Below are 54188 nucleotides of genomic sequence, written 5' to 3' on the forward strand. Positions count from 1 at the left end.
CATGGTGCTTGTTTGCTTTGAAGAGAAATCCACCAAATAGACATTGCCATGCCTAAACCCCGTGAATACCAATGACTTGTCCTTTTCATGAGTCACTACAACACCATTCTTGTCAAAGGCACACGTTAGTCCAAGATCACATAATTGTGCAATAGAAATAAGATTAAAACTAAGTGCTTCTACAAACAAAACATTTGAAATGGATAAATCTTTTGAAATTGCAATTCTACCCAAACCTAAGACTTTCCCCTTTGAGTTATCACCATAGGTGACATGTTCATGATCGCCGGGGTCTTCAAGAGAGGTGAACATGCTATCATTGCCGGTCATATGTTGAGAGCAACCGCTATCAAGTACCCAATGTTTTCCACCGGCTTTGTAGTTCACCTACACACATGAGAATTCATTCTTGAGTTTTGGGAACCCAAACAAGCTTTGGGCCTTGCACATGTGTGACAAGAGCTTTTGGGACCCAAAGTTGCTTGGGGAGCTTCTTCTTCGACTCCTTAGCAATTTTGCCAATGAACTTGGCCTTCACCTTGCCCTTCACTTTACTCAAGAGAAAATGGTTATTTTGGAATATTGATGAGTAATTCTTGGGTAATTTAGGAAGAGGACGTGATGGCAAAGTGCACTCCCTAGTGTGGTGCCCGGTGACTTGGCAATGTTGGCAATATGAGCCCACTTCCTTGATGAAGCTTGTCTTGATCTCCGGAGAAGGAGTTGTAGCCATGTTTGGCTCCGGAAATGAACCAAGACCTCTCTTGCCATAGTCACGGGCATTGTTGAAGAGAATCTCCTTGTGGATGTATTCTCCTCTTGAGAGTTTCTCCACACTACTCTTGAGGCTTGCCACTTGATCCATCAATTCCTTTTCCCTAGAAGAGGCAAGCTTGGGCACAACATTAGTGGCATTTGCATCAATGAGTAGGTCATCACATGAAGTAGAAGCGTTGGCCTTTTCATGAGCAAATTTCTCAAGACTTGGGTCAATAACTTCATAGGCAAATTCAAGTTCTTGATACTTGTAAGCCAACTCCCTATGCTCTTGTTTGAGCTTTTTGTGGCTCTCTTCAACTTGCTTAGCAAGTACAAGTGACTCATTGTGCTTTTTGAGCAAGTCATTGTACTTACTAAGTAAGTCGGAGTGGGCAAGCTCTAACTTGGCATGAGTGCTCTCAAGAATTTTGACTTTGCCCTTTTTCCTCTTGATGACGGATGTATACTCATTGATGAGGTTAGTGAATTCATTAGGATCAAGCTCTTCATCACTATCATCTTCACTATCTACCTCACATACCTTGGTGTTACCTTTTGCCATGAGACACATAGGAGGCGGAGGTAGAGGTGGTTCTTCATTGGTGAGGGCGATGGTGACAATGTCTTCTTCATCACTTGAGTCTTCGCTTGATGAGACATCGGTCACCCACTCTTATTTTTCCACCAAGAAACTTTTCTTGGTGTGCCCTTTCTTCTTTGGGAAGAGCTTGGTCTTCTTGTCATGGGTCTTTTTCTTCCCAAATATCTTATTTTTGTTCCTTCTTTCCTCTTCTTCATCATCGCTTGAATCATGGCGATGCTTGCTCTTGTTGTCCTTGTTTCTTTTATCCGGCTTGAGGCAATTTGGACGGATGTGCCCTTTTTCGCCACAATTGTAGCAAATCTTGTTCTTGACATCCATTGGCCGGAACATTCCCTTCTTGGAGTCAAAGTTGAACCCCTTCTTATTGATCTTCTCATTCAAGCGTGTGAACTTTCTCATCATGAGAGCAAGTTCTCCATCATCTTCAACATCGGATGAGCTCTCATGATGATCATCTTCTTCATTGCTTGAGCTTGAGTCTTGTTTGACCATCTTGAGCTTGCGGGATTTGTTTGTCTTGGTCTTTAGAGCAATTGACTTGCTTGAAGTTGGCTCTTCGGACATACCAAGAATGCTCATTTCATGAGCGCGAATTTCGCCCACAAGTTCTCCTACTTCCATTGTGTCAAGATACTCCTTTTGAAGCATAGCATTGATGATGTTGTACTTGGGCTTCGGGAGGAGCATGAGGATCTTGCGATTGATGGATGCACTGTCAATTTTGGATATTTCAAGTGCATTAATGTCCTTGACAATGACATTCAAGCGAGAATACATATCATTGCAATTTTCATGAGCTAGCATTTTAAAGGAATCATACTTAGCTCTAAACAAGTGATACTTTTGCTCACGACCTTTTGTGGAACCTTCATGAATTTCAATGAGCTCCTTCCAAATATCACTTGCTAGGTCCATGCTATTTACTCTAGCAAAGGCCTCCTCACTAATAGCTTCGAAAATTGCATTTCTAGCTTTAGCATTCCATTTTAATTGTTCGGGGTTGGGAGTTCCGGTGAACCCGACTTTAGTTGCCGACCACACTTCGGGGGCAATCGCATCAAGGTATGCGGCCATACGAACTTTCCAATAAGCAAAGTTCTTGCCCTCGAAGTGAGGCGGCGAACCACCCATCTTGGCCATAGCTCTAGGCGGTGAAGCCTAATGATCCAAATGAGCAACGTGGCTCTGATACCAATTGAAAGGATCGATGGACCAAGAGGGGGGGTGAATTGGGCCTTTTTCAATTTCTAAAGCAAGGTAAAGCAACCTTAACCTATGCAAAGCTAGAAAGGCCCAATTCACCCCCCCTCTTGGTCCATCGATCCTTTCACCTTCCTCGCGGCGGCACCTTCCCCCACGCTGGTGCCGGCTTCCTCCGCGACGGCGCCATCTCCGCCGCTGCGCCAACGCTTCGGCATCGTCTACACCCGTCGCGACCAGGCCGCCCCTGCTGGCGGCTCAACCGCAGCGGCCCCTGACGCAGCGGCCCTCGGCGCCCCCATCGCATCACCATCTACTATGGCGGCCCGTGGCGCCCAGGACATGTCGAGCTCGGCTCCCACGCCATCTCCGGGTACATCAGTTCCGCCGACGTCCGGGGCTGCCCCGGCACTAGGCTCGACCCCAACATCGCCATCTTCTTCGAGCATCCCTGCAGGAGCCATACCCGTGCCGCCCGTCGCCAACCAGCACGCCATGCGGACTCGCGGCAAGCGCGGCATCCGCATGCCCGTCGTCTTTCAGGCTGCATCGTTGTCCCCGGTCCCTCGCACCTACCGGGCTGCTCTCGCCGACCTGAACTGGCGCGCGGCAATGGAGGCCGAGTACTCCGCCCTCCTCGCCAACAACACCTGGGATCCCCTTCCACGGCCGTCTCACGCCAATGTGGTGACAGGCAAATGGGTTTTCAAACACAAATTCAAGGCTGATGGCTCTCTTGAGCGCTACAAGGCAAGATGGGTCCTTCGCGGCTTCACCCAGCGCCCCGGTATAGACTTCGCTAAGACTTTCAGTCCCGTTGTGAAGCCCGCAACCGTCCGCACTATGCTGTCCTTGGCTCTCTCACGTTCTTGGCCCATTCATCAACTGGATGTCAACAACGCCTTCCTCCAAGGTACTCTGTCTGAAACTGTCTATTGTGCACAACCTGCTGGCTTTGAGGATTCAACTCGCCCGGATTTTGTCTGTCGTCTAAATTGGTCTCTCTATGGACTGAAGCAAGCCCCACGCGCATGGTACAGCCGGTTTGCTTCTTTTCTTCTGAAGCTTGGTTTTATTGAGGCAAAGACAGACTCCTCGCTATTCATCTATCACGTCGGTGCCGATACAGTTTACCTCTTACTGTATGTTGACGACATTGTCCTCATGGCATCCTCTTCGAGCTTACTTCAGAGGATCATCAGTGCACTCCAACATGAATTCTCTTTGAAAGATCTCGGTCAGCTGCATCACTTTCTTGGAATGCATGTTCAGCACACGCCCTCTGGTTTGTTCCTTTCCCAACGTCAGTATATGCTAGAACTACTTGACCGTGCTGGGATGACAGATTGCAAGTCTTGCACTACTCCTGTTGATCTGAATCCCAAGCTCCCTGCCGACGGTGATCCGGTTGCCGACCCGACAGACTTCCGCAGTCTTGCCGGTGCTCTACAGTACCTCACCTTCACTCGGCCGGACCTCTCCTATGCAGTTCAGCAGATTTGCCTTCATATGCATGACCCAAGGGAACCTCACCTGGCAGCTTTAAAGTGCATGTTGCGCTATGTTCGTGGCACAGTACATATGGGCCTGCTTATTCGACCGTCTTCTCAGCACGAACTGGTCGTCTATTCTGATGCAGATTGGGCTGGCTGCCCTGACACACGCAAATCAACATCTGGCTATGCTGTCTTTCTTAGCGACAATCTCATCTCATGGTCTTCCAAGCGCCAGAACACAGTCTCCCATTCAAGCGCTGAAGCCGAATATAGGGCGGCCGCCAATGCCATTGCTAAAGCCACTTGGTTACGACAGTTACTGACTGAGCTCCACACTCCCTTGCATAACACAACTCTCGTCTATTGCGACAATATCAGCGCCATCTACATGTCCAAAAACCCTGTGCAGCATCAACGCACTAAACACGTGGAAATTGATCTCCACTTTGTTCGGGAACGAGTCGCTCTTGGAGATGTTCGTGTTCTTCACGTTCCCATAACCTCTCAGTTCACCGACATCTTCACCAAAGGACTGCCCACTTCAGTCTTCTCGGAGTTTCGTTCCAGTCTTAATGTCTGGGCACCAGACGATTCGACTGCGGGGGCGTGTTAGACTGCATTTGTGCTCCCCTAATATGAATGCACCGGCCTAGTGCCCTGTGCAGTATTAATGATAGTTATTAGGCTTAAACCTTTCTAGTTTAGTGTTCACACTGTGGACCCTTGGCTCCTCAGCCTACTTATATGTAATCCCCTCTGTACACCATGTATCAATACACATATACAGAAGCTTTCAGTTACTACTTGCAACATTACAAAAATACATATAAAAATAACTCTGCCATCTGATCCTGTGATAGAAAAATTCCCGCTGTAATATGACACAATGTTTCGTGCAACATCCAATGAGGACGACAATACGTAGAAATAGAGCTTTATAACATCAACACTTACCTTTTGCAACATTTAAAGATGATTTGCAATATTTTTAAACTACAATTGCAACACTAAAAAATATTTTTAGAAGAAATTAATAAAACAAATAGAATTAGTCGATTATATTAAAAAGGTGCAACATGAAAAATCAACTATTGAACATTTAGAATAAATTTATGCAACATCCTAAAACAGTTGTTACAACATCACCTCACATCTCAAACATATTGAAAATGACCACTGCAACATCATATATCGACTCATGGAACAATCTTAAACAACTATCGCAACATCAATAATCAACTAAAATGCTCACTGTAACATTAGTAATCAAATTAAACTCTTGCTGCAATATTATGGTATGTCTATCGCAACAAAAACTCATGTAAGAAGTCCACCGCAACATTCGTCATGAAGGTTGGAGTGCCTTACCGGCTACAACATCAGCTCGTACCTATCATAACAAAATTACGTGCAAAAAATTTCCACCGCAATATTGAAGCGCTGGATAAGAATGTCCGATTCTTTTTAGCATCGGACGCCCTAATAGCATTGCCACAAAAATCTATCGCAGTTGTAAGGAGATGTTGAGGCGCACGTTCTGCTACGGTTGAAGCATTTTAAGACGAACTGATTTCCATTTCCCAAGTTTAGGCGTTGGTAACCAATTGGAGAGGTGACGAGTTGTGAGCTGTCGATGAGCATCCCTAAATCTTCACCCAAAATTAGGTATATATACGCTAGCAAATATACCCTTAGATTGCTACGGGAAGTCATATAAATATATTGATTGGTATATAATATATATATATATATATATTACACATCATATGTATTTTATAATAACATAGTACGTGTCGGTCAAGAACTTCAATATTTTTCTATTTTACTCGCCAAATACTAATTCTAAATAGCTTCGGACCCTTAACTCAACATACCATCATACGGATTACGATTAGAACTCCAATTTAATCTTTATCTATTTCTAAAGCAGGTAACATTTCCACCTTTATTTTTTATTTTGTCCAACTTCTATCATTAATACATGAGCTTTGATCCATCCGTATGCGAGTCGGACCAACACTCCATTCAGGACTCGATCACGTAGACCCCTACGAATTAACACACAGACAACTATACGTCTCTTATACTCATACATCCTTTATCCAAAGCAACGCAAATGCATATTTACCTACTAGTAGAGATAGATATAGATAGATATAACCTTTCGTGTCAATGAGGTATGATTTTTTTTTAAAAAAAAGAATGAGGCATGATATTCTCCAAGCTGTTTTCGTGACATTGAACCCTTCCGCTGTGTAAGGCAGTGATGTTCAGTTTGTCTGTTCCAAATTGTCCAATGAAACCCACCGGCCACTGCAATGAGAGAATATTACAATTGCATGTCAATAGTTGAGACGCACTCTTTGCAGCAATGAAGCTATTTTCTATTAGCTGACGCACTACCATAGCAGTTTACATACCCATACACTAGCAGGTCAGAAACTCTGGCATCTCTACTTACAGTCTGAAGAAAACAGGTTTGCACAGATGGGCAAAGCACCTGTATGTTGACCCTCTCCCAAAAACCAGATGCACAAGCTATGCCTCAACTTACAATGCGCATATGATACAGAGGAAGGCGGCAGGGGAAATAAAGATCCGACCTAACATTGACTACAATGCGGAGTCACTAGATAAGTATCTCTTTACTGGAGATGCAAGCGCCCCTACTCCATGGGGGTGGAAAAGTACAAGGCAAGCTGTAAAACACAACACAGCAGCAACTACCACAGTCATGCCAAGTCGCATTCTCGTGGCACCGCCAGGATACTTAACCACCAGTGAGGGCTTAAGCCACCTAGCATTCATATCAGGCTGGCACCAGTGCCTGTGTGAGTCATCTCTAGTCACAAGTGGCACAGTTTCTTCCTCATAAGCTGCATTAGCTGAGTGCAAATTCTTATCACCACCAGTACCAGTGGTCTGCAAAGTACCAAACATAAATTAGTTTGCAGCAGGAATATAAAAATGTAGCAGCTCAAAACAATAAAGGGGTAAATGCAGCATTATTCTTTTTGTTTGTTACGTCAGCAGTTCAACACTTCCAGGACTCGGGGGAAAAAAAGGTCTTGCAATGCAACTCATAGGACCTCTCCACAACCTAATAAAATCTGACTGTGCTGAACTTCTTTTACTTTCAAGGTTAACTACTACTTCCCACATGAATGTAACAAAGTTGTGCATGCCCTTGCAGCACAAGGTAGTTGTATCCCACCAGGATCAAACCTTCTGATTGAGGGTGCTCGGAAACTTGTTTGTGGTTTGGTTGCTGATGATTTGTCTATAGCACCATGGGTTAAAGGAAGTTGTTTCCAGCTCTAAAAACAACATAACAGAATCTGGAGCTGTTCGGTTCCATTGCCTGTACAAGCTAGCTGGGGGCAAGGATTGCCTTTGGCCTTTCACCCAGCAAAGCTAGGCAAGGTAAGGTGGTGCTGTTTGGTTCCCAAATCCCAGACTCTATTCTCTTCCCAACAGAATCTAACTGCAGTAGTTCTAGCATTCTAGAGAGCCCAGCTAGAGTTCATCATCTGTCTGATAAGTTGAACTAAGATGACACAGATATTAAGGTTACACACCAACAATTGAAAGCATAATGCAGACCCTACGATATGATTTGTTCATGGTGAGTGTATTTCAAGCATAAACAAAATTAACTTTTAAAAAATAAATAAAACCTCGGTGCATCTTTCATATGGTGACAAAAATGGCGAAAGGGCACAAGGGCAGCTTTAGCTAATGGGATCAGGAAATTAACTGGTTAAGTGCACAGAAAGGCAATAGTAGTAAAAACACTAATATAACACCAACTCATGAATCATGATCATAATTCTCTTAACGACCTGAACAAATTAATTAATAGCTGAATGGTGATGCTTCAGTTAACTTGGGAATGCTGATACCAAGCTGAAGACCAGCCTAGCAAAATCTTAGTGCCGAAGTACCTCAGCCCTGAGTTACGACACTAAGTCCAGATATAGAAGTGTTTCGTTGTTGAAAATTTCTAGTTATTCACTCATACATGTCAAGAAGAGAACGGTGTACTGAAGGTGAAGCATCAGTCTATTTTAAAATTTTAACAACCACAGAAATTCTTTGCAACATAGTAGCACTTACTTCATTAGCAGGTGGATCAGAAGTGCCTAAGCTTGGCTGATTTGGAGAACTAACACTAATCCATCTTGTTTCAAGCTTTGTTTTCTCATCACTGTTAGCTCTACTATTAATAATGTTTCGAGCATGGCTTACATATCCAAGAAATGCTGTTACATGATCTTCCAACCTCCCCCTTTCCAAGTTTGAAAGGACCTCGGAGCCCATGATGTTCTCCATTGACTTCACAATTATTTCCAGAACATTGAGAAAATCATTCTGTATCAAGAACTTTAATATGCATACCCATCTCTGGATATTCGTTGAACTCAGTACATTTTTGAAGTCATCATGAGTAGGCTTCCTGATAAGCCATCCGATGTCTATCAGGAATCCAGACATTGCAGCCATTTGAAGCTTCCGATGCTCATAAGGATCAGAAGCAGCACCTGGTAACTCTCCAAATAAGTTACTGTTAGACGAACCACAAAGAGCATCCTGTATCCTCTCTAGTTCAGAACACAGCTGTTTACTACCAAAAAGGATTGGAACAAAATTTGATAATCCAAACATGTTTTCGACCTGCAAAAGATAAGCAAATATGACCGAAACATTCAAAGTTCAGCAATCATACAAGTGGAATATCATAATGTAGCAGATAAACAGTAATTGTTGTTAATATTCAATGGATACTATGGAACAACGACAAATAACTGGCTCTGTTGCCTCTTGCACTAGAAAGTTAGCAACAGAACGAATTAGTCTTGTATGCCTATCCTGATTGTTCAAAAGAATGGAAAGAATAAGGATGATGCAAGTTACAAACAAATTTTCCAATGAAATTCCTAGAGAGTGAACTTTGTTGTTATGTTCTCTCCAAATTATGTATTGCAAAGTGTTGTTCTACTAATGGGATTTCAGTTATAGACCTCCATTAGAAGTCCTATCAAGCCAATGGATAATGCTGCAGTAAATCGCATCACTAGATTACAAAAAGAGCTCACCGTATTTCCTCAGTTTCTTCAAAAAAAAAAACACGCCAGTATATTAGATTATAGACTCACCACACCAAGCTTTCAAAATGACCAGATTACCCATGAACTGACTATAATTCCAGGGGCAAGCGACCGTAACAGAACTCATACATATAGTGTAAACTAGGATAGGATGAACCGGACTGAAGTTCAATGATGCAGTTTTAATCAAGGTTGTCAAAGAAGATAATACTTACTTCCACAAATGCAGGTCCATGAATGTCAGGTCTTGATTGAGTGATGTTTATTCGGAAAATTTCATGTTGAGAATCAAGAATAAGATCGCCATTTTCAACACAATCAATCGCATCACAAGATGTTAAACGGTGGCAATCATGCTTCAAATAGTCTCCATCAAATGACAGAAGTGACCTACCATAACACAAATTCAATAAACTCCTAATACCAATAAATCAGGCATAGACAGCTGCCAGCAAAGAAATACTCCCTCTATTCCAAATTGTAGGTTGTTTTGGCAAATCTAGATACATAGCTTTTGCTATGCACCTAGATATACACTATGTCTAGATACATAGCAAAAACTATGTACCTAAATTTGCCAAAACAGCCTATAATTTGGAACGGAGGAAGTAGGTTATATACAAAAAAAATATAACAGATCAATCACTTCATGCAGACTTGCGAACATATTCTTGAGTATCAGTTTCACATGAATTTCATAGTTGATCTGGGAAATAAAAATTCACAAACAAGCACTTATTGTGGATAAATCATAACCACACTTTTTTGCTGCATCTAGACTAGGTATATAACCATAATAAATATAGCAAGCAGCCTTAGATGTAGTATTACGTAAAGCCAGACTTCCAACATAAGGAGAGTATTTGCTGCATAGAAGCCAAGAAAATTAAACAATATTACAAGTTCATGGATAATTATCTATACGGATTTGGAAGAAAAAAGATTGGACTAATGCTGGTATATGGAATCATTCTGAAGGGTGACATTGTGCTTCTTAAATCTTACAGCAACAAATGCTTTAGTAAATCTCCACCATTCATTTGCTATAAAATTTAGGTTGAAGTTCACGACCTATTACTGGTTAACAGTGCTATTACATCAAATTTTGTGCATGAAATATGACCAAATGAAATAAACTGAACATTGCTATTATTTAGCATCGCGCTAATTTAGGTGTTTCTCCAAGTTGATGGGAACAACAACAAACTGAAGTTCAAGAGTGGTTCTTGCAAAACTTGATCAACAAACAAGGTTACTGAAATGATATTTTTGTTTTTGCAACCTAATAAACAGCACAACATAACCTGGACACCCGGTGGACAGCAACGGCATGGAAGGTAACAATTTTAGTTGGTAATGAAGCGTAATTTATTTTGGTAGGAGATTGGGAACTGGGAACTAGCACAATGCCTCAGTTGCATGTAAAATTTTTCTACTACTGAAAGTTACAAGCCTGCAGGGTGGTGTTGATCAAATTTCTCCTCCCTATAGCTATTTCATGTGTTTATGCTACATGAGGCATGCCTGACGTCTGTTCATGGTTCAGACAGTAGATTCAAACATATACTAGACTAGTTGCATGTTAAATTATAGTCTTCTACCTTGATCAAATTAGTGATATGGGCTTAACGAGATCAGCTTTATTGATCGAAATTTGCAAGGATATCTCCCTGTTCTCCCCCCGAAGGGGCTCTGAACTTTAGAGATAAATTCCTTGTTACAGACTCCAAGACTCTCACGGCTTATATAAAGCTGGCTACTAACAAACTCCTAACAATCCTGACCTGATAAGATCTATTCCAACTAATTGCTAAACCCTTGGCTGATCTTCTAACTCAACTAACAACCAACCGGCCACAGCCTAATTCTGCCTGGCTCGACGCCTATAGGTGCGACCAACAAAGGCGTCCACAACACTTCCCCCCTCGCCGAGAAACAGCTCGTCCTTGAGCTGAAAATCTGGATACTCCTGCTTGAAAGCGTTGAGCATTTCCCATGTAGCATCTGCTGCAGAACGACCCAGCCACTGAACAAGGAACCGGCAAAGCACGGCCATGCCTAATGGGAGGCAGCTGCACCATGTCAACCGGTGGCTCACCGACGAACTTTTTTAAGAACACCACATGGAACACAGGGTGAATTCGCGTCCGAGGCGGCAGAGCCAAGCGATAGGCGAGCGGCCCGATACGCTCCTCCACCCGGAACGGACCGTAGAATTTCGGAGCTAGCTTGCCTGCTGACTTGTCAGTAATGGCCGCGGCCAGGAGCTGATGAAGACGAAGCCATACCCAGTTGCCCACCGCGAACTCAACATCGCAGTGCTTGCGGTTGTACTCCTCCCGCATCACCTCCTGGGCGTGTAGGAGTCGATCATAGATGTCGACGAGGAACTCGTCGCGGTCCTGAAGCTGCCTATCCACCGCCAGCACCTTGGCAATGCCCGGCTGATACGGCACGATCGCGGGTGGGTCACGGCCGTAGACCACCTTGAATGGCGTCGACTTGAGCGCAGTCTGGAAGGAGGTGTTGTAGCAATACTCCGCCCACGGCAGCCACCTCAGCCAGCTCCTGGGATGGTCACCAATAGGCAACCGCAGATAGACGCCAAGAATTCGATTGGTTACCTCCGATTGGCCGTCCGTCTGGAGATGAAAGGCCGTGCTCAAGCGAAGTTGCACCCCAGCAAGCTTGAACAGCTCACCCCAGAACGCGCTGGTGAACACCGGATCCCTGTCGCTGACGATGCACAGGGGATGCCGTGGAGACGGACGATGTCGTCGAAGAAGGCCCGTGCCATGGTGACCATCGTGTATGGATGTCGAAGGGCGATCAAGTGGGCATATTTGGAGAAACGGTCGATGACGGTGAGGACGGCCGATTTCCCCCCTGCGCGAGGAAAGCCTTTGACAAAATCCATGGAGATGTCCGCCCAAACTGAGCTGGGCATGTCCAGCACCTGCAACAACCCCGCCGGATGTAGATGCTCCGTTTTGTTGTGTTGGCAGATGGTGCAACCCTTGATGAAGTCGCGGACGAGGCGCAACGCGTGGGGGTTCTAGAACGACGCCCGGAGCCGCTGCAGAGTCTTTTGGACGCCCTCATGGCCTGCGCCATGTGCCGTGGCGAGGAGCTGGGGCCATAGAGCGGAAGACAAGGGCACGAAGACGCGATCATTGTGGAGGATGAAGCCATCGACAATCGTCCATGCCGGAGGTGCTTCGGCCTTGCGGATCAGCTCCTTGGCGGTGGTGATCTCCGCCAGGCCGTCTGCCTCGCGCCAAAAATCATTGAAGATTTCGAACGCCAGCGACGAAACTGTGTGCACACCCCCCTTTCCCCCATGATGTCCTCATCGCGACGGGAGAGCGCGTCGGCGACTGTGTTGTTCTTGCCTGGATTGAACTCCACACTGAAATCATAACCGAAAAGCTTGCTTACCCAAGTGTGCTGCGGAATGGTTGACAAACGTTGATCCAGTAGGAATTTCAGGGAGTAATGGTCGGTGCGGACGATGAACTACCGGCCCTAGAGATAGGGTCGCCAATGGCGCACTCGTAGGCCAATGAGCTCGCACTCGTAGGCCGCCAATTTGGCATGCTGCAGTGCGACGGCCGACTGTAGAACACGATCGGGCCACCTCCCTGGTGTAGTACTATGCCGAAGCCGCTCCCAGAAGCGTCGCAGTTGACGACGAACGGATTTGTCGAAGTCCGGGACCTGCAGTGTCGGCCCGGATGTCAGAGCATCCTTGAGGGCGGTGAATGCGACATCGGCATCCGGTGTCCAGAGAAAGGCCTCGCGCTTGAGGAGCTGCGTCAGTGGCCGAGCTACCACTCCAGGCCAAGGAATCCCCGCAGTGCCCGCACCGTGTGGGGGTCGGCCAGGAGCGCATTGCCTCGACCTTTGCTAGGTCCATCGCGACGTCGTTGCCCGAGACGATGTGGCGAGGTAGGAGATCATCTAGTCGCCAAAGGAGCACTTGCTCTGCTTGAGGAAGAGGCCGTACTCCCGAAGCACCTGGAAGACAGTGCGGACGTACTGCAGATGGTGGGACCATGTCGGGCTGTAGATTAGGATGTCGTCGAAAAAGACGAGGACGGAGCGGCGCAGGAAGTCCTGCAACACAGTGTTCATGAGCGCCTGGAACGTCGATGGCGCGTTGGTCACGCCGAACAGCATGACCATGAACTCGAAGTGCCCATGGTGCGTTCGAAACGCGGTCTTGGCGATGTCGTCGGGGTGCCTGAGGACTTGATGATACCCGCTGCACAGATTGAGCTTGGTGAAGAAACGCGCCCCTTTGAGCTCGTCTAGGAGTTCATCAACGATGGGAATTAGGCGGTGTGACGGGGAGGAGGTGGATCCTATGGTCCGTCGGCCGCGAAGGTGGCGGACCCTATGGTGCCTTGAAAATGTCGGCATACTCGAGGATCAGGCGCTGCAGTAGGTCGCCGCCGGCAATGGAGCGGACCCAAGCGTCGGCTAAGGTCCCCACGCCTAACCAGCGAACCCGATGGTCTCAGCGCCAGAACGACATGAAGAGGTACTCGAAATCCCAGATGATGGGGCCGAGGGTGCGCAGCCACTGGCAACCGAGGACAACCTCGTGCCCCTCCAAAGGAATGATGTAGACGTCCATGTTGGAAAGCTCGTTGCCGATGCGCACCGGGGTGTTGGTGAAGATCCCTGCGCAGGCCACCCGCTCGCCATTGGCCACGCCCACGGACATGCCCGAGCGCGGTAGAGGTGACAGCTCGAGGCGGCGTGCTGTAGTCGTGGCGATGAAGCAGTGCATCGAACCAAAGTCCACCAGGGCGCACAGACGCGCCCCGGCGATGTTGACATCGAGGTGCATCGTCATGGATGAGGAGATCCCAGTGAGGGCGTTGAGGGAAATTTGGATGCCGTCGTCGCTGGCGATGTCCTCGTCGTCGAGGGTGGTCTCGCCTACGACTTCGAGCGGGTAGATGCTCGCATGGTGCACTCCTTGAGATGCTCGCGAGAGAACTTGGCGGGGCAATTGAAGCAGTGTCCTTCCTCGCGGCGCTTCGCCATCTCCTCTGGTGTCAGGCGCGTGAAGCGGGCGCCAAGGGTCGGCTTCGGCCGAAGTGTAGGCGGGGCCGGTGATTGGCTCAGCGGCGACGTCGGGGCTGGCAAGGCAGCTTTGGGGGTCGCACTGGCTCGTGGCGGCGGCGGCGGGCGCGTGAAGCGCGCCCCTCCTGGCGTTGTGCCAGGGAACGCGTTGCGGCACTCGAACGCCCGAGCGAGCCCCATTGCGTCCTCCAACGTAGTCGGGCACTGCAGCTCGACATCCACACGCAGGGGATCACCAAGCCCTGCGGTGAACATCGCGATCTGCTGCGGCTCGGTGACGTCGTCGCAGCGGGCCAGTAGCTTCAGGAACTGGTCCTGATAGTCGGCGATGGTCCCTGTGCGCTGCAGCTTGATGAGTTCGCCGAGCGGATTGCTCCGGGTTGACGAGCTCGACGAAGCGCGTCCATGTTGGGACGCCCTGGTTGCGCTCCAAGCGATAGTACCATTGCTGCGCTGCATCGTCCATGTAAAAGGATGCAAGCCAAACCTTTTCGTCCTCGGCCATGCGCTCGGCGCAGAAGAATCGGTCACAACGATGCAGCCGTGCGATAGGATCAGATGTACCGTTGAACTTGGGGAACCGTAGCTTGTGGGAAGCCGCTGGAGCTGCTGCTGTCATGGGACCGTTGTTCTTGGCGCCGCTTGCTGATGTCTCCGCAAACTCCATCCGCTGCGACTGCATGTTATTGACGGCAATGTGTAGGCAGCCCTGGTCGACTTTCACGGATGTAATCTCCCCTTCAACGGCGACCAATTTGGTGTCGACCGAGGAGAGCTTGCCGTCCATGTGCACCATCTTGTCCATGAGATCAGTCATCATGTTCTTGAGCTCGGTGAGGCTAGTGTCACCCATGGTGGGGGCGGCGGTGTGGGCAGCAAGAATAGGGTGGGAAGGGTGGGAATTTGATGGAAAACAGATGGCTCTGAATACCAAATGATATGGGCTTAACGAGATCAGCTTTATTGATCGAAATTTGCAAGGATATCTCCCTATTCTCCCCCTGAAGGGGCTCTGAACTTTAGAGATAAATTCCTTGTTACAGATTTCAAGACTCTCACGGCTTATATAATGCCGGCTACTAACAAACTCCTAACAATCCTGACCTGATAAGATCTATTCCAACTAATTGCTAAACCCTTTGCTGATCTTTTGACTCAACTAACAACCAACCGGCCATGGCCTAATTCTGCCTGGCTCGACGCCTATAGGTGCGCCCAACAAAGGCGTCCACAACAATTAGATTCAAACATGTTGCTAGTACTCCATTATTGGATTGTAGATTTATTCTTGTCACCAAGGGAGACTTGATTATATCAACATGTAACCTTTGGCGCATTATTTTAGGAATTTAGGTTGGCCAAATGAAAGTAATGCAAGCAAATTTGTTCCCATAAAAAATAATACTCGAATTCGATCTTGTATAACTTGGTAGGTCAACATCAAGAAAATCTCACAAGAGATGGCCTCATATAAAGTGACAAAAAGACATGTAAAGTATTCAGAATAAAAAAGATCGAGTCCAACAGCCAAGCGAATCCACATGGGTTCAACAGGTAAAACAGGTCAATGGCTTAGGATTCCAACAGAGAGGGAATTTGTACCTGAACTTTGGCTGGTCAAGGGAACTTCCACAAAGGATGAGCTCAACAGGTTTCCCAGCTTCAAACCATGTTGGATGAACATAATCGATCCTTGGGGATTGTACATCTAATCTGGTACTCATCAATGTCGCTCCATCTTATGTAAAACCATTATAGATACAGAGCATTAATCAGGTACTTGTCTCATGATAAAGTAAGTGCAGTAAGCTACTGAATTAAATCATGCAAGTCACGTATCAATTCATAGATGGTCCAACATGACATGATTAGTTTTACTAAGAACAATAATATGCATCTCAGCAAAGGTCCCAAAGGAGTCTCACGCCCAACAGTTGAAAAGCTAATGGTTATCCAGTCATGAGAGAAAAATAATCATTTCTATTGGACGCGAAAGGTTTCTCAGCAGGTACTAGCACAGATAATATGCAAAGAATGTTGTTTCCATATGTACAATTGAAAGCTTGTAATGATATCATATATTCACCGATAATAACAGCATGCATGTCAGTACAGGACCCACGGAATTTTCCTTCCAAATATTGAAAACCAAATGGGTCCTCCAGTTATGTGAAATAAATAATCATTCGTATAAGCTGACTACAGGTTTGTTGGCAGGTATTAGCACAGATGATATACGAAGAATGTTAATTTTCATACGTATAATTGAAAGCAGAACATCTAATTCTAGACCCCAACCTGATTGATGCAAGGCAATAATATTCATATGTTTGAACAAAGTAGTTAATGTACCACATCGAATCAATATAGTTACTAGCATAAATTTGATCGTGTCATGGAAAAACTAGTTAGGTAATACAAACCTTTCAGTACTTGAAATATCATGTTATTGACATGAATGAAGAAGGCCCCTTTACCCAACAAAAGGCTGTTAGGGGAATTTACCAAGTTTCTGAGAAGATTTGCTGCATCATCTGATAACTGACGAAAAATGCAGAAATTTATTAGCGACACCATGGCTTTTCTTGTTAAAATGCAATCATAAATTGATCGCAATACAACCGCAAAAAGGAAAGAAAAACTGCAAAGCATCTAGACTGAGGGCTCCTGTACAATTTTAGTACATCAATTGCTGAAAAATCTGGGAAATCCTTGTGCATGGTTTAAAGACTAAAAGGCATGTGTTTGGTTTTTTAATCAAACAAGAAACATAGAAGAAAACAATATTATGTTCAGAACTTCAGCTCGGCATCTCTCCCTCTACAGCTCTCGGATATAAAGAATCAAGACTAGTTTTCTTCATTAAACCCTGCCCATTTTGGGACAATCGCCAATGCCCTACATAGAAAACCTAATCAGCAATTTGCCCATGTTTTTTCTCCCACAATGCATGGTTGCCCCGTACTTTGAGAAACAGAAGCCACCGTCTGCCCATACCGTCAAGTGCTGTTAATTTAAGCAAATTAAAACAAATGAGAAAATACCAGAATTTTTCCTCTAGAACTTTGGATACAAAGCTAAAAGTGAATATAGACTGGAGTCAATTTTCATTGATAAAACTCTATAATTATCAATTAAAGATTGAGCTCATCATCATACAATTCACGACCTATCAAGGAACGAAGTTACTTTCATTCATACAGTTCTCTATTTATTGCTCTAACTACCAAATAAAAAATCAATAAAATGAATACCGGGATTTCAGAAATGCCAGGATTAATTTCGACCTACAGGCAGTTGGTTAAGTTTTTGGTGTATACTTCCATCAATATCTTATGGCAAGAACACTACAGCCAAACTTTTGATTTTTCTTGATAATTATAGCCATATGTTGTCACCCATTGTCTACCATGCCTCCAAAAAATCAGCTTAAGCTATAGGGTGTTTAGATCACTCACTGAGCTCACTTTACAATGCAAGGAGAGTCTAACCTAGCTAAAGCAAGCAAGAAAGACAAGCTGGAGGGTTTGCCAACAAACCTTAACCATGTGGGAGAGCTTATTCAGCCCTCCAGAGCTTGCAAGTAATCTTTGCTTAAGTAGGCTAGATGCCAAGACAGCAAGTTTTTTGTTTGTACACAAATACCAAGACATGCTTTTCCATAACAAGCTAATCTACAGGTTCTAAATAACATTAAAACTGAACATGCACAGATCCCAGGAACATAAGAAATACTTCAAACAAATCAATCTACACTGAATATATGTATGGGACTTTCAAGTTGTCAATAAAAATATACACAAATTACTAGTCAGAAGTGGCAGGAGATGACCGATAAAATGCAGTAGGAGGAACATCTATCTGGACTGGAACTAGTGTTATAGACGTATAGCTAGTTGTTTATAACTCGACCAGCCTAGGAGGAATTAGGTGGCTTTTTCTTTAAGATGAAATAGGCACCTAAGTTCAAGTCGAAGGGGACTCAAACCTAGATGGTTTACCCACCCACACCTTCCACCAACTGAGCGAGGTTCAGTTCCTTAGTTCATAACCAATACATGGTAAAAGAAAATACAGCAAAACTGTTCGGCATCTCTTCATTTGGCCTGAAGATAATCATGTTGTGTAATACGAAGATGGCATACCTTGTCCCACATGTGTTGCGGCATTGCGACAAAAACAGTTAAAATAGTACAACCAGGTCGAATGTAGCCCTCCAATTCAACAGGCATGCTAGCCAACCACTCAAATATCTGCATATTCACATATACGATCCCTTCAGAACAATATAGTTTGCTAAAAGAACTTACAGCAAGACCGTATACCTGGTGCCGTAGGCGTCGAGGAAATTCAGCAGGATTCCAGTCATACAACTTGAATGAGATGCGTCCTGTTGGACACTAGAATGGATGGTATAACATTACCACAACCATTAGAGTGGAAAGAAAGGTTCCATCAAACTAAACAGATTGAAACAGCAGAACTGTACATACTAATATAAATAAACAACTTCGTGAGAACAAAAAAGGACCTACCGAGGATGAATAGGCACTCTTGGTGTCATGCATCGGGGAATTGGTAGTAAGTTTTGCATTTTCCTGCTTTGCACCAATGCAGGCTTCGACAGAAGCTGCAAAAGTCACTACACTTTTACTTTGTTCATTTTGCAAACTGGGCTGTGTACAAGTTGGTGAGCTGAGCACATCTTCAGATCCTGCCGGTGTTCCTCTGTCCAAAATCTTGTTGCTAAGAACAGTCTCAAGCATCTCACTAGTTGTGCCTTCCATGTTCTCTGTATAAAAGAAATAAGTTAAACAGAGATGTCTTACATTGGAAAGCACAAACTTCCTTCAGAATGGTCTGATTTTATAATAGGTTTTTACTGAGACATCAACACTACTGAGTTAGACTGGACTCAGGAAACCTAGGTCCGCAAATACCAAGGGATGCTATTCAATAAAGTATTTTGTAAACAGTGAAACCAATTTCACTGGAGAACTAAACCACGCTAATCATATCTTTGCAATTAATAACTTTGAAAGATCAGTTTCCTTTCTTTCCTCTCACTTGGCATAGTAAAGTGTTATTGTTATACTTCAAACGGAGAATATGATGTTGCAGCAAACCTATTTAAAAATGGAAAATGTGCCCCTATTGGTAGGTAAACAAGTATGAACTGTTCTCTGTTTTTAAGCCCCTGTATAATAAGATAAACAAATACTGGAATGTTTTTAACTTGGTCCTTCAGGACTAATAGCTGCAATGTCCTTCAGGCAGAGATGCTAGAGGCGGCGGCAGCTTGGCCCTGCTGATTCCCACCCACTCCTCTCTTTGGCATATGTACTCTCTTCTGCCTCCCTCCTCACTGATCACGGTAAGGCAACACTAACACATTGGCGGTGCACCTTATCGCCTAGGCGACGCCTTAAACAACATGAATAGCTGAACCAATGATAATAGTCATGCTAAGCTAGTAAATACATGAAAATAAGTATTTTCCCCTGGCAAAATTGAGAAAGCTTATTGATATCTATACCTTCTCTAAGTTCACCATCGCCGCTAACATCTGCTGACAGATCCAATTGCTCATCTATTTCCTTATCAAGTATTCCTTTAGAATCAGGTTTTCTTCGTCGTCTTTTGTTGTGGCGCTCCAACTTTCTTCTGCAACTCCTTTTATCTTCATCAAAATCTAGTAATACATGGAACCTGAAATGGAAATACATTTATTAGAAGATGAGACACGAAAGTTTATTTCAGCAATCTGCAGTTCAAACTATAGCCGTGAAAAAATTATAAAAATCACAGTTTAAGAGTCACTGCAAATTGGTCAAAAAAAAACATCAAATGCTCAAAACAAGTTCTGCAGAGAATCATATGGCATTGTGGCACTGAACGCTAGCCCACACACAGGAGAAGCAGCATTGTCAGAGATTCAATCTGTTTATGAAAAGTTTGGAGTATTGGATATCCAGACCGTCTTTTAATCTGGATTCCAATATGTTAAGGGGGCTCTCTAAAAATATAGGGGCGCCAATCTCAGGAAGAAATAAACCGGCACCTGTATCTAAGATTGCTTCTGCACCCATTTTGAACCCATGTATCTAAACAGTTCTGATTTGTGGTTTCACCACGCCACTTCATGAAAGTAAGGTTCACTAAAGAGTATATACCTCTTTGGTATATGAATCAGTTATGGCATATTGGCCTTGGGCTTCCTCTCCCCCTGAACAGCTATTTTGCATCCCCATGACTCACATATCCAAAGAGTTACCTGATTTGAAGTTTCAAACATGCCACATCATGAAAGTAAGATCGTCTAGAGGGTATAACTTTTCATTTTGTAAATCGGCTATGGGTCCCACAGACTCGGTAATTATGGTTCTAGTGTATGTTAATACTTGCTCAATTCCAAATATGTCCATCTTGCAATCCTCATACTTGTACAATCCGAATAAATAAACAACTTCAAGGCACCTTTTAACCTCCTCTCAATTATGCCTATGATTGATGTGAAGTACGGTTGTTGTACAATGCATCTTATTTTGCAAGTCTACTTATACTTAGAATCAGAGATGTTATGTAGTAGATAAAGTATTAGCTCAACATATGGAAACAAAAAACATACCTGAGATCTATCGCATAAAGGAAGTTAGATAAATGAAAAGGAAAAGATAGGCCACAAGCATCTGGTAGACCCATAAAGCCAACAAGACCAGACAAGCCTAATCCAATATATCCAACTTAGCCCTACAGTCATAATGCCTCCAGTGACCACCATGATGCACACACTGCGTGCCACTTCACCTCATCACCTGTCGCCATGGCCGTGATGGTAAGATGACAGTGCCAACCATAGCAATTTGAGTTTCCTTTTTCTTTGCTCAAATTTCGGTTTGCTAACCCCTGACCAACATGAGTGTATGACAGCAAGAGATCATCGGCATACGACGCATCAAATCCCATGGTTCATGGGGGTGTGCCATGAAACTAGTAGTGGTGTAATATTCTCGAGCCCTCTCCCCTCACTAGTGTTACCGCAACCCGTACAACACTATAGCGGTATCTTCTTCCCTGACTAGACCTCAGTTGTTCTAGAATCCCAGCACGTCATAGGTGCAAACATACATAGCACTCCAGAGTAGTCAATCTGAATGGCATTTATGCATTTACAGTGTTCAATGAGTGGCCCAACACCCATGTGCCAACACCATACACAAAAACAACATCACCAGAGTGCACCTTTGGTTTTCAAATTAACAATGATTTTCATTACAACACACAATATTTCTTTACATTGTTCATCAACCATGTGGACGTGTTGGAAACAGGACTTGATAGATATTTTGTGTGAGTTTCAGATAATGCCAGATAATTTCCAATATGATGTATAAATCTCACAAAAAAAATGAAGTAATTGATAGTTGGCATCTCAGAAAGCTATGATTGCTAGTGCTTTCAGTTAAACCTTGCCATTTCAACCTGAACTAGTACAGTCTACAACAATAATCTTAGTTCTCAGTTCTGGGTTGTCCAACAACGTGTGGTGTGGTAGTTTTTTGCAACATAAATAATTTATTATCATGGTTAACCATATGAATGCTGAGAACTTATATTCTATCGCTATCTATTGTCAATAAAGCTAACAACAGTACAAGCTCCTTGATAAATAAAGTGATGTTCTAGAAATCAACCACAATATGACATGGCTCTCTTGACGATGCCTTCCGAAAAACGACAAGGCTTATCTTTGGTGAAACGTCCAAAATCATGTATGGATAAACGTTATCCAACAATCACAAACGAAAGAACTTCAATACTGATATGAAACGGAACGACTTCGAGCATGATCATCTGTCCTATTCCTAGTTATACGAATTGGTTTCGAACAGGTCAATCAACAGCTAGTAGTGGAGGAACTGGGGCTTACTTGCCGCACTGCTGGCAGTAGCGCTTCTGGACGCCATCGAGCATGACAGCAGACGCATGTGCGCAACGCAAGCACACCCGGTGCCGGCGGTGGTACCCCTTGAGCTCCCGTATGTCCGCCTCACACCCAGGCACCTGGCACTTCATCTCCATCGCCGCCGCGCGGACAGTTCCTCCAGCAGCTCCAGCGCCGCCTGCGGCTCCCGCTTTGCCCCGCCGGGCCGCTGTCTTAGTCTTCTTCCGTGCGCCGGCGAGGAACTCCGTCGCCACGTCCTCCACCTCCGCGGCGGCGACCATCTCGTCCACCTCGGGGCACGCGCACGGCACCCTCCCCGCGAGGTAGTTCGGGCACACCAGCCGCGGGTCCCGCTTCCGCACGCGGCGCCCGATCCCCTGGACCCGAAGAGGGGGCGGCGGAAGCACCGGTCCGGGCTCCGGCTCCGGCTGCGGCAGCGGCGCGGGGAGCAGCGGCGCGACGGCCTCGGTGGGGTCGGCTGCCCCTATCCCCACGTCGCTGTCCCACGGGAGGACCAGCGAGTCGTCATCCTGGACGAAGTTGAGGAGGTTGCCCCAGTCCCAGAGTTGCTCGCCGGCATCCGCCGAGGCGCCCCCGCCGGAGTCCGAGGCGTCCATTCCCGGGGGGGGGGGGGGGGGGGAAGCGTAGCCCTAACCCCGCGCGCGCGCGCGCACGGCACGATCGCCTCCGGCGATTTGGGAATCCCTCACGATACCGAGGAGGCGGAGGCAGGGGGGGGGAGGGGGGGGGGACTCGGGGGCTGGAGCTTGTGCCGTGGCGGAGCGAAGTGGGAATTGGTCCTCGCGTCCGCGCTGGTAGGTGGGCGGCGCTGGACGACCCTGCGCGACCTCGCTGACGGGTGGGCCGCCCTGGCTGGTGCGCGGTTGTTGGCTGCGGGTGCAGTGGGGGAGGGCGGCCCGGAGGGGAGGGGAGGGCCGGTTGGGGAATCTTGACGCCACAGCGACGCCCGGGCGGGCCCCGCGCGTCAGTGGGGACGCCTCGACGGAACGCCGCTCGTGGCGCCGGCTCTCCCGTCCTGTTGTTGTTGGCGGCGTCGCGGCGGGGCGGGGCGGGGCCCACGCGGTGGATCTGACCGTGACCGGGCCGAGCAGGAGGCCGGCGGCCAGGCGCGTCTGGGCCGTTGGATGGCCACCTCGCGGACGGACGGGAGGGGATGCCGCCGGGGCCACTCCGGCTGGCGTGCGCCATCATGTCGACACTCTCTGTACTGCGGTTGTATACTGGCATCCCGGTGCTGCGCTTGCATCGTCGACGGCCTGGACCTCGTGGTCGATTTCCCAAAAAGAAAAATCGTATCAGTATCGCTTTGTAACCTAGGTAAGCCGTAAGCATTGTGGGTGGACAACTGGGCCGCATGATTCTCCACCTTTCTAATCCTTTTTTCTCGTGAGTTGACTCTGCACCGGTGAGGTTGCGGGCAATGCGTCGCGACTTGCGAGTGGGCAACGGGAGGTGGTCAGGTGTTGATAGGGTCAGTAGGGCATGTACAACTCTCTTCGTCCTTTCCTTCAGGCTGACTTCGCACCAGTGAAAATAGCCTGTTTGGTTTGGGGAGAACCCTATCCAGGTCCAGTTGATCCGGCATGGCACGATTTATTTATAAAACAGATAATTCTTTCTTACTGCTCGGTCTGCGGAGTCGGGTGGTTGCTCTTCGTCCTTTCCTTCAGGCTGACTTCGCACCAATGAAAATAGCCTGTTTGGTTTGGGGAGAATCCTATCTAGGTCCAGTTGATCCAGTATGGCACGATTTATTTATAGAACAGATAATTCTTTCTTACTGCTCGGTCTGCGGAGTCGGGTGGTTGAGAAAACCCGTAATAGCAACTCCAACAAATTAGGTAAAAATCCTAGCTAATGAAGAGGTAACAGACTAGGTAAAAAAATAAAAAGCTTTCTAATGGCAGGGTTAACCAAAAGACTCCAAGAACAGACTCTCCATATTCAAAACGTTGGATCCGTCGATGGGGAGGGGCAGACGCGCCACAGCGATGGCGACGGCGGCGCGCGGCAGACGAGCGACGGCAGGCGTGCCGTCGTGGCGAAGAGGCGGGCAAGGAGCAGCAAGGCGCCGCCTCCAGATCCGGCGACGGGGAGTTGTGGAGGAGCTGGCGGTGGCCATAGCGGGCAGCGGCACCGCTCAGGTGCAAGGGAGGGAGGCCAGCCGGCGGCGGGGTGGGGCAGCGGGCAGTGTGATCGGGTGGGACCGACGCGCCTAGCGGCGCGGTGCAGGCCCGCGCAGGGGCGCCATGCAACGAGCGGGCGGCGACAGTGGGCCGGCCGGCGGCGGCGCGGCCGCGTTCCCGGCGCCCTGGGCAAGGATACACAAAACCAGAGGGAGCACCACGAGGAGGATGACGACGCGAACCTATTTTTGTGGTTAGCTCATGCAGAGGAGGTCAGGAGGTAGATGCTCACCGTGAAGGTCAAGGTGGCAGCCACGGTGGTCTAGGGTTCGTTGGCGGGGAGCTCCTTCGGCGCTTGGCTGGCATGGCTGGTGGGTTGGGGAGGTTGGGGAGCTCACGGGCTAGCTGCTGGTGCAAGCAATCGGAGGAAGGTGGCTTTGGTAGGGTGAATTTGGGAAGGAGGCAGAGCTCGACCATGGGGCTGCCATGGCGGTCGGCGGCACTCTGGCACAGGCGCGGGCCCGGTGGTGACGGGAGGTCGCGCGGGAGGTGAAAGAAGCGCAGGAAGAGGAGCGCGGGAGGAGAAAGAGGCACGCGCGGAGCGGATGGCGAGACGCGTGCGCTCGGCAAAGATAGCCAGCGGAGGTCCGGGGATGCCGAGCGCGATACGTTGGCGAGAATGAAAGCGAGTCCGTTGGATGGTCTTTTCACCAAGTTTTTTATTTTTTTATCTAACCAAGTCCATTTAGCTAATCTGTTGAAGTTAGCTAATTTGTTGAAGTTGCTCTGAGAGTGCAGTGGCATCTAGATAAGGCAAGCCATCGTGACCTCCTCGATTGTAGAGTATTTTCATTTTCAATGAAAACTCGCTTGCATAGTCAACGAGGACGTGGTCATCCAATAGTTTTGCAAGGAATGAGTTGGTCACCATTTTATACGCGAGGATTAGATGTGGTAGGATAAGGTGGTGATGGACGGGTCCATCTCATGACGTACACCAAACATTGTCACACGGCTCAGATTTTTTATGGCATCATTCCCCAACGATCCATCTGGCAAACCAAACACGTCATAAGAGGAGAGACGCGTAGGTTTTCAAATTATGAGAAGAGAGATATGTAGCGTAGCAAATTTATTGTATGCGATATACCATGTTTTTGCATTCCACGCGGATGCTGAGCATACCATATACTCCCTCCAGACCCTTTCATTAGGCGTAACAGCGTTTCTTAAAAAGTCTGGTACGTAGTGTAGGGCGCACTTCATGTACCTATGCATATGCATGTATTAATTCGCTTGATCCATATTCTAAGCGTTCTTTTGCATTGTTTCGGTGGTGATTAAAGACTCAGCTGCAACTTATTGGACCAGCAGCTCATTAAAAAGCTCAGTTTGCATGCACTAGTGCTTGGCGAAGGCAGCGTAATTTGAAAACAACTCCTCGTTTTGGGAAAAAAAACTGTTATTGTAAAATTAACGTATGCTTATATCATGTTAGAACACCTATTGCACAATGTAACATGCTAAAGCCGAGTAACGGTTAGGATAACCACACTAGTACAGCAGGTTAGTTGCAGTGAAATCTGGCCAAGATTTCAACCTATTCACGAAGAGCAACATATGCATCATACATATTTTTAGAGAAAATCGCCGCAACAACACATCAATCATCACATTAACGTGAAAACCCCTAAATTAGGGGGGAAACCACAGACCAAGTCATCCAAATCATCTTCCATTATATATCTGTAGGATTACAAGAAATTCCTCTCTAGATATCACCGAGGACTCACATACATCAAGATCATCATTTTGGACAATAACAACAAAATTTGGGGCTTTAGAAGAATCTCACAAAAGAGTTGCGGGACAACATATTGCTCTCTTTCAAGATCTTCTAATCACCATTTTCTTCCTCCCTCTCTTTTCTCTCCTTTGGAGGCTTTGTTCTGAAATTTCATCTCTCTATTTTTGAGAATTCTTCCTTTTCTTGTAAGGTGGCACACTAGGTGCTAAACTCACCAAAGGTTGATCCGCATCCTAGGCTATATTTTCTTTATATGTGGGACTGCTCGTAAGGAGTAATTGCTCTTATCAGCTATCCACACTATAAGGAAAATTTACCAATAGTAACATCTCATGTGGAAATAAAATAATAGTTGACAATTCATACTTGCTGGGATGGATTGAGAGAGAATCAGCTCATTGTGCACTCCAATCCACATTTTTCCACCATGGAGAGATGATGGTGTTCACAATAGATGGACTCATAGGGACTCTTGATGTTGAGGAGAAGGCGAGAGCAAAGGACATACGTGGGAAAGGAGTTGTTGGTGCTTCAAGTGCCAATCTTGTTCAGAAGAACAACTCCCACAAGAACAAGAAAAAGCCACCGCAGAACCAACCAAAGACTAAGAAGACAACCACTTTTAAGAAGAAGAAGAAGACGGGAGCTTGCTATGTGTGCGCTAGTACGGATCACTTTGCTGCAAAGTGTCCGAACCGCAAAGGCAACAACTCCGCCAACATGGTTATTAGCGAGCCTGGAGGAACATCGGGGTACGGTAATTTATTACCTACTGTTCTTTCAGTCTTTGGTTCACCCGATTGGTGGGTTGACACTGGTGCTAATATTCATGTTTGTGCTGATGCTTCTTTGTTTTCTTCTTACCAGACCGGCGGGACTTCCTCCTTGCTGATGGGGAACGGATCGCATGCGCGTGTTCTTGGTGTTGGTACGGTAAATCTGAAGTTTACTTCGGGGAAGACCGTGCAGCTGAAGAACGTGCAGCATGTCCCCACCATCAAGAAGAATCTAGTCAGCGGCTCTCTACTGTGTAGAGATGGTTTCAAATTAGTCTTTGAGTCCAACAAATGTATCTTGTCTAAGTTTGGTACTTTTGTTGGAAAAGGTTATGAAAGCGGAGGCTTGTTCCGTCTTTCTTTGTCAGATGTTTGTAATAAAGTTGCATACAATGTTATTAACGTTGATGAAACAAATGTTTGGCATTCGAGGCTTTGTCACGTTAATTTTGGTTGTATGATGCGCTTAGCTAATTTGAGCTTAATTCCAAAGTTTACTTTTGTCAAAAATTCTAAGTGCCATGTATGTGTTGAATCAAAACAAACTCGTAAGCCTCATAAGACCGCAGAGGCAAGGAGCTTGGCACCCTTAGAATTAATTCATTCCGATTTGTGCGAAATGAATGGAGTGTTGACAAAAGGTGGTAAAAAATATTTCATGACTTTGATTGATGATTGTACTAGATTTTGTTACATCTATTTGTTGAAGTCAAAAGATGAAGCTTTACACTACTTTAAAATCTATAAAGCTGAAGTAGAAAACCAACTTGAGAGAAAGATCAAAAGAGTTAGGTCAGATCGTGGTGGCGAGTATTTCTCAAATTTATTCACTTTATTCTGCGAGGAACATGGTATTATTCATGAGAGGACGCCTCCCTATTCACCTCAGTCAAATGGGGTTGCCGAAAGAAAGAACCGCACTCTAACGGATTTGGTTAACGCCATGTTAGATACAGCGGGACTTTCCAAGGAATGGTGGGGTGAGGCTATATTGACTGCATGTCATGTCCTAAACCGTGTTCCTACAAAGAATAAAGAGATAACTCCATTCGAGGAATGGGAGAAGAAAAGGCCAACACTATCATACTTACGTACATGGGGTTGTTTGGCAAAAGTGAGTGTGCCAATAACCAAGAAACGTAAGCTTGGACCTAAAACTGTGGATTGTATCTTTCTTGGTTATGCTATTCACAGCATTGGATATAGATTTTTAATAGTGAAATCTGGAGTACCTGACATGCATGTTGGTACTATAATAGAGTCCAGAGATGCTACATTTTTTGAAAACATTTTTCCCATGAGAGATGAAACAAGTTCATCTAGGCAAGAGTTCATCGAGGATGATGGCTCTGCTGAGCCGATAGAACACAATGAACATACACTTGTAGAAAATCCTGAGGAGGATAACAATGATGCTCCGAGAAAGAGCAAGAGACAAAGGACTGTAAAGTCTTTTGGTGATGATTTCATTGTATACCTCATAGATGATACACCCAGAACCATTGAAGAGGCATATTCATCTCCTGATGCTGACTATTGGAAGGAAGCAGTAAGGAGTGAGATGGATTCTATTATGTCTAATGGAACCTGGGAGGTCGTTGAACGTCCCTATGGATGTAAACCGGTTGGATGCAAGTGGGTGTTTAAGAAAAAGCTTAGGCCAGATGGTACTATTGAAAAGTACAAGGCTAGGCTTGTGGCCAAGGGTTATACCCAAAAAGAAGGAGAAGATTTCTTTGACACTTATTCACCAGTTGCCCGATTGACCACAATTCGAGTGTTACTTTCCCTGGCAGCCTCTTATGGTCTTCTCGTTCATCAGATGGACGTTAAGACGGCTTTCCTCAATGGAGAGTTAGAAGAGGAGATCTATATGGATCAGCCGGATGGGTTTGTATCAAAGGGTCAAGAAGGAATGGTTTGTAAGTTGTTAAAATCTTTATATGGTCTCAAGCAAGCGCCTAAGCAGTGGCATGAAAAGTTTGATAGAACTTTGACCTCTGCCGGCTTTGTTGTGAACGAAGCTGACAGATGTGTGTACTATCGCTATGGTGGGGCTGAAGGAGTGATTTTGTGCTTGTATGTGGATGACATACTGATCTTTGGCACTAGCCTTAATGTGATTAAGGAAGTCAAAGAGTTTTTATCTCAAAATTTTAAGATGAAGGATCTGGGAGAAGCTGATGTTATCCTTAATATAAAACTGGTAAAAGAGATCAATGGTGGGGTGATTCTTACACAGTCTCACTATGTGGAGAAGGTGTTAAGTCGCTTTGGTTATAGCGACTATAAACCTGTCTCAACACCATATGATGCCAGTTTAATTCTTAGAAAGAACAAAAGGATAGTGCGAGATCAGCTGAGATATTCTCAGATCATTGGTTCATTAATGTATTTAGCGAGCGCTACAAGACCTGACATCTCGTTTGCTGTAAGCAAACTGAGCCGGTTTGTTTCAAACCCGGGAGATGATCATTGGAAGGCTCTTGAAAGAGTAATGCGCTATCTGAAGGGGACAATGAACTATGGAATTCACTACACCGGGTACCCAAGGGTACTAGAAGGGTATAGTGATTCAAATTGGATTTCTGATGCTGATGAGATAAAGGCCACAAGTGGATATGTGTTTACACTTGGTGGTGGAGCTGTTTCCTGGAAGTCTTGCAAGCAGACCATCTTAACGAGGTCAACTATGGAAGCAGAACTCACAGCATTAGATACCGCCACTGTTGAGGCTGAGTGGCTTCGTGAGCTCCTTATGGACTTGCCGATAGTTGAAAAACCGTTACCGGCAATCCTAATGAACTGTGACAATCAAACGGTAATTGTCAAGGTGAACAGTTCAAAGGATAACATGAAGTCATCTAGACATGTGAAAAGGCGGTTGAAATCTGTCAGAAAATTGAGAAACTCCGGAGTTATAGCACTGGACTATGTTCAGACGGCTAAAAATCTGGCAGATCAGTTTACAAAGGGTCTTTCACGAAATGTGATAGATAATGCATCTATGGAATTGGGCTTGAGACCCACGTGAGTCGTTCTTTGGTGGAAACCTGTCCTATGTGATCGGAGATCCCGTGAATTAGGATGGTGAAACAAACTAAAGTCTGACTGTGAGAAGAGAACCTTTGTGAAAAGGGCTCATTCCGTGTATAAGGTGCATTTCTCTTCTAATCTGTATGGCAGGTTGGTCTATACCTTAATGTGTTCTAGGTGGTTTCTTTAAAACAAATGAGTTGTTTTCTTGAAACAAAGATGTTGTCCTACAGAACATCTGAAAGGAACACACCTATATGAGTTTGACTACTAGTCATGGTCTATGAGAACTGGGTATTCTCTAAAAACTCAAGAAGGGCCTGGAGTATGACTTATAAGCTCCAAACCGCGGGGATGCTCTTGCAGCCTAGTACCAGTGTAGGGCTCTGGTCAAACTTGTTTGCACAAAACTGGCAATTCAAGGCATAGTCCATTGCACAGTTGTGAATAAGTGTAGCCTTTGTCCTAGATGGAAGTTCAACTTAACAGTCTCTGTCGAATACTGGTATATCAATGAGGGAATGAGGGCATTTCTAGTGCGGCTTGAATTTCTTGGTGGGGATTGTTGGAATAATGGGCTTGGCCCATTCATTCTATTGCAATTAAAAGAATTTAAAGCCTACTATTAATGCTAGGGAATCAATGCTTAATTCCGTACCGGGAATTGAGGAGGATCTCAACCGACTTAAAAGGTGGACTTCGTGTACACCGCTTGAGAAGCCGGTAAGAGGAGGACGGTGAACCACACGCGCGCGCGCGCTCGCTCGCCTCGCCGAGCCGGGCCGTGGCCGTGGCCGAGGCCGAGGCGCGGCGCGGCGCGGCGCGGCCGGCCGGGCGGGCGGTGCGGTGCGCGTGCGCGTGCGCGTGCGCGGCCGGACGTGACGTGACGTGACGTGCGACGTGATGTGCTGAGATGAGAACGTTTTTGCAGTAAAGAGCATTAAAACAGAGGGTTAATGTCGATACTAATAACCAGACATTGAAGGCTCTTTACGACGTCCAGGTTCGTTGAACCTGAGGCACATTAACTGCCATTCGTGACGTCCAGGTTCGTTGAACCTGAGGCACATTAACTGCCATTCGTGACATCCAGGTTCGTTGAATCTGAGGCACATTAAGGCACATTAACTGCCGCTCATCAAAGCCATTCATGACGTCCAGGTTCGTTGAACCTGAGTCATCTCGTGCCTATATAAGCCAGCACCCTCTCCTCTCATCCTCACTCATCTCAAGCATTCTCAAGGTACTCCTCTTCAGGAGACCTCTCCCTTCTCCCTCAGCTGCTTTCTGCCTTCCCCACCGCTAGCACTGCGCGCACAGGTCTAGCGAGAGCAGGGCCTCCGGAACCTCTGCTCGCTGAAGGTCCTGCACGGGACGCGGGCAATTAGGTTTTTGGGGAGCGTCTTGACGCGACTGCTCGCTCCCTGAACGACTCCTTCGTCTACGCTCGTGCGAACGACTACTTCGTCTACTTCCCGGCGTAACCGTTCGTGGGACTGCACTGCGAACATCTTCCTGCAACGACATAGTTCGGCTACTTCAAGCAAGGCCAGTCGAATAGTGTGTCTATTCCAGCTGGTAACGGCGCAACCGGTGCCTCCGGCACTGGTCCCGCCTTGGGGTACTTTCTAAACCTACTCTGGTTTAATTCTTTGTTCATGCTTATTAGTGAGAATAACATGAACACGTGCACATATATTGTACACACCTTATCACTCATTTATATCATGAAATTGATATTAATATTTGGAATTAAAATATACCGAAAATTGCCTAGATTTCTAACAAGGAGTGCTTCAGCAGCGCCCTTGTCTTGTGGGTGGGCCTCTGCGCCTTCTTCCAGCTTCTCCTAATCTTCTCCCTTCTGAAGCTCTACCCAATAAGAAGGAAGGAGCAGGCTGAGCAAACGATCTTTGTAGGAGATCTATCTTTTTTTTGAAGCACACAATATTTCTGGCCAGCCAAATGCTCCAGCATATGGTTGCAAGCCTAGGCATATAGAACTTCCCCCATTGGATATACACATCCTCACCCAGAGCCAGAATTGTTCCATAAAAACTGGTCTGCAGTGAGCCTGTGGAACCATGGCAACCAAGCTCAAGACGTATTTCATCGTTGTGCATTCAAACAACAAATGAGAGAGTGTTTCTTTATCACAGCAAAAGGCACACCTATCATCTCCTACCCAATTCCTTCTTATCAAATTATCTTCAGTCAAGATTGCATTATGATGAATCAACTAAATAAAGATTTTAATCTTCAGCGGTATTTTTGCTTTCCAAATGAACTTTAGAGGGTTTTCCATCTCCTGACTACACAAGGTCTTATATATAGACTTCACCGAAAAGAGACCTGAATGCTCTTTTATCCATTTTCAAAGTATCTTTTCCCCTTACAGTGAAAGGTGAAGCCACATTCCGCAATCTTCTCAACTGGTTTTGTAGTGGTTCATCTAAACCATCTCCACTCCAGTCCACATGTACTAGAAAGAAATTGTTTCATCAAAATGAGCTCTCATGAAATAACAAGAACTCAGCAACAAAAGCAAGGGCGCATATTAGCCTTTTACAAAAATAAAGGACGACAAGAATTAGAAAACGTGCGCAAAAAAGAACTAGAAATTATAGGCTCATATCAAATATGTTTCCCTTCACTTCCATAGGGGTGGAGTTTTTCCAAGGTTGTCAAAAGTGGACCCCAAGTCTTATATAAGATTGCAATTATAAGCTATATATAAATAGAAATCCATTAAAATTCTTTTAACTATAATTGTAGAACCAAGGCATAAAACTCCTAATCCAGGTAGTAAAGCAAAACCATTTACAAAATCGATATTTTGACAAGGGAGTGACTATAGATCATCTAGCTAATTTTTATGTCTTTCAGTCAATTTTTTCAATGGGTTCTCAAAGGGTTGTCAGACATATGAAGTCTAGAATGAAAACAGGGGCGGCACGAAAAAGATTTCAGATATTTTTTACAAAGACTGCAACAATAGAAATTTTTCTGATAACAACCGTTGCCACGCCAATGCCACATCATTTAAAATCTCTTTTTTTGCTCCAGCATTTTAAAATATCAGGGTGAAAACAAAGATCGACTTTAATTCCAATTTTCCTTATTAACCTCTCAAGCCCCTTCCTCTCAGGCTCTCAGCCCGTTGCCCGTATCACCTGTGTGGGCTCTTCTCGTCCAACCAGGCCAGGCCGTTTGAAAACTCGCCTGCTCAAGGGAAGAAGGCCGCGCTCGCACAACACAGGCCCGGCTAAAGAAACCCCATTCAGGACACAGCGCCGGCCGCGTGCGCTTCTCCTCCTCCACTCGCGCCGCCGCCGATCCTAAACCCCTCGCGCCGCCGCCGCTGATCCAATCCTCGGCCGCCGCCACCCCTTCGGCTCCTCCTCCTCCCATGTCCCGCCGCCCCGCTCGCTCCCTTCTTTCCCTGCTCCGCCGCCGCGGCCTCCACGACTCCACAACCCACCGGTCCTTCGCCTCCGTCTCCGTCCCACCCGACGGGATCCCCTCCACCTCCTCCCCGTGGCCGCCGTACTCTCCACCTCCTACTCCGCCGCCGCCCGATCCCGCCGGGACGCGGTGGTCCGCGTCTTGGTCCCCCGCTTCACCGCCGCTCCCGCCCTGCACGGCCGCTCAGCTCCGCGCTGCCGTCTCCTCGATCGCCGCTTCCCTCCTCGCACTCCCGGAGCCCGATCCAAACCCGGCGCCCGACCTCCAAGCCCACTCCTTCCCGACCCTCCTCGCCGTCTCGCCGCTCGCCTCGCTTGAGCTTCTCTCGCTGCTCCGGCCCAGGCCGCGGCTCGGCCTCGCCGTGTTCTCATTTCGCCGCGAGCTCTCCCCGGCCCCCACACTCGACGAGTTCGCCCTCGCTATCTCGCTCGCGAGCCGCGCCAGGGACCCCGCCGCGGCTGCTGCGCTCTTTGCCGACGCCGCCACCGCCCACTCCCCCGATCAGGCGCTCTACAACGCCCTCATGGCGGCGTACATGCACGGCGGCCTCCTGGACAGCTGCCTCGAGGCCTTCCATGCGCTGGAACGCGACCCGCGGTGCGGGCCTAATGTGGACTCGTACAACATCCTCATCTCCCTCTTCGGTCGCTCCCTCCTCGTTGACCACATGGAGGCCACGCTCAGGTCGCTGGATGCTTCTGGGCATCCCCGCACGATTGGTACGTATAATGCAATCATCGCCGGATACCTCACTGCGTGGATGTGGGACAAAATGGAAGCAGTGTTCCAGGAAATGTTGTCGGGTCATATTATTCCAGATACTACTACACATCTGTTGATGCTGAGAGGATATGCGCATGCTGGGATGATATACAAAATGGAGCAAGCTTATGAGCGTGCTTACAAGCATGCTGGAAAGGTTGACAATGTGCATATACGCGCAATGCTTGGCGCATACTGCAAGTTTGACCATGTAGATAGGATTCAGAAGATTGAGGAGTTGTTGCAGAGGTTAGGTCCTGATGACTACAGGCCATGGCTATATGTGTTGTTAATTAGGGTGTATGCTAAGGAGGGATTGGTTGAAGGGATGGAGCTGCGGATCGCTGAAGCACTGGAACGCAATGTCATTGTCACCACAGTACAGGTGATGCGGTCCATCATATCAAGCTATTTTCAGTGCGATGCGGTCGACAAACTCGCACGTTTTGTCCGGCAGGCTGAGGAGGCTGGGTGGAAGCTGTGTCGGAGTTTGTACCACTGCAAAATGGTGATGTATGGGAAGCACCAGCGGCTGGAAGAGATGCATGGGGTTTTGGATGAGATGGAATGTTTTAAATTTGACAGGACAAAGAAGACATTTTGGATCATGCACAAGGCATATGTTAGTTGTGGGCGAACGACTGAGGCAAATACTATACTCGGCATGATGTGGAAGCATGGATTTGGACTTCCTCACAGTGTATCTTTTCAATAACATGTGAGTTGATACTCCATTCGTAATCCCTTAACGGATTCACCAATTATATGTACCTTCTCTTTTATATAATGTCTTTTTGGCTGCAATCGTAGTTTTTGACGTGATTCGACAATAGCGTACCTAAATTTTCAACTTGTAACTTCTTTATTTGCTGTGTAGAAGGAAAAATAAGGATCCATTTAAAAGTACCACATAAATATCAATTCAACATTGTGATCAATTTCTAGAGTACGACTGTACTAAATGTTATCATAAACCTTTTTTTTTCTTTTGTAATGGTGCCGGAGCATCTGAGGTTCTCAAGCAATCTTTGGTTTGCAAGACTGTATCTGACGTCTTGAGAATTTCATGATTAAAATTATGGTTAGGCCCTAAATGTTGTGATCGTCCGTGCAAGTGATACCTGCTGTAGATCTTACCATTAGATACAGATAATCTAGGCAATATTAGTATTATCAACATGAATCTCATCAAAATTGTTATCAAGGTAAATGTATATTAGAGCACCGCCTAGATGTACAAATACAAGAAAAATCTGCAACACCAAATGTTTTGGGCAGCCTATCTGATCCATATAGAGTACTATTGTTCTTGTGATTGATTGTGGTAATATAGCATGTGGCTTTAAGTTGGTCTGCATTAGTTGCAGTGCTTATAAGTTATTTAGTCACACATTAGTCATTTAAGTTACATCATAGGTGGTTGAATTGGCACTCTAGATCAAATCTGTTAGGAGCCACTGACAAATAAGCTGGCATTACTGTCCTTCGATTAAGAAAGAGTGAGTTAATCTTTTCTTGACTTAAAAGTAATAATCACCCATATCTGTGGTCTCATCTTTCTCCTCTCATCCCTCCCCTTCAGCCATTGCCATCTGCGCTCCTTTGTCTGGCTCTTACCCCATAATCATCTTAAGATTACTACAATTTGGTATTAGAGTGAATAACATGGCTTAAGCTACATGGTTACCTAAGGCCAAGCTGAAAGCTGCAACGAGATGGTAGGTGTCTACGTCAAAATGAATGGCAACTGTTAAGACTTCCTGCAACTGTTGTTAGGGGTACACATGTCAAATGCCACAAGCATGCGTTATTGACTCTACCGAGGATTTTGACGAAGACTGACACCACAGCTTGAGGATTAGGTGTTGTGCAAGCGAGGGGAGTTGTCATTTGCACTTTTGCAGTCCATTAGAGCTTATTAATGTGCTGTCCTTTTGCAGTTTACCTCTATATGAATAGTACCTTTGGTTTTAGCTTGTGAATTTAAATCCGTTTGGACGGCTTGCATTGCATGGGAGATAAGTACTTTGAGTTAGATTGCATCTTATATTTAGGCAGGAAATTGAGATTTGTGGTGATGCGGATGAATTCCTAGTTTTCTTCCTTCACTCTTACACACAGTTTTGACTGGACAACAGGACCTCTTAATTAGCAGGGGACCAGGTGCAGTTGACCAGCTTGCACAACCCCATGTACGGACCTGTTGGTTATCCTTGAGCAGTTGAGCCCTACCTTCTACTATTAAGCAGGATAGCACAGTATTTTCAAATCATCTGATTAATCACATTTAGTCAATGATTAATTGACAAATCGGTCATTGGACATTGATCAGGCGTGTCGACTCAAGATGTTTTTCCTAGTCAACTGGTTGGCCGATTAATCGTTGGCTAGTCATGATTAGTCAGTCAAGTCTGGGCGACCAACTGCAGCCAGTAACTTGGGCTTGGTAATTTCAGCTCAACAGTATTTGAGCTCAGTAGGAATTAGCCTATGGAGCCTAGCAAGCCCAGTTGGTTGAAAGCTTTGATGTATCCCCGTACCACCTATGTTCAAGAAATCAGCCGAAGTTGGGCTCAAAAGTCAAAACAAGTGACCACCTCCTGGTCTACTTTTCTTCTCTCTAGTCTCTATTCCATGCTTGCTTAAATGCCAGTGTCCTCAAGATATGGTATTAGATTTACAGTAAGCTAACTGACTAGCAGCAGTAGGCAGGCTTGTCCGACTTGGTCGACTAGCCAACCGAATAACCATGCCTAATTGTTTGCTAGTTTGCTAGTCAGTGCCCGAGCGACTTTGACTCGACTTCTATGACTTGAAAACGTAGGGCTAGCATAGGTATACGATGCGACCTATAGATTTTGGCACGTGCATGTAGAAAGGAGATTTTGATAGGTAGCGTGTAGAGCCACAACATGTCTAGAACTGTCTGGACTCTGGAATGTAACAACATTTTGCCAAACCATGCCACATTGTGAAATGTTGAAAGGAACATACCCTTGAGAGTCCAATGCTCTTCCAGGAAACTTCGAACTAGCAACAAATGTCCATTAGAAGTATTAACCCTGCATTGTGTATGCAAATTTGTTTCATAGGCTTTACGAGAAAATTTCACTACTTAGTGACCACATCTGCAATGAAAAGAATCTACGCCTGTTGAATTTGCTTGAGAGATTTATCTGCAACAATTTTCAACCCCTGGATCATAAAATGCTACTCCCTCTGTTCCAAATTGTAAGTCGTTTTGGCTTTTCTAGGTTCATAGCTTTTCCTATGCACCTAGATATACACTATGTCCAAATACATAGTAAAAACTATGTATCTAGAAATGCCAAAACGACATGCAATTTGAAACGGTGGCAGTATTTGCTTTCAGAGATTGCCTCTTCTTATGTTAGCTAATGTGTCTACAAGATAGACTTCTGGTACAGCCTTGATTCATTAGCAAAGACATAAAATGGAAACTCAAATTCTCTCCCGAGAATGTTTATTTAATTTTTGTGCTGTTCCATTCTGCATTTATATATCACATTAGTTTTATGAGCTAAATTTAGTCAGCGTTAGGAGAATCAAATTTGAAAGTATTATGCAAAACTACTGTTCGGAACACACCAGTACAGTACATCATCTAAAATTCCTTTGACCCCTTTCATTAAAACAGGTTTGAATAGGAAAAATGAAAGATGGGGTAGGGGGATGTTAGTTTGTCACTATCTACTGAAATGTCTTGTAATCATGCATGCTACCAGATTGTGTTTTACGGTTATTTTCTTGCTGGTGTAGTTTAGGGTCTACTCGAATTGCTGGAGGATCATGCATGCCAGACTTTTTCTTTGGATGGGTCCTGCATGGTTATGGCTAGATTCCCTTAGGCAGCCTCCTTATCTTTTCCTTTTTTGGAAAGTTATTCTTATCAATGCTGATGTGATTGAATGAAATTTGCTGCTTGAATGAAATTGTGATTGCTAAATTTTGTTAATTATTTCCTTCTTAGTCATAATGGAAAAATCATATGATATTAATCATTGCTATTAAACCAAATCTTGTCTATTATGATAAGACCTTTTGTTAAGTTGTTAACTGGCTAACTCAGTGATGATCATACATTGCAGGATCTATCTGCTCCACCTATTGGGGAAATTTTTGCTTTCTGACGGGTATTTAATTGCTACATTAGGCTGTTAATGTCATATGCGGTTTTGATGCCTTTGCTGCTCGAAGAGCAAAATGACTCCATGAAACTCAGCTCCAGTGTACCTAAAACAATAGAGGTGAGCAGCTGTATCTATGGAATTTAGGACCTGAACAGACTGCTGAAGTTGATCTAGACAGGTTCACTTTGCAGCGACATTTGAAGCTGCTACCTTATTTGGCCCAGCAACATTTGAAGCTGCCACCTTATTAGGCCCATTCTTGCGCTGTTCGTGCAACAGATCAGCCCATGGGGCGCAGAACTACCATTTATGGTGTTTATCAAGAGGATAAAATCATGCTTACAGAGAGATGATGCAGCTAAGATGAGATCTGCAGTGCATCCCTGCTTCTCTGTTCGAAGTCCATCCTTGATGACAGGCAGTCTGAGGACTCGGAGGTGCCTTCTTGCTTGGTGTTCCAGTTCCAGCTTTATCAAAGTGGGGTACGGCATGGAAATGTGGCTGAATGTTTATTCTGTTGTACTCGTACAAGCTTTGACAAAGCAGTGCTTGGCAGTAAGTCTTTGAAGCTTCACTGTTCTCAAGCAATCAGCACTCTGCTTTGGAACTCTACGATACAATGGTGCCAGACTGCCAGGCAACTCTACATTGGAGCTAAGATCAATGGCCTGCAAAGCACTAGTAAACAAGGACGAACTTTGATAGTTTCACAGCAGCTCAGAATGGTGATACGAGCGAAAGGTACATGCGCTTGCCCATCATGCCGAAGCGAAAGGAACCAAACATGTAGAAGATAATATCACTATAGATCTGCATATATTTCCATTAGGATCATTAGGGTGGTGCCACCAAGCCACTTCCAGGTTCTCTCATTTTCAGGCAGCGGCATGACCTATATGATGTTCTGCCCTTTCTCCCACCAATTGACATTTGCACCAGTTTTTAACGTGCGTGCAATGATTCTTTCAAGCCAATCATACAAGTTGTACTCAGCTGACATGTAGTTGTCAAGCGTGTCTCATAGTTTTTGTCTTTGTTCCATGTATCGTGGCGTCTCCTTTTGCAGGCGCAAATAATTGTAGGCCTCTGTCTTATTGCTTTCAGATTGAAATCCAGGTGTTCCAATTTGTTTGGTCTTAGCACTCCGTGTTCTGTCGTCTTGCATGGCCTGGAATGCATCAGTAGGACGTGTCATGCTCTTGCTTTCGGCACTTCAACTTTCGTGTAAAAAGAAGCTACACGGTCCATTTGTGACCGAACTTGTCTGGAAATGCCCATCGGTGGATAAAGCGAGAATATAGTTTTCGACTTGCAAGATCGGAAGCTGATTGATATCAGGTGTGTATTAATTACACTGTTCTGCGATGGATCAGATCTGGTTTAATATAGGTTACTGACCAATGATTACAGATCTCGCCGGTGGAACGATCTGGTCAGCGTGGATAATTGAAAACGCGTGTCTGCATTTTTTTTTTCTTTTGTGTGTGTTGAACACCGTCAGCTGGTGCTGCCACTTGGCCATGGTCAAGAGTTTGAGTTCAGGAGCTGTGCTCTGGGCTTTCAAACCTGTCGTCCGCTTCCATCCATGTTGGCTGGCCATGTCGAATCTTTTCTCCATTCGGTATGTCCTATAGCACTGTAATCTATTGTAGGCTCCCTTCCAAAAGAACCCAGTTATTAGGGAAAAAAGGGAGGGGGGGTAGAAGGGTGTAGAACGCCATTCATGTGATCCAGGAAAGGCAAGGGAGCTGTCTTCCTTCAGGAGTACAAGACAGCCAGACAGGCTGGGCAGCTGGGGGCTGCTGCAATCATCCTAGCCAGTATAATAACCCGACGCTCTACCGGCAGCATAACCCCCTGGATCTGAACGGATAGGAGAGCAGACGTGGCAGCCTCGCTGCAAAAACATTGTTAATTGGGGAAACCATTAGGTTCCTAACTACGGGTGGTGTGGTGTCCTGCAATGAAACCTGCACTAGAGCGGCTCGAGCAAAAAAGTCAGCGGGGTTTCATAGCCTTCCACGGTGTTCAGGTCAAGGCCGCACACCTCCATCCACCTGCCCCAGGCTCCCAATCATAGCTCCGTCCGTACGTGCAGGCCCGGAGGGAGAAGCCACCGGACACGAGGGAAAATGTGAAGCAGTGGTTGAGGCTCATGGCGAGTACAGTACAGTAGCAGCAGCAGCAGGGTGTAACGACAGACACGTCCGGACACGCTGGCGCCGCGTGCTCGAACACCGGACCCGACCATTAACCACGAGACGTTGCTGTCGCGAATCGCGATCGCTTCCCCGGAAGCGACGGCCCACCGAGAAGGGTGGCCAAGGCCTCCCGAGGTAACGCTAGTGCCTTTCGGTGTCGTCTCGGAAAATCCAGCTGCTTGAGGACAGTGCGGCTCGATCACGTGGAAGCAAGCGTTTCACTCCTCCTCTGGTACGGTGGTTTGGTCTTCTCCCCGCAACCGGGACGAAGAACTGAAGAAGAAGAAGGAACGAAGCTGCACTCCTCAGCCCGTGGCGCCCGCCTCCCGATCTCCTGCCCGCGACGCAGCGCTGCCACACCGATCACGGGGGCCATGGCCGGGGACCCGAGATCGGGAGCCGATCAAGAGACACGTCTCCGCGCATGGGCCTCCAGACTCTCGCTGGAGCCGCCGAGCCAATCCAGCATAACTCCGCGTCGTCGTCGTCGTCGTCGTACGCGCGCGCCCGTCCGCCGCGGTGGGTCCCCCCCCGCTGTCGCGGGCCGCTATTTTGTCACGGCGCGCGCCAGCACCGCACCTGCAAGCGGCGGTGTCGCTACAGCCGAGCGGAGCGGTGGTCCTCGCCTCGGCCGGGAGGTGAGGTCGGCACGCGCCCACCGGCTGGAGCCCGGCCAAGCGAGCGGTCGGTACGGAGCCGGGGAGGAGTGTTCCTTGGATTTCGCTTCGGTTTGTACGGTGCACCACAGCTCCGCCGCACCTGCCCGGATCGTGCGCGACCCGGGACAGGAAAGGGGAGGTGCCCGTGCCCATGCGCGCGCGCTTCGATCACCTCTGTCGGTTCCGTCCTCGCGTGGGTAGCTGGCTCGTGGCCGGTGGGCGAGCGGGTGGCGCCCGGCGCTGGACGGCTGTCACGCGTGCTGCAACTTGGGGGTGTGGTCATGGGGATCCGCATTAACGGCCGCGCGGTGGCGGTACTGGCACCCGGCGCGCCGGCCACACGCCTCTTGGCCTCTTGTAGACTAGTGGGCGCACGCGCGATTACTTCCCACACGGACCGAGCTAGCTAACCTTCTGCTTGGGACGACCCACCTGCGTGGTTCGTGCGAAACGCCAAGCGGTCTCGCGCTCGGGACCTGGGCTTTGTCTCGCTGGCACTGACGGGATCCCAGCCACGCCTGTCTTCTTCGATGCTACAGCTACAATCGCGCACCCGGCGTACGTACGCGACGCGCCACCCAACAATGCAGACCAGACCAATCCAAACCATCGCCACGCCACGCGCCGGGCGGCCCCCACTCGCCTTTTGTCGCGTAGCAGCCCCGCCGCGCCGGGCCGGGCCGGGAGCCCGAGACCCTTTCTTTCGCCGTCCGGCAAATTATTAGCCGCCGCCGGGGGAACGGACCGAATTCGCCGTACGGCCGCGCGCCTAGTGGTCGCAATCAAGCGGCCCGGTCCCCGGCCTCCCCTCGCAGCCCCTTGTCGCGACCCCGTACGCACGCGCCGCCCACCCAGCCGGTGCCAGCCACCACGCGGCCCCTTTCGGCGTCGCCGTCGCCGCCAGCTCGCTCGTGCCCGAGGCGGCGGAGAGACGCCAGCGCCAAAGCCACGCACCGCAATTAGCGACGACCACCCGCTCGCTGCACCTCGGCAATCTCGCGCAGAGAATTATTATATTATAGTTAATAATCAAATCCTCCGGCTGGGCAGCCAATGGGCGAGCCCGTGGCCGGCCGGGCGGCGCACACGGTCCATTCATTCGCTCAGATTAGCCGGACCGGCCGCCCGGAACCGGGGGCTCGCCGCCGACGCCCCCGACGGGGGATCTTGTCGCGGCGCCCGCGTCGTCTTGTCACGAGCCCGCCGCGGCGTAGGATTATCCCCCCGCGTCCTGACCTCGGCGAGCTTGCTAATCCGGCGTGCGGAGCGGGAGCCAAAAAACCACGCGCGCCCGGCGAATCCACGGGGTCGAGCGGCGGGTTCGTACCCGTCCGCTGGTTTTCCCCGGCAATCCAGTAGGCGGGTGGGCATAGATCCGGCGGCCCCTCCCTTTTGTCCCCTCATCGTCCAACGCAAATGATGCCAGGCACCCAGCCAGCCCCAACCGACGCCACCGCCGGGGAGGTGGAGCGAGATGATAAAATAAAATGAAAACAGAACAGAATACGGGCGGCGCCAGCACGCCATCCATTGGCGCGCCCCCTTTTGTCACATGCACCATGCCCGGCACTGTGCCGGGATGCGGAGCGCTTTGACTTTCTCGTCGCTCGCCGGCTCTGCCCGTGCGCATCGCACGGAGCCAGCCAGCGTTGCCCGCAAGGAACCAGCCAAAAGGCCCCGTCCCTTCCCGTGTCTGGCCTGCTTTTACCACGAGAGATCTTTCTTTTACTGCTGTGCTGCCCGTGATGAGCGTGGTGATGCCTTGCCTGCTCCAGCGGCCATGTGCGCGGTGAAAAAAAAGGAGACCTACTGGGGTTACCAACTGCTGCTCCAAGCCAAGGAGGGAGCACGGCGGAAAAGTACGAAAGCATCCGAGTTGCCCGCGTGCGTGCGTCCGTCCGTGCGTTTCGTCCGACGGGGAGTCCTCCGGAAACAAATCCGGGAGCGCCCCGGCGTGTCGCGTGTGCCCATTGGTGGACAGAACAGCGCCAGCGGCTGTGGACAGCAAGTCAAAGCAGCAAGCGCGCGGGCGAGGTGAGGCGTGAGGTGGGGCGTGGCGCCCGCGCACCCTCATTAATTGCCGTGTAAAGGCCGTGCCCGTGCCGACTCTGTCCCGCTCCCGCACAGGATCCGTGGAGGAAAGGGAGAAAAAAAAAAGGAAAGAAAAACAAGCGCGGGGGAAGCGAACACGTAGCAGCGACCAGGCGCAAGGCGCCAAAGGCTTACGGGGGCGGCCTACGGCGCCCAAGGGTTCCCCAGCGCCGTGGCCTGACCGGACAGCCGTCCACGCCATCGCCCCTCCTCGCCGCACACGTATCGCCGGAAGGACGGGCGCGCGCATTGGCCGCCGCCGGCCGGGTGTCGCGTCGTCGGGTGTAGTGGTACTAGCAGAGAGGCGCATGACTGCATGAGCCCACGCAAAGCTCTCGAACCGGTTGCGTCGCGCCGTGCATGCTCTGCCAGGCGCCAGCACCACAAAAAATCGTCGCTCCGACAAGGTTGACCACGTTGCTCCGCGCCCGCGACCGTGACGGGCGCTGCTGATGCAACGGGTGCGTCTGGCGTGACGACCGACCAAACGGGAAGAGACAAACAGGCCCCGACCGGTCGACTCGACGGAGCGCGCTGGCGCTGGTGGAGCGGCGCCTGTCTTCTTCCGGGAAAAAAAAATTAATCTCTCGTCGTTCGTGGCCCCCGATACGACAAGCCGCGGCCGAGATCAGAAACTGTACACAGCGTCAGGCGGCACCGAGCGAGGTCGCTTCACGAAAACATCCCGTGGGCGCAGGAGCGCAGGCGCAAGCGAAACCGTGGAAAGTTTTCGGATCGACGCATCAACCTAGAAAGTTGTTTAGAAACGGTTTTAGTACTATTTGAGATGAAAAGAAATTCACGTTCCCGATCCGAAAACGTGGCGCCGTACCACGATCCCGGCGACCGTGGAAGCAGCACCATCAAACGGCGCAGACCGAGGAGGGGGTGGTGGTAGCGGACGAGACGTCTGGCTCACCGGCGCCGTACCGCCCGCCCGCACCTCGTCCGTCCAGGGCCTCCGCCGGAACGGGAGGCGGAGAGCGACCTCGCCGCCGCGCCCGCTCCATTCGGCAGCGAGCGTACGCGCCCAGGGTTTAAATGAGCGGTGGTGGCCGGTGGGCGTTAGGTTCTGGGCTCAACAGGACGCCGCACCGCATCGTTTTACACATGCCAGCCCTGCCCAGCCGATGGTGGAGGCGGAGATGGAGGAGGGGGGCCAGCACGGACCGGCCGCGATCATCATCAGATCGGACCCGACGGCCATGGAATTCCTCTCCTCGCCGCCCCCGTACGGCCGTCTTCCTCCCGGCCGGCGCGCGTACAATAATTGCGCCGGGGCGAGCCGAATTGGGGCACGTTCCGCACTGTTCCCGCACTGTTTGTGTTTGGGGCCCTCCCCGTACTGCCGGAGCGCCTCGTTGGCCTGTTGCTAGCATTGTGCCCTCCCTCCCCTCCCCTTGAAAAAGCACGCTTTTGCATCCCTGCCCCTAGGCGATAGTTCATAACTGGCTGTTTCCGAACGTAATGGTGATTTAACAGATAACAGCTCGCAGCCTCGCATTAGTCGATCGGAGCCGCAAAGAACAATCCTCGTCACCTTCACGACCTCAACGGAGGTGGCGCGGCGTGTTTGCCCCGTGCACGGGCGCGAGGGGGCATGCCGTGCCCCCGGCGGCAAAAGGCTCGCCTCGCCTCGCCTCGCTTCGCTTTCCACGGCGACGCCCACTGGAAAACCAAAACCCTGCCAGTTTCCACGCAGCACGCAACTCCCAAATTTACAATCCCCCACCAGGAAACCGAGAAAACAAGGATGCACTTCACCACTACGGCCGAGCCAGAGGTGAGAGGTGACACCAGGCAGGCTGGCGGCGACAGCACTGGACCGGATCACGACAGCAAAAGAGGCCGAGAAAAGAGACGGGGCAGCGCACGCAAAACTGCAAAAGAAAAGAATAGAGGGAGTCGGTGACCGAGCGAGCTCCCAAAACGCCAAGGCTGATCCCTCTTTGTTGTTTACTTCAGAAAAAAAAGAATCCCTCCTTGTTTGATGCCGCCGGCGGCGGTATAATATTTTTGACTTTACGCGCGGGGGCCCCGGCGGCGGTGGCGCCACCTCTGGAGGATAGAATTGCGAGCCGGCCGGGCGGCCGGGCCGGCTGCCGGCTGGCCGAGGCCGGGGCTCGGCTCCGCTTGTCCTTTTGCGGCAGACTTGTGTGGCCTGGTCACGGCTCCTTTCCCAAGCGTCAAGAGAGCTCATCCAGCAGCCTGCCGCGCTCTCGTCGTCGGCCGCCAGCGCCTTTGGGCGAGTGCGGCACGAGAAAGCCTCGGCCTTTCCGTGGGAGGTGCCCCGGCGCCGCCGCTCCCCGCTTTACGGCCGGCCGGCGGCCGCGCTGGTTGCTTTCGACGGGTTGAAGGCACTCAGAGATCGAGTGGGAGATCTTCCCCGAGAAAATTTTGTTCGCATGCAATGCGGCCGTTTGTGCAAGGATCATGACCGGATGTAGAGGCGTCGAACTGTTACGGGTTAGGTGGTGCCGGCAGTCAGGTTGCAGTATACTACAACTAACAAGGCAAGAAACCGCGTGCCCACCCTGCTGAAGCGGCCGGTTTCGAGCTCGTGACTTCAGCGGATCCAAGCTCTGAACCTCCATTCTTCTATTCTGTCCGCGACAAGTCTGTCAATCAACGGGGGGGAGTCTTCCAATCAACGCAAAAGCAAGCCAAAAATAACCCGAAAAGGATCAAGTGACAGGAACACCACCAGCATGGCCCCCCTGTGCGGGGATTTTTTTTTTTGAACGATTGCCCTGTGCGGGGATGACACGCGCGCGTCGAGAAAGGTCACGTCCGCGAGCGACTCCCCCAGCACCAGCAGCCGCGAGGTCAAGAGGGTCGAGCGAGGACGGGGACGAGACGAGCCGGAGCCAGAATCCATCATCCCCCAACCACTGCCGAAACGGACGAAACGGCACGGTCCATGCACCTACAGCGAAAAGGAGCACGAAAATGCCACTGGCAGGGGGAGGCGCGCGTGATCTGCATCTACTAGTATTCTAGCGCACGCCTCGCGCCGACGGACGCCTCCGTCTCCGCGTGCAGGGGATTTACAGAGTTTTTAGCTGTCGAAGCTGCTGCGTGCGGTAGGAATGACACACGGCATGGGGGAGGTGCAAGGACGCACGGTCGGTCACCGCCGTCCCCAGAGCTGAGCAGGAGAATCGCCAACGCCTGCTAACGAGACGCAGGGGGCGTGCGGTGCCGTGGCACCCTCGCCGTCGCGTTTCGCCGGCACCCATGTGGAGGAAACCAGAGGCGTTCCAAGTACACGCGTTGCAACACGTTTAGCAGCAGTATTTTTCAGCGGCGCTGGTTGTGTACAGAAAGGATCAGAGGACTTGAAGGCGGAGAGACGACAGGGCCGGGCCGGGCCGGGCCAGGCCAGACCAGCAGTTAGGAGTGGGGTGAAAACAAGAGGGGGTGGTACATCCCTTGTGCCTCTGCTACTACCACCACTACTAGCCTTAGATTGGAAACATCACATATGTTTCACAAAACATGGGAAGATAGATATAGGTTGAGGGTACGCGCAGGCACCATCCAATCCAGAAGAGAGAGTGAAAAAAAAGTACTACTACATCAAACATAAGCAACAAAAAGGCCACACGCCTCCTTGTTGATCCATCATCAGTCCATCACTGTACACAGAATGTTAGATGAATTTGCCTCCGGGGGCGAGCCGGAGGGTGATTGAAGGCGAAATAATAGGCTTCTCTCCATCAACCAGGGACGCAGGGCTTCGCGATCAGCAGAACGGTTTCTGAATTTCATCCGATGACGACGATGAGAGAAACAAAAGTGACCATCGTTGGTTTCTTTTCCTAGAGCTTTCATCAGAAGTGGAGGAGGTTGTCCTTGGAGAGTACTTGCCATGGCCGGAATTCAGACGATGATCCCCAAGCAGCAGCAGCAGCAGCAGTATACGATGAGACGACAGAACTAGTATAAGTCAAGCTTACCATCTTGCTATAACAAGTGGAGTGTGTGTGGAGGCGACGACGACGGACGGGGGGCGAGGAGGTTTATGATCAGATCAGCAGCTGTGGTGTATGTACTAGAGGTTAGCCCTGAGGAAGTCGGAGATCTCCTCCATGACCTCGTGGTAGTGGTCTGTGTTGGGCAGCAGGTAGAAGCCCACCGTGGCCTTCTCGCGGTACACGAGCTTGACATGGTGGCCGTCCTCTTGGAGGCCCTCGGCGTACGCCAGCTGCCGGTCGCAGGTGAGGTCCAGGCCCGACACGATGATGAGGCTCTTGGTGAAGGGGAGCCCCCTCAGCCGCCGCCCGTTCGGCCCGAACGGGTTGCACGCCGGGTGGTCCCGGTCGGCGTCCTCGGGCAGGTACGCCTTCCAGTACCAGTCCCTGTCCTGGAGCGTGACGAAGTACTTGCCGTCCAGCCGCCGCTCCGAGTCGGTGCGCTCGGCGCCGCCGAACATGGCGTTCAGCAGGATGTTGCCGCAGATCCTGATCCCGGCGTCGGCGGCGCGGACGGCCACGTGGTGGGCGATGTTGCCGCCGGAGGAGTCGCCGGAGAGGAACACGCGGGGCTGAGCGTCCCCGCCGCTGCGGAGGAACGGCTGCGACATGGCCCACTTGAGCGCGGTCCAGCCGTCGTCGTAGGCGCACGGGTACCGGTGCTCGGGGGCGCGCCGGTAGTTGACGGACAGCACCACGCCCTTGCTCAGCTTCACGAACCGGCGGCACAGGTTGTCGTAGATGGCCGTGCTGGACGAGGAGTGCGCGAAGCTGCCGCCGTGGAAGAAGAGGATGACCGGGAACGGGTCCGGGGACGGCGCGCCGGTGAGGAAGTCGAGGATGGGCAGCGTGACCGCGGCCGCGCGGGCGGCGTTGTTGGCGGCGGCGCGGTAGATGCGGACCTCGAGGCCGACGGACGGGTCGATGACGTGGTCGAAGGAGGAGACGCCCTCCTGGGCCCGCGCGTCGGGCGGCACCCGGCGGTCGAGGTACTCGGCGAGGTCGCGGTCGAAGGTGCCGTCCGCCCGCCGGAGCATGTTGTACGCCAGCTTGAAGTTGGAGATGAGCACCCATGTGTGGATCGGCACCGCCGTCTGCGCAACAGGAGAGCCAGCATCAACAGCAGCAACAGTAAGACGAAGAAGAAGCAGAGGGTCTCATCACAAACACACAGCGCGAGCCCTCCTATTCCTTTGCTGTTTCCTCGCATGGGCGAGAACGCCAATGCGGGCGGCGATCTTTCGCCGCCGCTTGCCAGAAAAGATGCAAGCTTTCGCATGATTGGCCCGTTCCCCTTTGTTGGGTAGCCATTTCCGTAGCATCGCCTCGCACCAGTCCCCCCGAAACTCCAAAAACAACGGGGGCACGGGAGAAGGGGATAAAATTGGGATTGAGCCCAAAGGGGAAAGAAAGGCAGCGATTGACCGGGAAATCACCGGCCAGGGCTGGCCGGCCCCAATCCCCCCTCCACCGAATCATAAAGCGGCGGCACAAATCGGGAGGCAGCGGCCCTGGCGCACCCCCCACAGAAGAGAAGAACACCACCCTCCCGAAACGCGAGACCGAGGCGGGAGCCGGACGCAAGGACGGCCGGCCTCATGCCCGCGCGGAACCTGCAGCACATGGAAGCAGGCAGGGAAGGGAGGAGGTAGCGGGGAGGGCCGCGCGCGCGCACCTTGCACTCGTTGCGGTTGACCTCGTCGCTGCCAGCCATGGCGGTCGGCGGGCGCCGCTCGGCCTCGGCCACCGGAGCACCGGCTTCAGGCTGCTGTTGCGGCTGCGGCAAGATCTCTTCCCCGGGCGGCAAAGCCAGCGCCTTCACTCACGGCATGGGCCGTGCCGCGCCGGAGCGATCCCGCGGAACCGAGCCCGGCGAGAGCCGCGGGCGCCCGCCCGCGCCCCGATCTCCCTCCCTCGGGGGGGGGGGTGGCGAGCAACCCCGCCGCGCGTCGGCTCCCAATCCGAATCCCCCCTCTGCCGCCGCCACCAGCCTACGGGCTCGCGCGGGCCGAGTGGGGAGGGAGCAGAGCGGCGGGCGCGCGCGCGGCGGCGGCAGTACGAGGAGGCGAGGCGTGCGCGGGGGACTGTAGCGGCGCGAACGAGCGAGGGGGGGGGGGGCTGTGGTGCGGTGTGTGTCGAGACTTGAGAGGCGGACGCAGGCGGGGGGCGGGGAGATGGAGGGGAACAGGAGGGATGGGGGAGGGGGTGTAATAGCGTGGGGCGGGGGCGGACGGACGGAGGAGACGACAAAACCGGGCGGCTCAAAAAGTAAAACCCGCGGGGGGACGCGGGCCCCACGCGCGCCCAACCCCCCACTTCCCTACCCAAGCTGCCAATATTTTTCTCCCTCTCTCTCTCTCTCTCTCCCTCTTCTCTCTCTATCTTCCCTGGTTTTTGTTTGTTTATTTCTTTTGGAGGGTTTCGCGAGAAGGTTTGGATGGATCTGCCGAGGCCCTGCCCTCTCCTCCGCTCGCTGCCCCCCGTCTTGCTTTTCTTGCTCGCTTGCCTTTTCCTCCGTCGCCGCTCACCGCCGCCGTCGTCCTCCTCCCCCTCCGCGGAGGCGTCGTTTTTTCCCCCGGGGTTGGACGGAGCGCGAGAACTCTCCTCCTAGTAGGCGCACCAAAACGGGTGTACGTGGACGTTGAGGCATCCGCTGGACGCATCCGTGCCGCTATTGCTCTCACCGCCGCGCGCGAGCGAGTGGTGCGGACGAAACCCTTCGCTCTCCCGGCGCCACGCTACCTTGGCCGCCCCGCTTTGTTTTCTTTCGTGCGGCTCCTACTCCTCCTCCCGGGCACCCTGTGGAGTGTGACTGTGCTGCTCCGTCGGGGAGGGAAGCTGCGAAAGGCGTGACACGGTCTGCGTTTTTCGGGAGAGGTTTGTGTGGATCGAAATGCGTCTAGCAAACACGCACACGCGCAGAAAGGAAGCGTTGCTGCTGAGGCCTGAGGGGAGTCAGCAGAGGACATGGTTAACAGAGCCGGTTAGCAGGCCTAAGCTGACTTCTGCGAACCTAAGCATTGCCTTATTAACTAACATTAGGTTGACACTTGGGCCCCGCTGGTGGTGTCTAGGCCGTCGACCAGCTCGATCAACTTGGCGACTCTCGGCAGGGCATATCTTATCTCAAGTACCAGTAGCATTGGACTTGGACCGACCCAAAAAAGGAAGAAGGAATAAAAAAACTGGCATCAGACCGCGCTGCTTGGATCTTATATATGCCAACTGGCCTTGATGTAACTAGGCTTTAGATAGTTTCAAATTTGAGCTGCTCGCCGTATAAATGTACTGCAATAATTGCATTGAAATGTAATAATACTTGCCCCTGCCGTATAATTATATAATATGTCTCGCTATTTTTGTACCGTTATTGGTAGCCCGCACAAATAAACATATATGGATTCTTTCCTTTTTTTTCACCCCTAAGTTAGCTTGTCTTATGGTTTTCCCTTGAGGTTCTTGAAACAATATCTAAGTTGATTATAAACAAAAAAAAACTATGTGATGCCGAGCAAAAACCAACCGTCAGAGTAAATAGGTTTTCGGACATTTATGTTAATTTTTTTTTGCCCTTTTTCTCTCAAAGGGTCATATATAATTTCAATGACTTCTTACGTGCATTATTTGTATACGATCTGTATATACAACAGGTAATTGGTATCCTTCAATCTTTCAAATTATCTAAATTACATGCTCCCGCTGTTCTCTTTTTTATTTGACGCTGGCTAGCTCGGATCCGACCTAGCCAGCGTCAAATAAACAGAACAAAGGGAGCAGCAGATACTCAAGAACCCGCATTTGCTCAATTGCGGAAAAGCACGCGCTTGACATTTTCCTAAAGTACAAAAGGACTGATCACTATCATTTGCGCCTAGAGAGCCTCGTATGATAATATATTTCAGACAATAACTAAGATGATTGGGAGCTGGGCCCACGCGATTTTTCATCTGAAAGCATCCATCTCAGCCCATCACGCTGGTACATGTCGATTCTTTATTTTCTTGGGAGACCAGCACATCACACTAGCTGTAGCACGGGCCGCGGAATTCCCGCTCGAACCAAAGCCGCCGTATGCTCGCTACTGCACGTGGCCGCGCGGCCCGCCGACCCGCCGCATCCACTATTTTCTTCCTGCTGGCTGCCGCCGGCCGCCCCCTAATGGCCTAATTAATTTAAGTTCAGGCGCGATTAAGCAGCATGATGCTGAACTTCACCTGATGAAAAGGGGTTTCTGGCCCAACCAAGGATCAGAACTGGCTGCTGCTAATCCAAGTCCCAGCAGTTCCATCCAACGCTGTTTTCTCTCTGATAGAGTAGTGCTGGTGTCCCCACGCACCGATGCATTTGTTGGAGGGGCAAAAGAATACTGCCCAATGCCCACTTGTCCTGGGAAGAAGAAGCTCCTGGAAGGCATAGGAAGGTCTGGGTGTATGCTTATACATATACCTATATGTGTGGTGTATTTCCTTATTGAAACCGCTATGCCTTGGCCACTACTCAAGGCCACAAAAACGATTGCAATAATTGCGGGTACATGCACATGCCCGGGGGTGACACTCACCTGTCACCTGTATACAATTCACCTTCGAACGGAAGACGATGGCCCTTGCATGCATCTGGCCTTTTCTTTTTTTTCTTTCTTTCTTTCTTTCTTTCCGGCGACAGCTATAGTTGGACCAGAAACAGGTGATCGTTTTAAAGATCGGGTGGGTGCCAATGTGATTGCTCATCATTTGGATTGACAACATCTGCTTGCATAGCCCCCGGACTGGTCCATGAATATGGTTTCTTTTCGAGCTAGCAAACATCCATGATCGGTCCGGGCCGGGCCTGGGCCAATCGGGCCCGCCCAACCCACGCACCAGGGCGAAAGAAGTCCAACCAGGTACGGTCAGGTCAGGCTATAGCCAGTTGTGTGCTGCCGCAGGCACATGAGGAAAGCTGTTTGACACGGACGGATGGGTCCCGCAGTGGGCGAGGAATAAAAATATGTGTGCACAACAAGCTACGTATTCCGAGCCATAAATTGACGTAGCCTACAAACGGACTCGAATGGGCGCGATGGCATGATCGAGCACGATCATTTCTGAATTGTAATGTGGCAGCAACATCAACAACCGGCATCTTCTTGTTTTTTTTTTTTTTTGCAGCGAAAAGGAACATCATGCGTGCTGCTTCTTTTTCCAAGGAATACAATGATGTATTTGGACAGGGAAATCTCCAGTGCGATATGCGCATCATACATGGTCCTAACTTCACCGTAACATTACGCATATCGCTTGGGCAGTCCTAGTTTTTTTTTTAGGGCCGGGCCGAGCTGGGCTGGTGGCCCGAAAATTAGCCCGTGCCGAGCCCGGATAAATTAGACCAAGCATGCCCATAAGCAGGTGTAACCCGTGGCTAGAAACTTGCTTAAACTGGAATGATTTTGAATTAAAAAAAATCTAGTGACGCGATAGATCTTCATATAGCAAATATCTCTCGTAGTTTCATGCGTACAAGTGGCTAGGTGTGGTTACGTTTTGACAGCTAGTACGTCGCAGCCAGCCACGGTGCTCGCGCTCCTGCCATTTTTATCCCGGGGTCTGCGTGCGAAAGCAGGGGGCAGGGTACACGTAAACAGTTTTAAAAAGGGCCCGTTCGTGATCCATGAGAGAAAAAGGGGGCCGTGCCCAATTCCGGATTAGCGGCCGTCCCCGGGGATTTGATCGCCGCTCGTTGATCACACGGTAACGTGTTGAGCAGCCGACGACGTTGCTGGGCTGTAAAAATTATTGGATCGTGCCAATCGTATCGATTAGATACCTTCGGATAGAGGTGTAAATCGGTGATCTTTAGCTGCATCTCCAACCTTATTTAATTTAAATATTTATGCTACTTCTTCCAATCGATATCCTATTTTTTAAAAAAATTAACATAAATAATTGAACTAAGAAGGGTTGAAGATGCACCTAAACGCCACTAATCTGCACCCCTACTTTCAGAGGCCGGTGTTATTACTCCAGTGGATGTTAACTTTAGTGAACCACTCTCTTCTCCTGCTTTTCTAAATACAGCGAGCTTTTCGAACTGGGGTTTGAGGCGGTGATACACCATAGTGCAGAATGGTTCGGCGGGAAGCCGGTGCTGACGAGCTCGCCCCGATGACGGTGTGAAGTGGCCGCGACGTTACCAGGATCGCAGGGTGCCAGGACGACCACCTGGTGGTTGTGCTCGTAAGCCTCAGGATTTGGGAGACGGGGATCAGGCGATCGAGAGAGGGTGGGCAGAGTGAGGATTGGGTGGAGCACAACAATGGCACGTTCTCACGCCGATTTTGAGCTGTCATGAAGACGAAGGTCACAGATGCAAGCAAGGATTTGCTGAATTTAACCAAGAGATTACTCATACCAACTAACGCAGGCAGCCTCCAAGAAAAGATCGCGTCCGGGAGCCGAGAACACGCACGTAGAAGTGGAACTGCGAGCGAGGAAGGAAGCGGACAAGATGGCAGCAAGGAGTAGTAGAGTACCAAGCGCGACGAGACGGCTCGGCCCCCCCGCGCTGCTCTGCTCCGCCTTTCCGTGGAGGGGGACGCGCGCGCCACCGGGAGCTCGAAACGTGTCCGCCGCAACCCCCACACGCGCTGTACTGCCCCTCCCCTCGTGGCGGCTCCGCCCACGCGGCCACGCGCGCGCACGCAGACTTCAGCGGCCGGCCTCCCTCAGCCCTGCCCCTACCCCTACTCTACCGCTGCTGCGGGCCGGTGGTGTGGTCTACTGTACTGGAGCACCCTCCCCCCCCCCCCCCCCCCCCCCGCTCTCTCTCTCTACGGGCTCTATTATTTTGGCCGCTGATAATGGCGGCGGGATGGGGAGGAGGAGAGAGAGAGAAGTCAAGCCTGGCCCTCGTGCTGCTCGCTCATCTACTCGCG

General features: G+C 49.4%; 4 protein-coding genes across 4 annotated transcripts; 1 reads left to right on the forward strand and 3 right to left on the reverse strand.

Moving 5' to 3' along the window:
- Positions 1–6274: 6274 nt before the first annotated feature.
- Positions 6275–22845, reverse strand: LOC112884292 (squamosa promoter-binding-like protein 9). Its single transcript, XM_025949671.1, has 10 exons — positions 22192–22845; positions 19798–19970; positions 18797–19053; positions 18587–18661; positions 18407–18514; positions 16685–16802; positions 15864–15999; positions 9383–9557; positions 8176–8733; positions 6275–6981 (listed from the first exon to the last, which is right to left on the reverse strand). The coding sequence occupies exons 1-10, from the start codon at positions 22821–22823 to the stop codon at positions 6673–6675; spliced, it is 2541 nt and encodes an 846-aa protein (XP_025805456.1). The 5' UTR covers positions 22824–22845; the 3' UTR covers positions 6275–6672.
- LOC112884294 lies at positions 10788–14873 on the reverse strand. Its single transcript, XM_025949672.1, has one exon. The coding sequence runs from the start codon at positions 14718–14720 to the stop codon at positions 14115–14117; it is 606 nt and encodes a 201-aa protein (XP_025805457.1). The 5' UTR covers positions 14721–14873; the 3' UTR covers positions 10788–14114.
- A 10281-nt stretch (positions 22846–33126) lies between the features above and the next one.
- Positions 33127–34857, forward strand: LOC112887053 (pentatricopeptide repeat-containing protein At2g30780-like). Its single transcript, XM_025953135.1, is given in 2 exon segments — positions 33127–34662; positions 34664–34857. Coding segments are annotated over 2 exon segments (1329 nt in total). The 5' UTR covers positions 33127–33381; the 3' UTR covers positions 34712–34857.
- Positions 34858–46648: 11791 nt separating this feature from the next.
- Positions 46649–49462, reverse strand: LOC112885877 (gibberellin receptor GID1). Its single transcript, XM_025951562.1, has 2 exons — positions 48951–49462; positions 46649–48369 (listed from the first exon to the last, which is right to left on the reverse strand). The coding sequence occupies exons 1-2, from the start codon at positions 48987–48989 to the stop codon at positions 47356–47358; spliced, it is 1053 nt and encodes a 350-aa protein (XP_025807347.1). The 5' UTR covers positions 48990–49462; the 3' UTR covers positions 46649–47355.
- Positions 49463–54188: the final 4726 nt, after the last annotated feature.

The sequence above is a fragment of the Panicum hallii genome, chromosome 3 (genome assembly GCF_002211085.1).
Source record: "Panicum hallii strain FIL2 chromosome 3, PHallii_v3.1, whole genome shotgun sequence".
NCBI lineage: Eukaryota > Viridiplantae > Streptophyta > Magnoliopsida > Poales > Poaceae > Panicum > Panicum hallii.

Coding starts and splice junctions, on each gene's coding strand:
- LOC112884294 (XM_025949672.1), bottom strand. CDS start 14,720: ATGCAGCGCAGCAATGGTACTATCGCTTGGAGCGCAACCAGGGCGTCC.
- LOC112884292 (XM_025949671.1), bottom strand. CDS start 22,823: ATGGACGCCTCGGACTCCGGCGGGGGCGCCTCGGCGGATGCCGGCGAG. Junction 16,803..18,406: donor CGCAACACATGTGGGACAAG/GTATGCCATCTT, acceptor ATTTTTCGTCAG/TTATCAGATGATGCAGCAAA. Junction 9,558..15,863: donor CTTGACCAGCCAAAGTTCAG/GTACAAATTCCC, acceptor GTGTTATGGTAG/GTCACTTCTGTCATTTGATG.
- LOC112885877 (XM_025951562.1), bottom strand. CDS start 48,989: ATGGCTGGCAGCGACGAGGTCAACCGCAACGAGTGCAAG. Junction 48,370..48,950: donor TCAACCGCAACGAGTGCAAG/GTGCGCGCGCGC, acceptor CCTGTTGCGCAG/ACGGCGGTGCCGATCCACAC.